At 44.3% G+C, this 72,089-nt stretch overlaps 1 protein-coding gene across 1 annotated transcript; it reads left to right on the forward strand.

Moving 5' to 3' along the window:
* The first annotated feature begins 1,981 nt into the window (after nt 1–1,981).
* OPN5 (opsin 5) lies at nt 1,982–48,940 on the forward strand. Its single transcript, XM_005297358.4, has 7 exons — nt 1,982–2,230; nt 21,018–21,173; nt 33,977–34,096; nt 36,279–36,449; nt 38,323–38,657; nt 44,424–44,653; nt 47,881–48,940. Exons 2-7 carry the CDS (start codon nt 21,044–21,046, stop codon nt 47,942–47,944), a joined length of 1,050 nt encoding a protein of 349 aa, XP_005297415.2. The 5' UTR covers nt 1,982–2,230; nt 21,018–21,043; the 3' UTR covers nt 47,945–48,940.
* The last annotated feature ends 23,149 nt before the right edge of the window (nt 48,941–72,089 follow it).

Below are 72,089 nucleotides of genomic sequence, written 5' to 3' on the forward strand. Positions count from 1 at the left end.
CGTCTATTACATTGTGTCTCTGCTGTGCATAGAGCAGACCTATGCTCTTGTTAGTTTCCACTGTCTCAAACTGCTGCTGTCAATCCTACTGACCCTTTCCACCTCTTCTCCTCCTACCACTGTTCTAGGCCTTACCCCAGTCCTGACTCTTCCCCTCATCGTCCTTTGGAATACTCTTTCCTTAAGGACATCTTGTCTGGCTCTCTTTCGCCAAGTGTATATGTGGGAGAGGTGCTTGCCGTGTGATGTCTGTTTTCAGGGTGAGCCAACTGGAGGGCAGCCAGTTTCTTGAGCGCTTTAACTTCTGACTCCTGGTTGATTTGGGTTCATGAGATGACTAATTATGAAGCGTGAGGAGCTTCAACACCCAGAGCACCTCTGAAACATGGAGTTGTGATGTCAGGCCCTAGGGTGTCTCAAGCTGGCCACCTGACCGCAAACAACACTCCGAATTAACAGCTTCTTTTGAAAAGGTTGGCCTTTCCCCCTCTGTGCCGGGTCAGTAAAAATTAAAAAGGCGCTAAGATGCTCAGTGGGGGAGCGGCCGCTGCCCCGCTTCCCCGCAGCTATGCTACTGCCTCAGTTTCTTTATTTTTTTCTAAAAAAAAAAATAAGGATAATGATTTCCTCTTCTGTAAAACAGTTTGAATTATACAGCTGAAAAGCATTACGTTAGTGGTAAGTCTTTACTGCCCTGTAAGGTATATGACCCCCTCAGGGCATGCTTTCCTAGTTGTCTTGTTTTTCTGATTGTTGTCTTAAACATGCCCCCTTTCTTCTTCTCTGCTTATTTAACCATCGAGAAATAACAGCCAGAGTGGAAATCTACTATCCCTCTCTGCCTCAGGCTAAGAAAGGCAGCTGTCCTAATTTCAGAACATCAGTTGCCAGCTTCTCTCTTCCCTTTACTCTTCCAATTTTTATATGTTTCTACCTATATGATGGAGCCTTTTCCACTTCAGGTCAGAAGAGCAAGGGGCTAATGAAATTCACATTTTATTTTTAAAACAAGGGAAGAAAGGGAAAAAGCCTGTATTAAATAGAAATAGAAAAATTAGTCTGCAGTGTAAAGTCAACACATTGAGTTTGTATTTTATGAAAATCTCTCGGTAACTTCTGAAGTCTCCTCATTTTTAGCGTCTGGCTGAGAGACAGAATTAGTCCAAGGTTAGAGAGCATATAAAAATATTTCTTGTGGTCATTATCCTTCCCATAGGTGGGGTCAGATTCATCTTGCAAGAGCCCTCCCTAACCTGCTGTTAGACGTGAACCTACCCTAGCTAAAGCAAAGTAATTCTGCAGGACAGGCCATGCAGACTCCTGAAAAATCTGTCTCTATTCTGACGAAAGGTTGGGGTTGACTCTGAGATTTCATGACTTTCCATTTCTTTCACAGATACTTAATTTACAAATGTTCTTTAGTGGTTTCTGAGGGCCAGATCCTCGCTGCTGTAAATAGTCATTGCTCCATTAGTTTACACAAGCAGAGGGTCAAACCCTGAATTTTAAAGCTCTATACAGTTTTGTCAACCAGTGGAGGGAGAAAACATCAGTGAAACAGAATAGCAAGAGATGTTTCTATTAATAATAATAACGACAATAAAAAGCCTTTTACTATTTAGGATGTTTTCCTGCCAATAGGGTAAGCATTACTTGCTTCTAATCCTTAAACTTTAAAAGCATTCTTAATTTTTGTGGCACAGACAATGCACAGGATTATTATTATGGTCTCTGATTTACACAGGAGGGACTTTATCATTCCCTGCATGTGATTTTTTGTTGTTGTTCTATCTAGTTCTATCTGCTCCTACAAATCTTTGAGTCACACTCCTCCTCATTCATTCATAAGTACCCTAGCAGGATTATTTTTTTCTCTAAAGATGTCATAGCAAGCTGATTGGGGAAGAACCAAGGGGGTTGGATGCTCTAGAAAATGATAGTTTCATGTGATAAGATCTATTTGCTACAGCAGCACCACATCAGAGAGAGAGAGAGAACAAATACTGCAACATGCAGAGCTATTAGCCTAAGAAGTCAGAAAGGGGAGGAGAGAGTGATCATTTTTATAAACAAACCCCCTCCCCCCGAATTCTAAAACTTGGAACACTTAAGCAACACAGAACATGCTGTGGATTTATGCTTGCTGAAAGATTGCTTTGATCCAGACATTGACATAAAGAGGAATATTGGATCTGTGGAGGGAATGCACTATACAGAGCTCAAGAACGAGGTATTGTCTTCTGTTATAACTCGTATTAAGAAGAAAATTGAATAATAAAAATGTGTGTGTGCATGCAATGTGTGTAATGTGTGCACATACACTGTCAGATATTTACTCTGCGGGTCTACTCTTCATCCACTTTTCATTTATGCATGTATATCCTTCTTTTAGGGCCAGATCTGGATGACCTTTGCTCATGTTGAGTAACTCTTTACTAGACAAGGAGTCCCATCAGTTTCCATGGGACGCCCCACAAAATAAGGTACTACCTAGCATGAGTGAGGGTGCCAGAATCTGGCCCTTAGAAAGGTATCTAATACATTCAAAGCTGTGGTTCTAAATGAAAGTTTTGATATATAGCAATGGTGTTGGTTTCTCTTTCCTCCTTTAGCTGGTATCATGTCTATTATGTCTGTGTGAGATGAGTGAGCAATCCCTTCACTAGGCAACATTAGAAATGTGAAATATTGATTGACGGTTTTCAAAGTAAGAAATAGTGAATGTGTCACAACAACAGCAAAGCTGGAGATCACTGGAGTTCACTTCACGGGCTTGCTGAAGGATTTTGTTCTGAGGATCTAGAAGCTATAAAAATCCCTTCCTCTAGGCTCTCTATTAGGTTTGACATAGGGTGTCTTATATGTAGATTGATACACCTCGGGGCAGATCCTCAGCTGGCGTAAAATGTCATTGCTCCATTGACTTCGGTGGAGTGATAGTTTACACCAGCTGAGAATCTGGTCCTTTGTCTATAGGAATTATAAAAAACGTGACTCTTTAATCTTTATTGTAATTTTTAAAACCCCATTTTTAATCAAGAATTAACACCAAAGTGCTTGTTAGGAGCAGTATATCAGGACAATAATACTAATATTTATGGACAGCTTGAATGTAATGAGCCTGTGTTTTTGTTTTTCTGGAGTACACATTTGCATGTCCACATATTATGCACGTTTGGAGGGTTGAAACGGTTGCTGTTTCAGTGGCCGGCAGGTAGCAGACAGACAATTTTAATGTACACTATATCCTGTGATTGGGGGCGAGAGTTCTCTAGTTGGGAGAGCAGAGGAATGGGCATCAGTATTCTTGGGTTACAGTCCCAGCCATTGACTTGCTGTAGTGCAAGTCACTAAACTGCTCAGTAATTAAATTTACACATCAGAAAATAGTTATGTGAATACTTAACTCCTAGGGCTTTTGAAAGACTTCATTGTTCTATGTGAGAAGTGAATACATGTGACCTTATAGGCTGGTCAACACTTCCCTCACTTTGTCAACTGTAACTCTCTATTGATAATTCTATACAGTACAACTATGTAGATGAAGCACTCTGCATATTGTTCCATTCGCCCATCGAAGGTGGACTACACCCATTAATAGGGTGCATCTGAAGAAGTGAGGTTTTTACCCACGAAAGCTTATGCCCAAATCAGGGCCGGCTCTAACTTTTTTGCCGCCCCAAGCAAAAAAAAAGAGTGCCGCCCGCTATAGCGCCGCCATAACACACACCCTCAGCACCGCCACCCCCCCCATGGAGCGCTGTGCCGCCGAACACCCCCAGCCCCCCGCGGAGCACTGCGCCGCCGAACCCCCCAACCCCCGCGGAGCGCCGAACACCCCCCCCGGAGCGCCCCCGCGCGCCGCCACCCCCCCCCCGCAGAGCGCCGCTGCCGAATTCCCCCCCAGTGCCTCCCGCGCGCCCAGCTCCTGAAACAAAAACAACCCACCCCAGCGCCGCCCGACCGAACCAAAAAACCCTCCAAAAAAACCCTGAGCGCCCCCCCCCCCGCCGCCACCCTAAGATTGGCCACCCCTTACCAGGTGCCGCCCCAAGCACGTGCTTGGTCGGCTGGTGCCTGGAGCCGGCCCTGGTCCAAATAAATCTGTTAGTCTTTAAGGTGCCACCAGACTCCTCGTTGTTTCCATTAATAGGAGACCTCTACCTGAAAGAGTGATAGGCTGTTTGCATAACAATCCTAAATAATAAAAGACCTGTTAAGTTAAATAATTACAGACAATATTTTTTTGTGTTGACTTGAATTTCTTTTCAGTTTTATTGATTTTTGTTTTGGTTTGGTTTTGCGCACAGAGATTTTCGTATTTGTATTTTTCTCCTGCATTCTCCTATAGGAAAGTACAACACAGAATATCATTGCAATAACTCGGTGCTATCCCGTGAAAATTGTGCACATTGTTACTTTGATGTTACTCTGTCTTTGGTCTGATTTCTGGGGTTTCTGAAATCAGAGCTATAATGTTGTGGGCATTTCCGTTCCCAAATACTCGCCTTGCTGTCTGGACAGCCTTCACTGTTTGTTGATTAGTACTACTGCTATTGAGACACCAATCAGCACTTGATTGCTATTGCTTTGACTTTTCCTAATTTTTTGATCACTGTAATTGATTTAAAGCTCGGTTTTGCAAACACTCAGTGTAGGGGTTACTACAATGAATAGCCCTATTGAAGTACTGGGAACTATAGCAAACCAATGGTAAATATTTGCAGATTTTATTACTTTGCAAAGCAGACTCTGTTGTGAAGGGTTAAAATCATATCGCTGTTATTGACGCACTAGTATTTCCAGAACAGAGGCATCCACTGTTGAGATATTATTGCACGTTATTCAGAGTCTGACCTGTGGGGGACAAACATTCTTGCCACATCTTTTATGTTCATTTATATTTTTTATTAATTTTTTTCAAATATAACAAATACACCAAAACACCTGATTCATGCCACATCTCAGTCTGGTGTCACACTACAAAGTATATTTTTTGATGTTCTTTGCTGAGCCATAAGGATGCATCCCAAAGATGTTATAAGTTCAGACGGTTCTGAACATTATCATGCCTCCCTCACTGGGAGATTATGAAGATTAACTAATTAATATATTTTCTGGATTAGCTTCCCAAATGTGGTTATTACTTGGACCATCAGAGAAATGTGTGATTAAGGATGTACATCTCTAGTAGAAACCAGCTTAGAGAAAGTGGTGCTAATTGGAGAAAATGATTGAATGAAGAAAAGCAGACCGTTAAGGGATACGGCACTGATTTTCATGATACGTGTTGGACTCCTTTACAATTCCATTGTGGATTTAACAGTCAGGACAGGGAGGCGTAGAAGGACGCAGACGATGCTGGTGTACCATCACAGGCACATTGTCTTGTGAACTACTAGAGACTTACAGCTCTTGACCAAAGCAAAGGTTGCTTCATCATTATTTTTTGTTCATTTCCAATCGTTATTATCATTATTTCCAAATGAACAGGGAAAGAAATCACAGGAGCGCAGGAATCACAAACCGAAGTCCCATGAGGCTGTAGGGGCTTGAACTTGCAAGGGCTGAACATTCCGTAAAGTGTGGACTGCCCATAACTCCCGTTGAAGCCAGCTGGGAGCCATTTTCACTACGTTAATTCTTCCAAGCCAGATAATGAAGGAGGGAATATAGTACAAAGGGTCAACACAGGGTTATCCACCACTTTATTTTGTGAGCTTATCTGGAATTTATGAGCTGATGTAGTGGGGCCTAAACTTTGTGCTGCCTTTTGTACTGGAGTGAATTTTACCCTAATGGATTGGACCATTTAAAAAATCCTCCATAACTTGCTCCAGTAAGATGTTTGTGGTATATATGTCCTTGACCTCAAGCCTTACACTGGTATCTAGGTACTTAGGGCCTAAACCAAAGTCTGTTGAAGTCAATCGAAAGACTTAAATCAGTGGGCTTCAGATAAGGCCCGTAAAGCCTTTTTTGGGACACTTAGGATGTATCTACACAGCCGCTGGGAAGATGATTCCCAGCTTGGGTAGACATTCACATGGAAGCTCTGCTCAAGCTAGTGCTTAAAAAGAGCAATGTGGCCGCAGCAGCACAGGTGGTGGATGATGGATCAGGTTAGCTGCCCAAATTCAATCCCACCCAACCCCTGCGTATGGACTTGGGCAACTAACCCAGATCGCTGCCCATGCTGCTATTTTTAGGCGTGAGTTCGAGCAGATCTACTGCATTTATTTCTACCCAAGCTGGGACTCTCTCTCCCACCTGCTGTGTAGATGTACCCAAAGGGTAGTGCTTTCTATACCTTTTCTCAGTTCTTACCGAGGATTTGTTTGTCTTTACTTTAAATCCAGAGACGTTTTGCTCCAATTCCTCAGAAAAAAAAATGGAATTAAGCCTGCTTGTTACAGGAGGGCGTAGCATCTCTATGGAGAACAAAAACAAAAAAGGAACTTTGGCAAATTGGTTACCCTTGATGCCTTCATTAAAATCCCAGTTCAGGAAAGTAATTAAGTATGTGCTTAACTTTCAGAATGTGAGCAGTCTTACTGATTTCAACAGGACTATGTATGTGCCTAAGTACCTTCCTGAATCCGGGTCTTAGGCCATGTCTACACTATCACTTATGTCATCAAAATGGATGTCGCTCAGGGTTGTGAAAAAAACACCCTCTGAATGACATGAGCACTTATGCCGGCAAAACTTATGTGCACAGCACTGTCGGTGAGAGAGCTTCTCATGCTGACATAGCTACCTCCTCTCATTGAGGTGGTTTTATTATGTCGATGGGAGAGCTCTCTTCCGTCAGCATAGAGCGTCTACACAAGCCATCCTATGGGGTGCAGCTGCGTTGGTACAGCTGTGTCGCTGTAAGTTCATTAGTGTAGACATGGCCATTGTCTTGGTGTTTGGATCTGGGGTTCAAGGATAGTATATTATAAAATTGGTGAAAGTGGCCCTCCTTGCCTTCATCTCCTTTCCATCTTAAAATGTGCAGATTTATCCCCCATTCACAATTATAACAGCCATAGGACCAGAATATATCCCCTCTATCCAATATCAGAAGTGTGATGGGGGCCCTGTTTGTCAGCAGGGGGAGTCCCTGTTGGCCCAGTGCAGGGTTGGCACACCCCATCACACAATCATCTGTATTCCCTAGTGGATCAAATAATTGGAACGATGTGGTCTCGGGACCCCTGGTGGGGTCGAACAAATATCTAACCGTGGCCCACGGGCGGAGTAGAACGAGCAGTCTGTAGCCTCTGTGCTTCCTGGCCGGGGTTGACAGTAACAGTTAGGGTTCCTGCCCTTCCAGAACAAACCTTCAGTCTATAGCCCCTAGGCAGGGCTGAACAAACAAGGAGTCTAGGGCCCCTAAGCCTCCTGGCTGGAGGAAGCAAACAGCAGCTGGAGTTCTGACCCTTGGGGCAGGGCAGAACAAACAGTCAGTTTGTAGCCCCCAGCTGGGGCAGAGGAACCAGCAGTAGCCACGCCTAGTGGCATTTCGGGTGGGGGGCGGGGGGAGGGTTGAAGAATCTGGTGGAGCTGGGTGGGCCCTATGAAGCCGGACGGTTCCCCGTTAAGCATCAGCTTCTAACAACTCCCTGGTTCACTTCCTACCACAAGGTGCTTCTCATGCATCTCTCCGGCTGGCAGTGACTCAGCGTCCCTATAAATCTGTATGGTCGTCTGGTCACTCGCAGCATAGCCCTGGTCTACGGTTTCCACCCCCTGAGGAGTCTCTGGCATCTCCACAGGAGCTTGCAACACATGTCGTTCCTTCTCCTCAGCCAGACCAGACTGAGCCGGGCTGCCTCCTTTTATCCATCCCTTCCACCTGGAGCATGCACAGCAGGTTTGAGGGGCATGGCCTCCTGGGCCCACAGTGATTGGTCCATCCCTGTTGGCTCAGAGCAGGGTTGGTACACCCCGTCACAAGAAGTTACCCTGAAATCCCATCATCACCACTGATTTGAACAAGTGACTACAGCCACTCTAAAGCTTATATCTGTATCAGCCGAGTCTTTTGATAGATCCCTTCTTCTCCTGTCCTATTTTGTGCCACAGCCTATCCTGCCATGTACTCACATGATGTTATTGTTATTAATATTACACTAGTGCAATACAAGATTGTGACCCCTTTCTGCTAAGCACTGCACAAACATAGAATAAGAGGTACTCTCTGACCTGAAGAGCTTGCAGTCTAAATAGAAAAGGCCCAGATTTGGGAGGAAAGGGTTATAACACACAAGCAGAGGGAGCAATGTGATGGTCAGCACATGGTTTGTTAGTGCAGTTTTTATTGTAGATTTTGCTTCTAGGTCTAGGGGTTCCGGGGAAGGGAGAAGGGGAACATTAGGTGTCTCAGCTCCCCACTCCCCCCTGCTATTCTGTGTTCTTCATAATGAAAGCTGCCTGGGTAGCTTTACTCACATGGGGTGAGAAGGCCTCATGCTGACTTTCTGCCGAGGGATGAATTTAATGCATGACTAGTCCCACTGACATCAATGGGGCAACTCACATGAATAAAGCGGCTCATATGGTTAAGTGATTGCATCACACGGTGGCTGGGACTCAACCATTTTTACAGAGTTTTCAACAACATTGTACAGAACTGGAACGAAGGGTGCATGAAATTCTGTGGGCATTATTTTAATTGTATTAATATCCACTGATAATATTACATTCAAATCTTGGCTTTGCACGTGCGTTATAGTAGTAAATTGTAACATAGTCAAAGTTTTTGGTTTTTTTTCAAGTTCACCATTTGTAGGGATTTGAGAACCGGACAGGGGTTGGCAGATGGAAATACACAATTTTATAATAGGATCATGGTTCTTTGATGAAATGGCAAAGACTCGTTGTACCAGGCTCTTCATGCATTTCCTACGCATTGCAATATTGTCCTTCGTTTCTTTAAAACAAAATTTGGAATATCAAAGTTTGAGGCACAGATATGAATAGAAATTGAAAAATTCTTACCTTGGCCTTGTATTAATACCATAAAACAATCTTCAGTCTTTGTTTTTTCCAGCATTGAATGGGAAATATTTGTTTATCAGGATTGCAACTCCTATTGATTTTGAATGACAAGAGGAACAGTAAGCTCACTAATTTGTTCTGCTTTCGGTTTCTAGTGTTCTTGAATCAATTCGATATTAGGCAGAGGTGAAAGTCCACAGCTGACTGTACCAGCAGGGGCAGCTTCCCCAGGCCCATGATTTAAAGGGCCCGGGCTCCTGGCAGCAGCTGGAGCCCAGGGCCCTTTAAATCGCTGCCAGAGCCCCGCTGCTGGAGCCCTGGGGTAGTGGTGGTGGTCGGGAGCCCTGGGGCTCCCAGCAGTGGGGCTCTGGTGCTGATTTAAAGGGCCCGGGGCTCCGACCGCCACTACCGCAGCAGCTGCTGGGAGCTCCAGGTCCTTTAAATCACTACAAGAGCCCCACTGCCGGAGCCCCGGGGTAGCGGCAGCGGCCAGGAGCCCCGGGGCTCTGGCAGCGATTTAAAGGGCCCGGGGCTCCAGCAGTGATTTAAAGGGCCCAGTGCTCCCAGCCCTGGCCCCTGCTCAGGATTCCAGCGTACCGGTAAGTCCTTCAAGTTACTTTCACCCCTGATATTAGGGTTCCTTTTTGGATGTAAGAAAAGGCACGTTTTCTTATTTTAGGATAATGTAGGCCTTTTGTAATAAGAGGCTGCATTCCCTTCTCCACCAGTCAACAAGATAAACTTTTTAAAAAAATAGCCCATTTTTAAAATGCTAAATTTTTTGTATAATGAGATGAGGTTGGTTTTTCTCTTTCCCGGTTTGTACCAACACCACGGTATTCCTGACATTTTCTTAAATCTCTGAGGGCTGAATTTCCACCTTGCTGTCCCGCCCAAGTAAGGTACAGCATGTAGCTCTGCAGTCCGAAGAGCAGGGCAGGAAGCTGCCAATGACTCCAAAGAGTCACAATCTATTCCATGCTTCCCCCTTGCTCAAGTGGGGAGTAGTAGCCTGGCAGTGACTGCGCCCCCCCAACCCTGGGCCAGTTTGGCTGGTATTGGAAGACGGAGCCACTTGCTCCCCTCCACATGTACATAGCCAGGCTCATGACTGAGTGCAAAGAGCATCCACCTGACTCACACTAATACCAGTGAAAGAATTGTAAGAACTGGTGCAGCCTGGGCCTTCCCCACTGTTCTGGTTTTGGGAAAATTCCATTTAATGAAAAATTTCATAAGAACATAACGACCATACTGGGAGCAATGATTCATCTAGCCCAGTATCCTGTCTTCCCACAGGGGCCGGTGCCAGATCTTCAGAGGGAATGAACAGAACATGGCAAGTATCAAATGTTCCATTCCCTGTTGTCCAGTCCCAGCTTCTAGCAGTCATAGGGTTGCATCCCTGACCATCTTGGCTAATAGCCATTGATTGACCTATCCTCCATGAACTTATCCAATTCCTTTTTGAACCCAGTTAATTTTGAGGTTTCAGCATTTGTTTACAGACTTCTTGAAAATTTTCATGAAAAAACAGAAAGTGAGCAAGGACCAGCCTATAGAGTCAGTCTCTCTCTCTCCCCAGTGAATATTTATTTACATAAGATGGAACAGTTTGAATACAAGTGAGTGAGAGCCCCAGCCCAGAATAGCAGTAGTCTGATGTTTAGGGAACTCACGTGGGATGTGGGAGACCCAGGTTCAAGTTTCTTCACTGAATCAGGCGGAGAAGAAACTTGAGCCTGGGTTTCTCACATCTCAGATGAGTATTGTAGCCATGAGGTGGGTCTTGCCTCTCTCTCTGGTTTTCATCAGAAACTCCATCCTGAATCTGAGAAATCTGCTTAACAAAACTTTTGTCAAAACAGATACATTTCTGTCAAAAGTTTACATTTTGACAATTGGTATCATCTGATGAATAAATATTTTGTAAAAAAAAATAATTATTGACCGGCTCCATCTGTGCAACACCTATATCTCACTGAACTCGGTAAAATCTGGCCTTTCAGTTTTTATAGTAATTTACATAGAATCCTGTTGGTGTAACCTCTTTTAAATGCTACGGGCATGTTCCATAAGGATTAAAAACACATTTTCAGAGTTGTAAAACTTTTATTTTCATAAATCTTACAAAAAAGTCACCCTGAAAAATGTATCATTAGAAAAATGGTGAATCTGCTATACTTATTTTATAAATTATTCACACCAGCATTCTGTATTGCTATTGTTGTTCTGTGTTTTGTGGTAGCACCTCTGAGTTCGAGTCATGGACCAAGATCCCCTTGTGCTATGCAGTGTACAAACACAGAACAAAAAGATGGCCCCTGTCCCAACTGGCTTAACATTCTAAGTATAAGACCAGAGACCAACAGATGTATAGAGCCAGATGGGAGAGCACAGAGAAACAATGAGACAATATTAGCATGACAGACAGTGATCTTGATACACCTGAAACCTAATCCTTGTCAAGTTTTTTGTAGGCATCATGGCAAAGGCGAGTTTTAGGAGGGATTTGAAGGAGGGCAATGATGTGGTTTTGTGGATGTTTATGGAGAGCTCCTCTCAAACGTGAGGGACAACATGGGAGAAAGCACAAAGGTGCTTTTTTGAAAATTTAACAAGGATCATTTATATAATGTGGATTTGCAACATTTACTTCCAATTCAAGGAAAGTAATAATAATGAATGACGAAATGTTGAAAGAATTGGGCATGCTTAGTCTAGAGACAAGAAGGCTCTGTGTGTGTGCGTGTGGGGGTATATAGCAGTCTTCAAAAATGGAAAAGGATGTTATGAAGAGGATGGTGATCCATGGTTCTCCATGTCCACTGAAGGTAGGACAAGAAGTAATTGCCTTAATTTGAAACAAGGAAGATTTAGATTAGATATTAGGAAACACTTTTGAACTATAAGAATGGGGACGTACTGGAATAAGTTACCAAGGGAGGTTGTGGAATTCTAGTCACTGGAGATTTTTATGAACAGGTTAGACGAACACCTGTCAGAGATGGTCTATGTATAGTTAATCCTGCCTCAGCATGGAAGGATGGATTTGTGAAGTCCTTTTGAGCCCTACTCCTCTGTGATTCATCCTGCAATAGCATTTGGGACCTATTGTGTTAAGCCCTGTACAAATTTATAATAAATGACAGTCGGTGCCCCAAAGAGCTTAGAATCTAAAAGGCAAGATGTAAGAGGTGGATGGGACAAACAAATGGGGTTGGAAGGGGTGGAAAGATAAAATAATAAATATAATTAGCTGAGCATAAGTCTTAGCTGGTTGATCACAGTTTTACACCTAGCTAGCCATTATCAGGTCGCATAAATTTAACTCCCCCCAAAATTAGAGCTCTTAATAGAAGTTCACATTTTAAAAACAGGATTCTACATGGAATGGTTAAGAAATAAAAATTAATAACTGTTTTAAAACCTGTTTTTCCAACAGCTGCAGAAATTGTTTATCAGTAGCAGCAATCCAAAATATACATGAAAACAATAGAAATTTTTTTCCTTCGTCCTGGCCAAAGAGTTCAAGCTGTTTAACAGGAGGACAGTTGTTAGTTTTCTGAAGATGATTTTGCCTTTTTCCAGAAGCTATCGACAGCTCAAAACCCTTCTCTCTTTGCGAAAGGGGACACAAAAAATGTTAATTAGTGATAGGTGCTAACTTGACAAGGCTCAGTTTTAACTGCATTAAGTTGCTGCAAGTTACATTTAATAGATATATATCTTTGCTCTCATCTGCTATTGCAGGAGTCTAAAAATTAATCCAGGTCTCACACACACAATAAAGTACAGGAAACCTGCACCTTTCCTACGGTGACGATTTAAGAACCAGATTTACTGACGGGGGCCTCTTGGTGGAGTGGAATGTGGGCTGCAGATTTGAAATATAGTCTCTAATTTTTATAGTACATTTTATCTGGAAAGAATAACAGTGTGCTTTACAAATCTAGACCATATTCTCCTGTGTGCCATACAGAGAACTGCTGTTGATGCCGATGGAGTTTTGCAAGCAGAACAAGAGGAGAATATGCCCCTATGTATGCTGATATTATGTATTTAGGTTGCAAGCAAAATGCGCTGGAAGATTCCAAACTCAGAGGAAATTATTTCCCCACTCACGTAAATGCAGCTACCTTCAAGGTTAAAATATGGCAGATGTTTAAAAGTGTAAGCAACAGTGCACAGCAGAGATAGGAGAGAAAGTAAAGAAGGGTTCAGTGACCTGTCGTCTTCATTATTTACCACTCCCTGAATTTTTGTGTTATCCCCTTCATTATGTTTTTGTTTTTAAAGAAAATAAATCAAATTATTTTTTAAGTGGCCTGTATATCTGCAACATATTTTCCTAAAATTAATCAACTCTGGCGTAGATATAGGGTGTAATGCTACCTGTTTGGGATCTCTGGCACACCATTCGACTTCTTGCCACGTGTTAGTCACTCCAAGGTTTCCTCTGTCGGCTTGTGTTGGGACTCTAAACTTTTCATTTCCGCATCATGGGGCAGGAGAGAAATAAACATCTACAGTCAGGATAACAATCTTACTGCCAGATGACTAATTCATAATGCAATGTTGCACTTCTTTCACTTTGGAAAATGCACAACACCACATCTCCCGTGGATAACTTATATGTAATTACTGTATTAATAGGGGGTTATCGGTATATAATGGAGCAGTGTGTGCTCCTGGTGTCTGATTTTCTTTGAATGGATCTGTCTTGTGTGTGTGTGGAGCAGCTAGAGAATGGGACACCAGTTGTCCAGACGTTAGAGAACTTCCACCGTTGTTTTATTTGTCTGGTACATTTTTCCCATCACATGTGGCTGTTGTAGAAGAGGCCGTAGAGAGAGTGACTAGGTGAGATAACAAAACATATTTCTGTGTGGGGGTTATGGATAGCGGAAAGCTGTTCATTCTCGCTGAACTGCAGGATCCTTAGCAGCACATTACTGAGCTGGTGGTTGTGCAGGGAGAGACTATAAATATAGAGCGATGTTGAAAGCCAGACAGGGAGAGTTATTTTTCCAGACAAATACCCTTATTTGTCTTCCCTGGAGAAAAACAAAATGTTAGCTGTTAAAGATCTGTAGAGAAAAGTTTATTTCTCGATCATCTTCTGAGCACATTGAGTAAAGTAAAAGAAGGTATTTCCCCCGCTCTTGATTTGATTAAGTGCACACACAGTAAGTACTTCCCAAGGAATTGACTGTGAATTTAAAAAAAAAGTTTAGGTCCCGTCTACATTAGGGAAACGTGCTACTCTGTAATGAACACCTAACCTGCTTCACTGGTATAAAACATGGACTGATTAGAGACGCTGATTGTAGGGGTTATTACAACAATCTATAACCCACTTAAACCACCACCCCCCAGCTTTTTTTTCCTTTCCCCCTATGACTGGAGAGATAATGGGCCACTTTACTTTGAATGGTCCATTGAACTATGTATTAACTGCTTATGTTAAAAATCTGTTCGATCTTGTATTTAGCTGTGACTGTCTATTTCCCAGAGCTGAAGACAAGCTCTGTGTAAGCTTGAAAACTTGTCTACCTCACCAACAAAAGGTCCAATAAAATATATTATCTCACCCATCTTGTCTCTCTAATATCCGGTAACTAACATGGCTACAACAGCACTGCATGGTACAATGAAAGATATCGAATTTTGCCTTCTGAAGGAGAAATTCCACAATATCAAGAAAAAGGAAGCAAAACTTAACAGCGACATCTATTTACTAAGCAAATGTAGGACCCCAAACATCATCCGCAGGGGTTTCACCATCTATAACCCTCCAATCACTACATACAACTCCAAATATGCTGAACAGCTCTGCAAAAGGACTTCCAAAAAACTGAGGAACTACTTACTGCATCTCAGATACTCCAGAAGGGACCACCTCAGACAAGAAATCATTACATGCTCCTACACACTGTAAGAAACCCAAAACAGCTATCAAAAAACCTGAGGAAAGCCAACTAATACAAAAACAAAAAGTGGAACCAATTACAACAACTTCACAGCCCACAGAACATCACCTCTGGGAGAAACCATGGCACCAGGACCCACCACATGGACACTACATGACACCCCAACATTATCAATTTATCAAGACTACCTGTAATGGGGTTGGCACCAACCTCACGAGAGTGCCCTCTCTAGTTGGGTGTGTCTGCATTCTTTCAGTTCTGGTGACCTCTTTAGGTGGTTCTCAGATGGTTTTTTCAGCGACTCAGCCCGCCGGCCAAATCACACATACTGTCTGTCTGAAATGGGCCACTCTCATTACCACTTCAAAAGTTATTTTTCCTCCCTTGGTATCCTGTTGTCAGCTGAATTGTCTCGTTAGACTGACCTCACACTTGGTAAGGCAACTCACATCTTTTCATGTATTTATACCTGCTCCTGTATTTTCCACTCCATGCATCTGAGGAAGTGGGTTCTAGCCCACGAAAGCTTATGCCCAAATACATTTGTTAGTCTCTAAGGTGCCACAAGGACTCCTCATTGTTTTTACTGTCTGTATGTGAACCAGAACAGACCCCTTCTGAGGTATACAGTCCACCCCTCTGGTGGTGTCTCTTTAACCCTCCCCGGGCTCAGTCTTTAAGTAGTCCCAGTCCTAGTATGGTGCCATATCCCCAGGGCTTCCTCCCTGGAGACACTATCTTCCTGTGGCCCTCCCCAGGCTCAGTCCTTACTCAGTCCCAGCAGCCAGCTCTCTAGCTTCCCTGGCCCCTGCCAGCAGACTGGTTTTGGTCCTGCTGCTCTTCCAGCCTGCCAAGCATGCAGTCCTTTCTTCTCAAGCTCCAAGCAGCAATTAACTGGTGCTGTGTTCTGCAGCTCCTTTTATAGGGCCCTCCTGGCTCCTGATTGGGAGTTCCAGCAGCCCCTCTGATTGGTTGCATCCTCACAACCACTCTAGGCTGCTTGGAGGACCTCTCCACTACTTCTTTGCTGGGATGGGTGTGGCAGAACCCTGAGACCTCTACACTACCCCAACCAGTGTTGTTATCTGTATCTCCAGGCACAGACACCAACTTTTCCTGGCACCAGTGGGTGCTCGAGCCTCCCTCCCCCGGCCCTGCCCCAACTCACTCCTGCCCTGCCCCCATTCCACCCCCTTCCCCCAAATCCCTGCCCAAACTCCGCCACCTCCCTGCCCCTATTGGACTCCTTCCCCAAATCCCGGCCCTGGCCCGGCCTCTTCCCTGCCTCCTCCCGTGAGTGTGCCGCATTCCCGCTTCTCCCCCTCCCTCCTAGCACTTGCCAGGCAAAACATGTGTTTCGCTGCGGCAAGCACTGGGAGGGAGAGGGAGAAATGGGATGCGGCACACTCAGGGGAAGAGGCGGAGTGGAGGTGAGCTGCGGTGGGGTAGGGAACTGCAGGTGGGTGCAGAGCACCCACCAATTTTTCCCCCTGGGTGCTCCAGCCCTGACGCACCCACGAAGTCGGTGCCTATCTCTCTAGGGGACAGATCTTCTGCCCCTTCACAGAACCTGATACCGTACTAACATGTGGAGAACTAGAAGAATTCTTTCACCAACTCTGCCTCAAACAATTCTTACACAACAATGACGACACCACCCACAACTATCACATCCTCACCAACAATCAGAAGAAAACAGAATCATCTGACTGGATGATGGAACCACAGTCTGGATCATTACATCGATCGCTTCAGGAAAAAAATTGACTGTGAAATCCTTAACAAACATCACATCCACCACAGTCGCTCCACTGCTGAGACGACAGCTAGACAGCCTCTGAAATCCAACTACCAAATAGCAATCAAACCAACAGACAAAGGGGGCTCCATCATAGTCCTCGACCGTGATGACTATGTCAAGGAGGCCAACCGACAACTCTCCAACACCAGTTACTATAAACTCAATGAACACCCCACACCACAATTTACCAAGGAATTTAAGGATCTCATCAAATTCTTCCCCAAACAACAAGAGAAATTTTATATTCTCATTCCCCATGAGCCCATCCCAGGGACTTTTCACATGCTTTCCAAGATACACAGACAAGGAACCCAGGCAAACCTATTATATCTGGCCTCATCACTCTTACTGAAGGAATACTGGGACTCATAAAAGCCATACTTAAGCAACTCATCACACAAAGGGCCAACTTTCTCCAGGACACAACCAACTTCCTCCAGAAACTCTACAATATGAACGGCCTCCCTCAGAACATCATCCTTGCAACCGTGGATGTAACCTCCCTAGATACCAACATTTCATTTCAATGATAGCATTGTTTCTGGCCTTATATATTTATAAGATAATGGACAAGCATCCAATAGCCACCCCAAACACATTACCAAACTCATCCATTTAATCCTCACACATAATTTTACGTTAAACTATAAATACTTTGTCCAAAACACTGGAACAGCTATGGGCACTAGGATGGCTCCCCAGTATGTCATTCTCTTCATGGGCCACCTTGGAGAAGAATTTCTGGACAAATGCATCATGAAACCAATGGCATATCTGAGATACATAAATGATATTTTCATCCTCTAGACAGGAAACTTAAACTCCCCCAGAGATTTCTACCAAAACTCCAACAACTGCCATTCATCCACTAAACCATCTCTGGAACACACCCACACCAGCATCAACATCCTGGACACCACGATCAGCTTCAACAATGGAATCCTACAGTCAAAATATTGAAAAGGTTTGTGAACAGGACATTCAGAAAAAAAATGTAGGTTTAGGTCAATGAAAATGTTTCATTTTGATCATTTTAAAAATGTTTCATTCAGATTTCAATCTTTTATTTATTTTGTATTTGTTTTTACTATAATTATATTAAATTTCAAAACAAAAAGTAATTTTGAACTGAAAAATGATATTTTTTGTTTTAAAAAGCCAAAATAATAGTTTTGATTATTTCAACACTTTTTTCAAAAAGTTTTTCAAGACAAGAAATTAATTGAAACCATCCCTTTCTCACAAAAAGTTTTGGTTTTGAATCAGGGTTTCTTGCAAAAAAGTTTTTGCAGAAAAATTCCCAATCAGCTCTACTTATTAGGTAGATTTACCATGTGCCTCTGGAACTATTGAATGATCCCAGTTTCCTGACTTTCTGTCCAGTTTTGCATAAGATGCTGTCCTGGCCTGTTTTTTTTTTTTTTAACTCACTGCAGACTCTGGCCACTGGTCAGCTGAGACAGTGAAAATAAAAATACGCTGACTGAGCCCATGATCAGCCAATCAGCCTCTGTCAGGCTTGTCACATGTTACCATCCTGCCATTCCCCCTGGTAAGACTTCCTAGTCAGCCCCGTTTCCTATGGGACCCTCAGCCAGTTTTCCTCCAGAAATGGTCTGATACACATAGTTTATAGAGCATGACATGAAGCAACCCCATGGATCCTCAGAACAAAAATGGCTTTTCCCTTGATTTCCTGGAATTTTCCATTTGCAGTTGATTTTTTTTCTTCCTTAGCTTGACCTTCTTTCTTCTCCTTCATTTCTGTTATTGAGTATTGGCTTCTGCGATAAGATAGGTTTGGATGGCACACTAAAGGTGGCCAGGCTCTCAAGCATATTTCTGATTTTCTCAGGTAGGGTGGGTGTTCCTAGCTCAAGACCTGTCACTAAAAAGGTGATGCTAACAGCTCGAACAGGCCCTGAAAATTACTGTGGCACTGAGAGTGCAGTGGTTTTGGAGGGTTGCAGTGCAGAGGCCAACTCTGAGGCTTGATCCCAGATTATTAAGGGCTCTAATATCTAGAACCAGGAACTTGAATTGGACTCAGTAGCCCTTTGAGATGTCAGGGGTAGGGAATGTATAGTCTCAGTGGGGCTATTAGGTCCAAATTTTTCTGTAGAAGCTTTATAAGCAGGAATACCCCTGCTTTCCCTTTTATCATAGAATCATAGAATATCAGGGTTGGAAGGGACCTCAGGAGGTCATCTAGTCCACCCCCCTGCTCAAAGCAGGACCAATCCCCAACTAAATCATCCCATCCAGGGCTTTGTCAATCCTGACCTTAAAAACCTCTAAGGAAGGAGATTCCACCACCTCCCTAGGTAACCCATTTCAGTGTTTCACCACCCTCCTAGTGAAATTTTTTTTCCTAATATGCAACCTAAACCTCCCCCACTGCAACCTGAGACCATTACTCCTCATTCTGTCATCTGGTATCACTGAGAACAGTCTAGATCCATCCTCTTTGGAACCCCCTTTCAGGTAGTTGAAAGCAGCTATCAAATCCCCCCTCATTCTTCTCTTCTGCAGACTAAATAATCCCAGTTCCCTCAGCATCTCCTCATAAATCATGTGCTCCAGCCCCCTAATCATTTTTGTTGCCCTTCACCAGGGCCGGCTCTAGGCACCAGCAAAACAAGCTGGTGCTTGGGGCGGCACATTTTTAGGGGCAGCATTCTGGCGCGGGCCATGCCGCCCCTAAAAATGTGCCCTGGCCGCCCTAACTCACCTCCGCTGCTGCCGCTCACGTGCCACTGCTCGCCCTCCCTCCCAGGCTCTCAAACCTGGGGAGATCCTGAGCGGCCGCGGCCTGCGAAACAGCTGATTCGCACACCGCAGCCACTCAGGATCTCCCCCTCCCTCCCGGGTTTGAGAGCCTGGGAGGGAGGAGGAGCAGCTGCACGCGAATCAGCTGTTCGTGCACCGCGGCTGCTCGGGATCTCCCCCTCCCTCCCAGGTTTGAGAGCCTGGGAGGGAGGGGGAGACCCCGAGTGGCTGTGGTGCACGCGCTGCTTCTCCCTCTCCCTCCCTCCCTCCTAGGCTTGAGAGCCTGGGGGGAGGAAGCAGGGCTGGGGATTTGGGGAAGGGGCGGAGTTGAGGCGGGGCCAGGGGTGGGGTAAGAAAAAAAAAAGGGGGGGGCGGCCAAAATTGTTTTTGCTTGAGACGGCAAAAATCCTAGAGCTGACCCTGCCCTTCACTGGTCTCTTTCCAATTTTTCCACATCCTTCTTGTAGTGTGGGACTCAAAACTGGACACAGTACTCCAGATGAGGCCTCACCAATGTCGAATAGAGGGGAATGATCATGTCCCTCGATCTGCCAGCAATGCTCCTACTTATACAGACCAAAATGCTGTTAGCCTTCTTGGCAACAAGGGCACACTGTTGACTCATATTCAGCTTCTCGTCCACTATAACCCGTAGGTCCTCTTCTGCAGAACGTCTGCCTAGCCGCTCGGTCCCTAGTCTGTAGCAGTGCATGGGATTCTTCTGTCCTAAGTGCAGGACTCTGCACTTGTCCTTGTTGAACCTCATCATATTTCTTTTGGCCCAATCCTCTAATTTGTCTAGGTCCCTCTTTTAGCCTGAAATGGTTTTGACGGACATCAAGTGTGAGGGACCTGTCTTGGACCGTCACAACATAATGGATACGGAAGTGAAATCTGACTTTCAGAATAAAGCTGATACAACTTCATTTTGCATTGCACCTTTCTTCAAATCTGTATTCTGAATCTGCATCACTCACTCATTGTGACAGCCTCTCTGTGCCTTGGTTTCCCTATCTGTAAAATGGGGATGATAATGCAAACCCATCTTAGCATGCAGCTCGGAGATGTATGGATGAAAAGCACTATACAAATGTGAAGTATTATTTACTAAATATGTCGTGTAAGTAGGATCAATACTACTGTTTTTGCATATAAAAGGAGCTGCTTGTGCGAAAGTGCTTGGATCGAGAGTTGTAAGGGTGGTTGAAGGGGCAGATGAGAGTCTATTGCCACATGAACAGAAGGGTGGGAGTGTAAAGACATTGCTGAGGTATATTAAGTAAGTACTGTACCTACATAGAGAAAGTCAAGTAGTAACTTGCAGGAAGACTCTGGCGGGGGCTGCGGGGAGGGTTGAAAGCAAGTAGTGCAATTTTGAACCGGATTCTGAAATGAAAGGAGAGCTGGTAGACCATAGATGGGGATAGGGTTATGTGGTTGCGCTCTTCTGTATGTAAACAAAAATTCCATTGTGATTCCTGGTGGCAATTGTAATCTACTATTGACTCCATTATTTCACTTTTCAGACACTGCTAATCTGTACGTGAGTGGCATGGCATCAAATCACAGCACTTCTCCCCAAGATGACCATCTTCCTCATTACCTCCAGGATGAAGACCCCTTTGCATCAAAACTCTCTAGGGAAGCTGACATAGTAGCTGGATTTTATTTAACAGTAATTGGTAAGGCTATTTTAATTATTTGTTCATGGTGTTGTAAGTCACTACATGGTCTATCAGGCACCTGCAAAGAAGGCTACAGCCAGTCATATTTGTGGTGCAGCAGATAGTAAAAAGAAAGATGTGGTGGGATGGTGGGTGGGGAACTTAAGTAATAGGAACATGGGTATTGCCAGACGGGATCAAAACCATGATCCATCTGGTCCAGTATCCTATCTGTGACAGTAACCAGTACTAGATGTGTCAGAGGAAAATGCAAGAAATCCTTAAAGGACAATTATTTGGTAAGCTGCTCATAGAAGTTGTTTCCTAGCCTGGGACAATTAGTGGCTGGCTTCTGCCCTTATAGCATAGGGGTTTATACCCCTTTCATTTTTAAAAAAGATCTATCTAATATAACTATACGGATAATGAGAATATCCACAGTCATATTTGAGTCTTGCTAAGCTCTTGGTCTCAATGATACTGCATGTGTTGAAGAAATACATTTCTACATGTATAGGTTTTATATTTATTGTCTTTCATTGCATTTCCCCTGGTTCCATAATACCAGGGGCTTCCAATTTACCTTCTTTATAATCATTCATTATATCATATACCTCTATCAGACCCTCTCTTATTTGTCGCCTCCCAAAACAAACTTCAGGGGGGATAGCTCAGTGGTGTGAGCATTGGCCTGCTAAACCCAGGGTTGTGAGTTCAATCCTTGAGGGGGCCACTTAGGGATCTGGGGCAAAATCAGTCCTTGGTCCTGCTAGTGAAGGTAGGGGGCTGGACTCACTGACCTTTCAAGGTCCCTTCCAGTTCTAGGAGATAGCATATCTCCATTTATTTATTTATTTAAGCTTAATATTTCAATCTCTTCTGCTACAAAAGTCTCTTCAAGATCTGAGTAATTGTTGTTGCCTTTCTTGGCATCTCTTCTATATGTTGTTATTCAGTAGTATAATGTCACTCTATAAATCAGGGGAGTATGCTCAGAATGTGTGTTTAGAATGGGTCTCCTGGTTTCAGTAACTGAACCCAGTATTCCATGTAAGGTACACCATTGATTTACACAGTGCCGTTACACTATTCTCAGTATTCTTTCCCTGCTCTCTATGCATCCTAGCATTTTGTTTGCTATCCCCCACTTTTTTCTTTCCTGCTGCTGTGTAAACAGATGTCTTCAGTGAGTTGTCCAAAACAAACAAACCCTCGGGTCTTTTTCCTGAGTAAGTTACGTTTATTGAGATCCCAGGAACTATGTAGGCCTCGGAGTGGTTGAAAGTATTCCTTCCAAAATACATTGTCTTACCTTTTAAAAATTATTGCATTTAATGTAGATTTCAATATATAAACTTTAAAAGAAACATCTCTCGCAGGCTCTAAGCAGCTTTGAGAAATAATAAAAAATACTATCAGAGGAAGACAAAGAAAAGTAGCAGCAAACTTTGCATAAAAGAAACCAGGCCACACAACCAGAATTTCCCCATCTTAGGTCCCACAAACCCTAATCCTCTACAAATAAAACTTCAGTGGAACCTCTGAAAGTGTGTGCCCACAAAGATGGCCTGTGAGTGTCCTATATGAATGGACACACTCTTGCCAATGTGTAGAGGCCCAGAGAAGTGTGGGGGCCCTTAAAAGTGGCCTCTATGAAGAAGCAAAGCATTGTGTCTTTAGCATCAGTAGAGAATTACTGATACTAAAGTAGAGTGATCATCTAGTCATTAGGATATTAAGCAAGAAACACTTCAAAAAATTACTGTTAATGCCCACGCTAACTCTGAACCAATGTTGTTGCCTTTCTTGGCATCCGGCTCATCCCCCAGGGCTCTTGGAGGTGCTGCCTGGCCCTTGTACCCTGTCAGCCCCGCCTCAGACATGGTAATCTTGAGTTAGTGAAAATGCTGCCAACACACTGTCTATTAGGCCTCTGAGTTTCTGATTGTTTCATGGCAACAAGCAGAGAAGTTAGATTAGAAGCATAAAATACTCTTGCTGGACGGTTGCAATGTAACACTTCTTTATTTCTAAGAATTCAGAATAACACAGAAGAACCCCAAACAGAGAAAGACAAAGCAGACTCCCTAAAATAGAGAGGCACCCGCCCCTTACTCTAGGCTCTGTCTTCTGACTGACTTCGATCCCAGCCAGCTTCCCTGCAGACCTCCCTGGCTGCAAGAAGGACCAGGAAAACCACTGAGAATGTAAAGTGATAGATCAGTTTTAATAGTTTTCAATACACCACACTTCTGAATTCAGATTCCTTCTGCTCTGATGCTATAGACCCCAGTGTTCATTAACTTGATTCCAAGCATGTGAGCTTTCAATTATGTGGCTGGGGGGGATTAAAAAATGTTGGGCTCTACAAATGTGTCCAAAAAAGGTAGAATGTCTATGCGGGGTATTACAGAGAGATTGCGGGGCTCACAAAGATCATGAAAGGAGCCATGCCAGGTTATCCTTATCTCCTTTTGTCTGGAGACCACGGGAAGGGTTCCTCAACAAAATTTTTGTACAGTATAAAAATGGTTTTGATTTAATTCAAGGTTTGAGTGAACCTGGTTTTGTTGTAGCTGATCTGGTTAGCTCGTCGTCATAGGAGACTGCAGTAGACTTTTGCTTGTATTAAAATACACAGCTTCTCATGTGTCCATGTTTATGTGGAAGATAATCATTTAAGGATGTTCCACCAAATTCACTCTAATAAATCATTCTGAGCAAGTCTGTGTTTCTCATGCCAGCCATTTCCCTGTGCACCGCTTTGTGGTGTCTTTTCCCATGGTATATTAGTACTTTCAAAACAAAAATAAGGACTATAAAGACATAAGCCTCCCTCCTCCCATAATTTGCCCCCAAACTTAAATAGAAAGTACATATCCCCAGCACATTGCAGAGTACAGCTTTGCAGACGTGGAAGAGGGGAAGCTATCGTTGGTTCAGTTAAGAGGGATCTGTGAGTAAGTAAATCTTCTGGCTGAAATCTCAGTCCCTCAGAAGGGTTGCTGGTGCTGTCTTTGGCAGTGCCAGAGGAGGGTTGCTTGGATTATGATAGTGCCTGAAGGCCCTGATCTTGTTCTAAAAACCTACAAAGGGGATTTCTTTAAATTTGCCCATCGAACCTACAGCTGGCCAGAACATTTCTGACATAAGTCTTCCCTTGAAAAATGCTGTTTTGTTGTAATTGAAACATTTCATGGGAACGTGTGGATTTCTACAAAACTGGGCTTAGAAAAAAATTGAAATGAAGCACTTTGGTGATGTTGAAACATTCCATTTCAACATTACCAGAGTGGAACGTTGTGATTTTTCATCTAAAAAAATCTCCCTTCATTTCAGAATTTATTTTCTTTCTTTTCTTTTTTTTTCTTTTTTTTTAATAAAAAGTCAAAATCAAAACAAAGCATTTTGACTTTTTGGGGGAAAAAATTTCAACTGAAACTATTTACCAAATTTGACCTGAATTTGTGAATAGTTTTCATCAGCCCAAGATTGCATTTTCTGGCGAATATACTATTTGTTCGAAAAATTTTGCCCAGGTGTAGAAAGAATATCTCTGAGATTTAAACTATAGTATCTTAACGGCAGTGTGTACTAACTCAGATTAGAGTAATGATTATTTAAATGTCAACAATTGGGTAAAGCATATTGAATAGTGATTGGTAAACAGCAAGGCAACCTATTATCTTGTCCATTGGTTTACAGTACAAACGGCTTCTGAAGCATTAAAGTAAATCCTCTGAAACATCTGTTACTGGCCATTATCAGAGACAGTATACTGCACTAGATGGATCAATGTTCTGATCTAGTATGGCAATCCCTGTGTTTCTCTTAATAGCAATGTTGGTATATGGGGTCACGTGTACACATAAATAAAAACCATATTGCCCGCCTCACTATATTTGACATACAATTTGTCAAATTATAATGATTTTGCTTGTAGATGAGTGTGTTTTCTGATTAGATGATCTTTGCCCAATTATGAAAGTGTTAAATCAGGAGTTTCACTTGTTCATAGTGTAGACACATCTTGACAGGGGGGAGGGATAGCTCAGTGGTTTGAGCATTGGCCTGCTAAACCCAGGGTTGTGAGTTCAATCCTTGAGGGGGCCACTTAGGGATCTGGGGCAAAAATCAGTAGTTGGTCCTGCTAGTGAAGGCAGGGGGCTGGACTCAATGACCTTTCAGGGTCCCTTCCAGTTCTAGGAGATCGGATATCTCCATATATTATATTATTATAGGCATATTCTAGAGACCGACCTCCCTTCTCATTCACCATTAGACTGCCGCTTTTCTCCTTCACTTTCACACAATGTCCTCACAGCAATTGCAACAGTTGCTTACATATAAAAGAAATATTAAGACAGCTAAAAATTGTTTAAAACAATGTAGTGCTTTTAATACAATTTACCAGTTGTGAAGAAAGAGAATCCATACCATGCAACCAACTAGCTCTCTCAGAGGTAGAGAGCCATTGCCTTATATAATTGCATTATAACTTATACAATACTTCATAGTGGTTTTTAAGATTTTATCTTTCTTGAAAAGTGTTTAGTAAACACATACAAATTGTTCATTGTGAAAAAATGCATCTGCTGAGTTTAGCCCTTTCCCTGTTTGAGAATTGTCATAGTTTGAAGTAAATAAAACTATTTGACATACAAACACATTTTGGCCTCTGGGTTGTTTGTGTACTGCTAATAATGAGAAGCCACCTGAGTTTTGTTGTTTGGAATCCTCTATTCGAGACCTGTGATTGGTCACCCAAGTCCCATAATATTTTGAACAATTTTGAAATGTAAGTACCTAAATGTAGGCACCTAAATCCATAGCTAGGCATCTAGTAAGTCGCCTGGCTTTCAGAGGTGCTGAGCACCCACAATCGTCATTGACTTCAACTAGAATTGCAGGTGTTCAGCACCTCTGAATACTAGTTCACATAGTCGGGTACCTAAATAGCCCAAAGCAGAAGCCAGGAAAGTTCCCCACCATTCCCCCGCTTACATATATAATTATAACATAATTATTGTTACAGAACTACAGGGCAATGACGACAGCTGGATGTCATGACTGGGAAAAAGGAAATGAAAGAAATTAGATTTGCCTTCAATTCTGAAAGTGATTAGTTTCATGATCATTCAGATCTATTATGATCTTGAGTTCCATAGTCTAGGGTCCAACTCCTGTCAGAGTTCTGTCTCATTCATTTAGGAGCCTTCCCAGCATAGGTGCTGGAACTAGATGCTGGGTGTTCCCACCTCCCTGGCTTGCAGGGGTTTCCATCATATGCAGGGGTTACAGTTTGGTCCAATATCAGGGGGTAGCCGTGTTAGTCTATATCTACAAAAACAACAAGGAGTCTGGTGGCACCTTAAAGACTAACAGATTTATTTGGGCATAAGCTTTCGTGAGTTAAAACCTCACTTCTATGCATCCGAAGAAGTGAGGTTTTAACTCACGAAAGCTTATGCCCAAATAAATCTGTTAGTCTTTAAGGTGCCACCAGACTCCTTGTTGTTTTTGTAGTTTGGTCCAATGGGTCTCAGCACCCCCACTATAAAAATTGTTCCAGCACCCCTGTTCCCTGGTTGGATGATGGTTTCTTTGTTCTTGTTGAACATAGCTATCATGGGAGGTCATGGGTTCTCTGAGAGGAAATGGGTAGTTCACAGGTGGCATTGGAGACTACTTGCATTTTGCTAGTTTTTCAATCAGATTACTTAGAAAATGGGGGCTAGATAAAGAATAATATTTTGCAAGGTCTCTAGCATCAGTCAATGGTCTCTTTAGTTTCGGTGGGACTATTGTATGTTTAGGGAGTGCGTCAAATTCCGCTCCATAAAGGAGATGTTGATAGTCTCTATTACTAGGATCTCTGTTATTTTCTACTCTTCTACCATGCAGGAGAGGCAGGAATCAGAATCAGGATGGTGATCCTGATTCCTGTTGGTGTCTCCATGGCTTCTGTTTGTTTGAATGGGCTAAAATCTTGGCAGAAGGGCAATGTGATTCTGGTTCTGTGACTGGCTTGTTATCTGCAGCGGCCCATGAAGCCATTCCAAATGTGAGTGATCCTGTTGGTGAAACAGGATTATAATTCTTTGCAGCAGGAGGTGCTGTATTCTGGGATTGAATGGAGGCACTTTGGGTACGCAAAACTATTTATGGTCTGGTAGACTTTGCTACTTCTATGGTGGAGGACTGCTAAACTCTTTGTGCCTCTTTCATGAAAATGGCACAAGTTTGTAGAATTTGTTTGTGGTTTTCTGACACCGATACGCTAGGTTTCTTCTTTCATGATCTTCTTTCACAGGATGCCCAGTTAGGGCAATCTAGATGGATAGACCAGCTCTCTGAAAGGCCAGATAGTGAGGAGAGGCTTCCCCTTTAAGAAGAACAGGAGTACTTAAGGAATCACTTACCCCACAGTGTCAATATCAGTGGAGTTAGGGTGACGGTAGAGTGGCAGCTCCAAGCCAAGGCTCTGTGAGTCCCCAGCTGGTGAGCAGAGAGAGACAATAATAGCCATTATGAATAGTACACGTTCTCCCTCACTGAGCAAATCCCAGATACTATCTTATGCCAGTTGTACACAACAAAGTAGATGTGAAGTTCACAACAAAATGCTGAGTGAAATGCCATTGAAAGTGGAACCACCCTCTAGGAACTTCACAGCGTGAAGGACTTCCTCTCATCTGATATTAAGTACCTGATGTTATTTCAGAGATATAGGTCTTTGTGACTGAGCCAGAACAATGAATTTCATCATTATAGTTGCATACACATCCACATGAGAAATGAGGCTAGCAAGGATTAAAGGATAAAGAGAATGGGAAGATTTATTGTCTGCATTAGATTAACAATTTAACTATTTACAGTAAGGCTCAAATGGTGTAGATAGTGGGCATCTGCACAAGGATGTTTAATGAACTGTGAGGAAGGGGATGCCTTCTGTCTCACAAAGACTTATATATCACTGAAATAGCATCAGGTACTTAACTGGGGGATTATATGGAACAGAGCTGTGCAAATAACTGCTTTTTCAGTTCACTGGCAGTTCTGAAGAATTAAAAAAAATATTTTGGTTTGGATCAAACCAAATCCAAAAAACTATGAAAAATTTCAGTGAATCAAAAAAACCATCCTATTTTGTGTCTAATGAAACATATTTCATTTAACCCAAAATGGATTTTTTTAAGGCACTGATGGAGAAGGAAGCTGAGGTGCCCTTCTTTATAACCCTTAGCCTAGTGGTTATGATACTCACCTGGGATGTTTGGACACCACAGTTCAATTCTCACCTCTGTGAGATGAGAGATGAAGTTGGGTCTCCCATATTGCAGGACAGTGCCCTAGTCGTTAGATAATGTGATACTCTTGGGTAGAGTCCTTGCAATTTTTTTCCTATTTGAAGCTGTTCCGCTTTATATAAATAATTAAATAGCCAATGGAGCAAGGACTTGAGCTTGCATCTCTCACTCAGTAATTGCCCTGTTCTGTCCATTCCCTCTGAAACATCTGGCAGCAGCCACTGTCAGAAGACAGGATACTAGGTTAGTTGGGCCATTGGTCTGACCCAGTATGGCCATTCTTATGTTCTTAGACTAGGAGAGTGCTGTAGCCATCAGGCTATAGTCTCACTCACTCACTCTTCATTGTTATTATGAGGGATTAAATTACATGCCTGGGACTTCGCTAACCTGAAAACTTCATTTTAGTCTAAATTATTCCATGAATTTGTGTCCATTCCATGAACAGTTTCGGGTCGACTGAAAGTGCATTTTTTTTTGGTGACTAAACCATTTGTCTGAAAAATGTTGCCAAGCTCTAATCTGGAAGGTATGTTTACTAATAAAATGTAAAACACACAGTGAAGGTAAGAACTGATGTGTTTTAAGTTCTGTTTGTTGGTGTTTTAACCCTAGAGTTAACCACAATGAGCTAAAACAGATTTCAATGCTTCAATCGTTGTATACACTAAGTGTTCTAATCCTGTGTCATTTCCCATTGTGAATAACTCCTCTGAGAGCAGTGCTGGAATCAATGAGAAATGAGTATTTTTTGTACTGTCTGACATTTCTGTTAAGGTTACAGTTGGGTGAAAATGTTCAGCTGAAACTTTTTTCAGTGAAAAATCCAAATTCAGGACATCTGAAACATTTGCAAATCCATGTCTGTCGCAGGGCAGGGCTTCTGCTGGGCTTCCAAACACTAGCTACTTTGCCCAGTCTCCTTTAAGAAGGTTTATTCTCTTAAAAAGGCAAGTAAACCAATAGAAAACAGTCTTCGAACTCACCTCTTTTCTTTCAGGCTTCAGATAGGGTTGCCAACTTTCTAATCACGGAAATCTGAACACCCTTGCCCCACCCCTTCACCAAGGCCATGCTCCGCCCTGCCTTTTCTCTAAGGCCCCACCCACTCCATCCCTCCGTCCGTCGCTTGCTCTCCCACACCCTCACTCATTTGCTCATTTTCACCGGGCAGGAGCAGGGGGTTGGGGTGTGGGAGGGGATGAGGGCTGCATCTGGGGTTGTGGGCTCTGGGATGGGGCTGGGGATGAGAGATTTGGAGTGCAGGAGGGTGCTCTGGACTGGGGCTGAGGGGTTTGGAGTGCATGGGGGGGTGGGCTCTGGGGTGGGGCTGGGGATGAGCAATTTGAGTTGCAGGAGGGGGCTCAGGGCTGGGGCAGTGGGTTGGGGTGCGGGGGGGGGGGTGAGGAGTGAAGGCTCTTGGCAGCACTTACCTCAGGTGGCTCCCAGAAAGCATGTCCCTCCGGCTCCTAGGTGGAGAGGTGGCCAGGGCGCACTGCCCCTGCCTGCAGGCAACGCCCCCACAGCTCCCATTGGCCAATGGGAGCTGCGGAACCAGTGCTCAGGGTGGAGGCAGTGCGCAGAACCCCGAGGTCACCCCTCTGCCTAGGAGCCAGAGGGAAGTGCCAGCCACTTCCTGGGAGATGCATAGAGCCGGGTAGGGAGCCTGCCAGTCCCACAACTGAACTTTTAATGGCCCGGTCAGCCGTTCTGATCAGAGCTGACAGGATCCTTTTTCAACTGGGTGTTCCAGTTAAAAAACGGATGCCTGGCAACCCTAGCTTCAGTGCCACCCCTCCCAGGATTCTCTGGGGCTTCTGCTCATGACAGCTTCCCAGGTCTAGTCAGCTATGCTCCCTTCCTGGAGCAGTCGACCCAGAGCGGCTTCCCTGAGCATCTGTCCCCTTGCTCCAGGGAACCACCACAGGTGTTAGCTCCACTCTGGTGTGGCATCCTTTCCTGTCCCCATCACTCCCTTCCACCTCTCACTTCCTGTCCTCTGATGGCCTTTTATAGTCCCAGATGTATCCCAGACCCATTGTCTGAATTGGGCTCACCGGTTACCCTGTGACAGTGTCAAACTGAGTGAATTTTGTGTGAAAAACCAACCAACCAAGTGTTCCAAAAAAAGCTGAAATATTTAATTGAAGATTTTGAAACTGAAACATTTTGACTTTTCATTTTGAAATTTATTTCAATTTTATTTTGAACAAAAGGGTTTGTGTGTGTGTGTGTGTGTGTGTGTGAGAGAGAGAGAGAGAGAGAGAGAGAGAGAGAGAGAATTTTGGGGGTTCACCAGAAATTTTGTTTAGGGTCAACCCAAAATTATTATTTTTTCTGTATGGCCAGAAGAACCCCTCCCAAAATCAGTTATTCACACAGCTCTAGCTAGGGTCTTTTCTATTCCTCTCTTTCTTTCTTAGGTGATTGTGATGGATTTGGAGCTGCCCTGTGATAATTTATGAGTAATGTATGTTGACCTGTATAAGGGACCAGGGCATAGGCAGTCTGGCTTAGAGATTGCAGCTGGACTGGGGTCCACACATTGGGGCAGTAGTTGGTGAGCAGGGTTTGGAGGAATCACTAGAAAAGTCAGGGTCATAGTCAGGCTGGGGTCAGAGACAGTACCAGGCTGGAATCAGATTCAGGCCAGAACTGGAGACCGGAGATCAGAGGTAGATCTGGGGTCCCAGCAAGCCTGAAAACCATATCGTTGCCCAGGCAACTTCCTGGGCCACCCTCCAGGGTGAAATAGGGCACTTGGCCAATCAGCACGCTGCAGGGTACCATTACTCTGGGTCCTTTGGGCGGTACTTCCTGTGGCGCTTACTCTCCACAGTGCTCCCCGGCTACAGCACTTCATTACTTCCTGGTGGCATTGTGGGACCATCAGCTAACCCATGCTCTGCACACCTAGGGTGTAGTCCACAGATCCTTACAGCCTGGTTATTGGGATGTTATTTAGTGTATGACTATATTGGTTAAAGTTAATAAGGTTTTTTCTGGATGCAGGCAGGAAGGAGAAGAACGGCTCAAGATAGCCTCCTATCAGCAAACACTTACGAGTTGTTAAGGGATGATGGCAGAACTATTAGCTTTGATGAGACTCTCTGTCTCTGACCAGCCTTCAACTGGTTTAATGAGGAATGACCAAGGCCTGCCAAACGTAGGGGAGCAAAGGACTTGGGCAGAGGGGGGTTAAAGAAGGGCAGTCGATCAGGGACAAAGGGGGTGGGAGGGTGTGGAGGTGGGACCAGACTCAGACACAGGGTACAGGAGCCTGCTGGTGTTGTATGGAGAAGTTAGGCTAGGGGTTTGTCTACATGGCAGGATAATGAGCTGTATGGGGGTTCTGGTTTCTAAAGTGTACTAATATGTTGTGCATTAATTGGTCCATGCAGACTCTGCTGTGGTACACTAAAATTTCCCTAGTGTGCTTTAACATAGAAAAACAGCATGATGTTAAAGTATACCTACAGGGTCTACTTGGACCAGTTAGGGCACTTTACAAATCACTCCCCCACCTCCCCGTAGTGCGCATTACCTCACTGTATAGACAAGCTCTAGGTCTTCATTATGGGATGGGATGGCTTTAGGTAAGAGAGACACACATGTAGACTGTTGTTTTAAAATCCTTTTTCTCTTATGCTTTGATCCTACTGCTAAATAAACAATACTTTTGTTTAAAAAGGCTGATTGGTCACCATATACCACTGGTCACTGGCTCCTGAAGGGAAGAATCGTAGGTGCCAGAATTCAGTTGGATCTGCAGGGTAAGAACAGTTAATACACATCGTACTGTAGCCCAGGTCATAGTCTGAGAGTGGAGGAATCGTGTGATTCTACCCTGAGGCAGGTAAGAGCACAAGACCCAACCACGTGGACATGTACCTCGAGAAACCAGAAAGGGAACAGAGCTGCAGCTAGCCCTATAACTAGAACAACTGTATTCTAAATTGCTACATTTATTTATGCTTTAATGTTCACTACATTTTTTCAATAATTTTAAGCATTTGATTGTGGTCACTTTAATTTTGACCACAATCTTTACCTTTTACCTCCCTTCAGCTGCTCAACTCAATATAAAAATGAATTAACATGGTTTTTAATGCTCCTGGACTTACTAGTATTGGCTTCATATACTCTAGTTGAGTTCACAGCCCAGATCTTATTGATTTAAATAGGATAATGATCAAGCTCCTTGTTATGTATTTTTTATGAATGTCAGAAATGAATCTTTATGTTCAAATAAAAATGGAAACAGGAAACCCAAAGCTGAAGCAGTGCGCACATGTTTTGGAACTAAATCCTCTGTGGAAATAGAAAATGAGGTCTAAAAGTGGAGCAGGAAGGTCTACTGCTGTGGATGATTGTGTACGGGGGGAAAATGTGTTTAAACTGCCTGTTAAATCAATGTGGATTTATCCCTGGGGCGGTGGGGTTGGGATTAAACTGTGTATAGTTTTACACCACTGAAGTTGTTTCAAATTGCTTACTAAGATGCCTTGTTACATCCTCTTATTAGTTGCTACCATGGTCTATGACATTGCTTTTCTCCTTTGGTGGGAGGTACACTGGTTTTTCTCTGGTGGGAACTGTAGAGGGTCCAGGTAACCAGGAAAGGGAAATTGAGTCAGTAGGGGAATGGGAGGAGGACAGATGCTATGATTCAGAAGAGGGGTGGGGTGTGGTGAGTTGCAGAGGGACAAGATTAAAAATAAATAAAGCCAGTTACACCATTTTTGTACTCACATTAATTTCTAACAAGTTTATATGGGACATCTACTGTACACCAATGTTTGGCACATTTCATGCTGAATTTGTCCTCGTTGGGAATTTAAAACAAGACAAGAGCGGCATCCACTTATATCTAGCCTATGTTTGGCTGGCTGAATGGGATTGGTGGCAGTGACGTAGCAGTCAGCAGCCTCTGGTTTGATCACTTTTTGTCTTTTATAACTTTCTTACAGTGCCTTGGCTCTAAATCAAAGCTGCTTTTTTCCTTAGATCACCCGCAGTGGAGACAAGCAATTCAAATATCGCCTGCACTCCCCCAGAGGATGACTTTTCCTTCCACCACAGCAGTTCCCAGAATGGGATTGGATTGAGTGCACTACAATCTCCAGGACTTTGTTCTGTCAAGATTTAAATGATGTGACGCCTCACTATTCCATAGCTTATTATCTCACAGTTAGAACACTTTTTGTGGATGTTGCATCTAAATTCTCCCTTACCTAATTCCAACCTGTCACTCTTAATGCACTATCACACATAGTTCTTCAGTTTCTTTGATTTACAGCCTTCCATGTGATTGTTCCCTAATCCCACCCACCTGGACAGTACGCATTTTTGTTACTCTTCTCTGAATTCCTTCTAGTTTGTTGACCTCTCTCTCTCTGGAACTGTGAAGCTCAGAATGAAAATAACGACACTGTTGTGCCAAAGAATTGTGGGGAAGCGTTTCTCAGCAATTTTGTTTAAGTGCAGTTTGTTTTGATATTTTTATTACAGGGGTTCTTTCAACTTTTGGGAATGGCTATGTTCTTTATATGTCCTTGAAACGGAAGAAGAAGCTCAGACCTGCTGAGATAATGACTGTCAATTTAGCCGTGTGTGACTTGGGGATTTCAGGTAATTCAGTGTTTTATTTCTTCTTTTAGTTTTCCTGCCTTTTTATTTTTATTTCTTTTTGGCCATGATACGTGAGGCCAAATTCTACTCTGCGTTGTGCAGATGGGACCCCCCCATATGACAGTAGGAGCCTAGGGTGTGCTTGTGATAACAGAACTCAGCCCATACTGTTTCTATTCCATTGTTTCCACATTTAAAAAAAAAAGATCAGAAAGAGTATAACAGAGCAATTTTAGGGAGGTACAAATCCTTTGGAAAGAGAATGAAAATGAAGAGAAATATGAGCTATTCCAGCGATCTTGAATCAGGCAAAGGGCCCATGCAGGTTCAAATCTCAGAAGCTCACATTGTACAATTTGGCATGATCAATACAAAACAGCCCTCATAACAGCTGAAGAACACTATATTTCAGTTCTATCAAATGTTATATATATCAGGGATATAAACACATACTGAACAAACCCCATAGAATGAGGAGTGAGGAATGTCGAGGGCTTTGAGATGTTCAAATCTAATAATTTTTTACCTAGTTACCCTTTTAAGACTGGGACACTGTCTCTTTTCCTTCCTATAAAAAGCCATGCTCTACTGTCCATGTCAATTTGTAAAGAAGCAGCAACCCAGGGAAAGACCCATATGCCCAACTCTTAATCTGAATATGTTTAGGGGTGAGAATAGACACCCTTTAGAAGACTGTGCAGCACTGTGGAGGTACCTAGCTCTTGGTGATACTTTATTTTTTAATCTGATGCTTGTGCAATTCTCATTACACTCACGAGAGGTATACACAACCGGGGAAGAAGAACTGTACACCCCTTTTGAAAAAAATGGCTTGGACTGCAGGAGCCTGAGGAAATCCACCTGAAATCCATACCTGATATTCACCCAACTGACTACAGGGTGTCATCAGTGTGGTACAAATGATAGCTTAAAGGAACAGGCGGCTCCAAACTTTGTTAGATCCCAGTACTGTTATATCTCATTTGTTAATACACCTTAGGTCTGGTCTACAGTAGGGGGGGTGTCAATGTAAGATACGCAACTTCAGCTACGGGAATACCGTAGCTGAACTCGACATATCTTATTCAGACTTACCTCCCATCCTCACGGCGCGGGATCAATGGCCGCAGCTCCCCTGTCGACTCTGCTATCGCTGCTCACTCCGGTGGAGTTCCGGAGTCGACGGGAAGCGCGTTCGGGGATCGATATATCGCGTCTTAACGAGACGCGATATATCGATCCCCGATAAATCAATCATTACCCGCCGATACGGCGGGTAGTCTGGACATACCCTTAGAGAAAAGTCATTGTCATTCCAGGAAATGGCATGATTGGGTCTGAGGATCTGTGAAAGCTCATGTTTTCTGTCTGAGTGATCAGCCTGTGGATATACAAATAAGTCTCCGCTGTGGGATTTGCTTGTTTCTAAGAGTGTTAGCATAAAAATGTCTGCTCTAGTGTCAAGATAAACCCCTTAGAATGATTCATTAGCTGTTTTCCATCTGTAGCACTTAGAAATGCAACAAACGAATTCCAGATAGGGAAGAAACAACTCCAGTCTCATACATCAATTATACCCTGTGAATCCAACTCATTTAATAGTGAAATATCAGCTTGCTGGTGACATTTGCAAACATGCATTCATTTCTGATGCCATCTACTGGATAATGCATGCCTGTAGTGTGCAACTCACAGTATGTTTAGAATTGTGATTAGAGCAAGCATTTTACGATCAGGACTTCTGGGTTCTATTCCCAATTCTAGTCCCTGTTCCCAGACATAGAGTATGATCCTTGACCAAATCAATCTCCCTATACCTTTGTGTAAAAGGCCTATAATTACCATGGATTGAATACTTTGCAACAAATAATTAATTTGATTAGTTCAGCCTTTTTCTGCTTATGTAATGCTGTGACTAGCACAGGGCAAAATTGTTCGGATGAATAGTTTATTTACTGAAAAATACAATTTTAATCAACCAGAAAATATTTGCAAATTTGACAAGTTTGATCTTACTCCTGGGCAAAAGGCAATTTACCTCACTCTACCCTATGTTTGAAGATGCCAACATTATCACTGATCTCCCCTCAGTGTTCTGTATTTTGAGTAAAGATTTTTTTTTTAAAAGATTATTTTGACAGCATCAACTTTTCCAATGACTCATTGTTTCCCCTCTTTGTAGTTGTAGGAAAACCATTTAGTATAATTTCCTTCTTCTCTCACCGATGGGTGTTTGGCTGGCTGGGCTGCCGTTGGTATGGATGGGCTGGCTTCTTCTTTGGCTGTGGGAGCCTTATCACCATGACAGCTGTCAGCCTGGATAGATACCTGAAAATTTGTCATTTAACTTACGGTAAGAAGGAAATTTGCATTGAGTGACACTATATAGCGATTTTCTTTCCCCATCCTCACTGGAGACTTGTATAGAAGCATTAAGCTGAAATGTATAAGAATCATGTTCCCTATTCCTAGGGTGACCATATTTCCCAAAAGGAAAGCGGGACATTGTGCAGGGCTGGCCCAAGCCGTCCCCGCCCTTCCCGTGGGGCTGGCCTGAGCCCTGCCTGCCTGCCCCCTGCCCAAGCCCTGCCCCCCACTGCATGACTGGCATCACTGCTCCCCCTGCACATTCCTCTGCATCACACCCCACTTTTTTGAAAAAGTGGGCATTTGTCCTGTTTACTGTTGCCAACTGATCAAGTCAGTAAGAGCAAATGGGACAAATGCCCACTTTTGCCAACAAAGTCGGGATGGCCAGGACAGGGCTTAAAAAAGGGACAGTCCTCACTGAAAAAGGATGTATGGTCACCCTACCTATCCCTCAGAGCAGTGGGAAAGTCCCTAGAGGTCAGGTTAGGCCCAAACAGTAATTTAGTTTACAAAATCTAGTTTCAGTGGAAATGCTTTCATGCGCTTTTAAAAATTTCAGTTATGAAACAATTTTTTGCAGTGTTTGCAACCCAAACACTGCATCACTGAAGGTGTTCACCAAGAAGGTGAACAGGATTAGGAACAAAACTGACTACTTTGATTAATCTATTTTCATAGTCCAAGTAAATATTATAATAAGAGAAATAAAGAAATAATATGAACAGTAATGAGTAAATTAGTAAATTTAGATTTTTATAATTATTTCAGTTGTAATAATCCACGGTACTGAGAGTAGTAACTGAGGCCAGGTCTACACTAACCCCCTAATTCGAACTAAGGTACGGAACTTCAGCTACGTGAATAACGTAGCTGAAGTTCGAAGTACCTTAGTTCGAACTTACCTTGGTCCACACTCGGCAGGCAGGCTCCCCCGTCGACTCCGCAGTACTCCTCTCGCCGAGCTGGAGTACCGCAGTCGACGGCGAGCACTTCCGGGTTCGACTTATCGCGTCCAGACTAGACGCGATAAGTCGAACCCAGAAGTTCGATTGCTCGCCGCCGAACTACCGGGTAAGTGTAGCCAAGGCCTAAGAAACATAGATTTTAAGGTAAAAAAGGACCATTATAATCATCTGCTTTGACGCCTGTATAACCATAGGCCATAGAATTTCACCAAGTAGTTTCTCCATCAAGCCTATAACTTCTGGTTGAGCTAGAACATATCTTTTAGGAATACAACCAGTCTTGATTTAAAGACTTCAGGGGTATGTCTTCACTGCATCTGGCCGTGTGCCCTCTCAGCCCGGGCAGACAGATTTGCACTAGCTCTGCATGAGCTAACATGTTAAAAATAGCAACATGGATGTTGCTACACGTGGTGGCTTGGTCTAGCTGCCTATATCCAATCCTGCCCAACCCCCTGGGTCCGAGCCCAGGTGGCTAGCCCAAGCCACTGTTGTCATGCTGCAACATCCACGCTCTGCATAGGCTAGCATGAGTCTGTCTACTGGGGAGGCATGCTCCCAGATGGAGTGTAGACATATCCCAAGTGTTGTAGAATCCATTACATCCCTAAGTACATTATTCCAACGGTTAGCTAAACTCTCTGGAAAAAAACCGCACATCTTATTTCCAGTCTGAATTTGTCTAGTTTCAACTTCCAGCCTTTGCATCTTTCTATACCTTTCTCAGTTAAACCAAGAGAGGTTCACAACAATAATACAATGACAAATGCAGCAAAGGAATGGTTTGCAGTAAATGGTCTGACTAGCTCCTAATTGCAGGTGTAGAATTTTCAAGTTGTCTTTAGCCAAATATATATAATCTGCCACTATAATTGTTGAATTATCTTCCAGGTACCTGGCTTAAGAGACATCATGCCTTTATCTGCCTGGCAATAATCTGGGCCTACGCTACGTTTTGGGCTACGGTGCCATTTGCTGGTTTGGGGAACTATGCTCCCGAGCCATTTGGAACCTCGTGCACTCTGGATTGGTGGCTGGCTCAGGCTTCAGTGGCCGGACAGGCATTTATTCTGAATATTCTCTTCTTTTGCCTCTTGCTCCCAACTGCAGTGATTGTGTTTTCCTATGTTAAAATCATTGCAAAAGTCAAGTCGTCCGCCAAAGAAGTTGCTCATTATGACACCAGGATTCAAAACAATCATGTCCTGGAAATTAAATTGACCAAGGTAGGTAGGAGAAAACGGTCAGACCATAAAACCAGGCGGGAAGAACCATAGATCCTATAATTGGTACTGAATATTTGTGAAGCTCTAATGTGTCACAAGCACAAGATTGTGGTGGCCTGCGATGTTAGTTGCAGCCCTTACTCTCCCTGTATCTGCAAGGCACAGTTGAAGGAAGGGGAGGATGGAGTTGTGATTAAGGCACTTAAAATGAGACCCCGGAGAGGGGTCCAGTCTGAAGCTGTGTAACCTTGGACCAATCATTTGATTGTTCTGTGCCTCGGTTTCCCCATCCGTAAAATGGGGATAATAATACTTCCATACCTCACAGGTGTGGTCATGAAGATAAATTTAAAAATGTTTGTGAGGCACTCAGGTATCACTGTGAAGGGGGCCATAAAATAAATAGATGAAAAGCGGGTTTTTATTACTGGTGAAATAAAACTATGGAAAATTTGTATTCTTCTATCAAAGAAGATACACGTACAAGAAAATGTGGTGATCATGTGAATTTCTTTAAGATTCACAATGAATTTTTTTATAAAAATTAAGGTCCGGACAAAATGCCAAGATGGCCTCTGTTGTCACAATTTTTGGTTACCCCGGCCTTATTTTTGCAGTTCTTTTTTTAAGAAACCCTCCCAGAACCTTGGGAATATAGTAGTGTGTTCCCCATCTGACTGTACCCTTTTTCTGTTTGGCAAACATGTCAGCCACGAGCTTGGCTGACACTGGAGGATTTAACTGGGAACCTCCAGTGCTAAAACCATCAGTCTCTAGAGTCTGAGACAAAGAGACAAAGTTTCCAGAAATAGAATCACATCTTCAGTGGCTCGGATATGGGGGGAGGGACGGGACTTGTAACACACTGACCAGTAGTTACATATTTATTTTCTTTCCAGGTTTGGAAATGAACTGAAATTAACAAGTGGTTGCAACGCATATAATAGATTTATAGATTCACAGAGTCTAAGGCAAGAAGGGGCCATTATAAATCACCTAGTCTGACCTTCTGGCCAAAGAACTTCCCCAAAATAATTCCTAGAGCAGCTCTTTTAGAACAACATCCTGTCTGATTTAAAAATGGTCAGCGATGGAGAATCCACCGCGATCCCTGGCAAATTGTTCCAGGGATTAATTACCTTCACCGTTAAAAACGCATGTCTTATTGCCAGCTGAATGTATCTAGCTTCAACTTTCAGACGTTGGATTGGGTTACATCTTTCTCTGCTAGGCTGAAGAGTTCATTATTAAATATTTGTTCCCCATGTAGATACTTATAGATTGTAATCAAGTCACCCCTTAACCTTTTTGTTAAGCTAAATAGTTTGAGCTCCTTGAATCTATCACTATAAGGCTTGTTTTCCAATCCCTTAATCATTCATGCAGCTCTTCTCTGAATCCTCTCCAGTTTATTAACATCCTTCTTGAATTGTAGACACCAGAACTGGACACAGTATTCCACTCACAGTTGCACCAGTGCCAAATATAGAGGTAAAATAACATATCTACTCATACTTAAGATTCCCCTGTTTATGCATTACAGACTTGCACTAGCTCTTTTGACCATGATGACACACAGGAAGCTCATGTTTAGAGCCCAGCAAATCCGCTGATATTCACTTTATATCCACAGAGATCCGCATCCCTGGATGCAGATGTGGATATCCGCGGACCATTTTTGTGGATCGTGGATGGATGCGGATCCAAATTTTATATCGAAAGCCCTGCAAATCTGCGGATATCCGCTTTATATCTGCCAATACCCGTGGATCATTTTTCGGATCGTGGATTCGATGTGGATACAAATTTTGTATCTGCGCAGGACTCTATTCATGTTCAGCTGATTATCCACCACGATCCTCACATCTTTTTCAGAGTCACTGCTTCCCAGGATAGAGTCCCATATCCTGTATGTATGGCCTACGTTCTTTGTTCCTACATGTATACATTTACATTTATCTGTATTAAAATACATATTGTTTGCTTGTGTCCAGTTTACCAAGAGATCCAGATTGCTCTCAATCAGTGAACTCTCCTCTTTATTATTTACAACTCCACCAATTTTTGTTTCAGCTGAAACTTTATCAATGATGATTTTATGTTTTCTTCTAAGTCGTTGATTAAAATGTTAAATAGCGTAGGTCCCTGCGGACCCCACTAGAAACACATTCACTTGATGATCATTCCCCATTTACACAATTACATTTTCAGATCTATCAGTTAGCCAGTTTTAAATTCATTTAATGTGTTCCATGTTAATTTTATAACTTTCTAGTTTTCCAATTAAAATGTTGTGTGTACCAAGTCAAATGCCATACAGAAGTCTAAGTATGTTATGTCAACATTACCTTTATCAACCAAACTTTTAATCTCATAAAAAAAAAGATATAAAGTTAGTTTGACAGGATCTGTTTCCCACAAACCCATGCTGATTTACATTAATTACATTACCCTCCTTTAATTCTTTATTAATTGAGTCCCATACCAGTCACTCCATTATTTTGCCCTGGACTGATGTCAGACTGACAGGCCTATAATTTCCTGAGTCATCCCATTTACGTTCGCTTTCTTCCAGTCTTCTGGAACTTCCCTAATGCTCCAAGACTTACTGTAAATCAACATTAACAGTACAGCGAACTCCTCAGGCAGCTATTTTAAAACTATTGGATGCGGTTATCTGGACCTGCTGATTTAAAAATGTCTAACTTTCATAGCTCTTGTTTAACATCCTCCAGAGATACTAGTGTAATGGAAAGAGTGTTATCATCACCATATGATGAGACTATATAATCTCTTTCCCCTCAAATACAAAATAGAAATACTTATTGAACACTTCTGCCTTTTTTGCATTACTATTGATAATTCTATCACTTCCATCTAGTCACAGGCCAATACTATTGTCAAGATTTTGTTTGTTCCTAATATATTTTTAAAATTCTTTCTGATAAACATGTATCTACGTAGTATACAAAGCCAAAACATCGTTGGGAATTCAGACCACCTGCAGCATAAACAGTCAAGCTAACACGCCATGGGAATAGTTTTGGTTAGTTAGCTGCTGCTGCTGCCTTGATAGTAGAAAGAACCCCAAATTCTGATGGCCTTATTTACAGAGATACAGTGTACCTGCAGTGCTGCTTTTACAATCATAATTTGCACTTCTATAGAACCTTCTGTGCAAAGATCTTGATTCTAAATCTGGAAGATTTAGATCCAGTATTACAGAAATATGAAATCAGCTGTTGTTATGAGATCTCTGTCATCTGGAAGAGCAGATATTCATGTGGATCTGTACACTGGAAACTATGTCCCATCCAGTTCCAGATCCTATCTGGAACCCAAAATGTTGGGGCAGGTTTGGGTCTGGGAAGTGGAATCCCATCATCCATCTTCAAAATTTCAAAAGGAGGTTGAATTTGAGTTTCCCTTTTTGGCTTGTGAATGTTAGATGGCAAAAAAAAAAAAAAAAAAAAGGAGGGGGGGAAGGTTTAAAATCTTTATGTAATTTACTTCTTCAAGAATATTGAAACCACATCCACTAAGAATATCAACACATGGAACAGAGGTTGAGAATAACACAATATCTGAAAGGCTTTAGCTGGCTCGAGAACAGAGCATTCACTGAAGATTTGTATTGTAATCCTTCTAATAACTTCTCCCAAATGACTATTCATGTACTATTATCTATTAGGATGCTGTGCAATACCGTATGAATTATGGTAGTGCTGTCAAACATGAACTTCAGAATACAATATCATGTGATGCAATATGGAACCTGTATCATATTACATATAGGTATGGGCACGCTTGTTCAGGTAAAATAAATGACTCAAAACTTTAGCTCAGTTAGAGTATTTTTTGACTTTTGAACAAACTGTATGTAGATCTTCTTTTCCTGACCTCCTATGAAAAACTTTTATGATTTAATAGGAATGTAACCAATAAGGTTCTGCAGAAATTAAATAGGATTCTATAGAAATTATTCACAAAACGTCAGAATTTAACAGAGAATGAGATCCCTGCTATGAGCTGGTTTAAAAAAATCTATAGAAGTGTTAAATTCTCAGCAGTGTCATTTTGGAATGGACCAGTGAAATACAACAGTTATGGCTATCCCTATAGGTCTGTCAATGCATGTGTTTTGCAAGTGACCAATGCACATTCAGTTTCTCACCTGTTCACTCTCCAAAGTAATCATATTGTCTGCATTTTCTCAGTGGAAGATAGGAAGGGTTCTTATTATCTGCCTTAGAAGCCTCTTGTTCTCTGGATGCCATCCGGGGCACAGGGGTGCCGACTTAGGACTCTAACCCTCCTAGTACAACCAACCCTCCACCATGACCTATTGCCAGCTGCTCCCAGGGTGCTGGTCATGCCGTCACACAACATCAGCACTGCCTGCAAGGGAGGTAGAATCCTTGTTAACTCCAGCTGCTGCAGTCTGTTTTCCTCTCCCTAGTCCTTTGTCCTCTCTGCACTGACTGGCAATGGGGGACAGAGAGAGGAGAGAGCTATAGCTCCTCCCATACACACAACACTTGGATAGCAACCTAGTTTTCTTTCTGAAACATTAACAGGAAATACTTCAGCCCAGTCCTGGAAATCTCTCTGGAGACCTTGGTCTTGCAAGGTTTGTAGTGTGATTGCAAAGGGGTTCAAATGAGTGCCTTGAGCTTTCACCGTAAGGCTGGGCTCTAGGAGACCAGAATTCTGTTCATGTCTTCGCCACTGGTTTGCTCATTTGGCTCCTTTGCTGATTTGGCAAATCACTTAGGCCAAAATTTTCAGACGTGGGCGTACAGAGTTGGGCACCTAAATCCCTCTTTAGGATTTTCAATAAGTAGCTTGATAGTGACAGGTGCTGAGCACTAGCCAGCTCCCACTGACTTCAAGCCTTAGACACCCCACTTTGAAATTTTGGGGCTCAGTCTCACTGGACCTCGATTTCCCATTTATGAAAGAGACAAAACAATACTTCCAGCTTCTCCGAGGTGTTGTGAGGCTCAGTGAATGTGTATCTGGAAAGCAATTGGGGGAAGAGGCTGTAGAAGTAAAAAGTATTTCAGATAAGCGCCAAACCTGTGGCTTAAGCAGCACAAATTTTTAAATGAGCCCAGATCACTTGAATGTTATCCAGGACTTTGGCATTTCAAATCATTTCTCTTGGTGTTAAATTCCCAAGAACAAGGTGACTTTTGTTTTATAAAGGATATATATAAATATCCTTTTCTACATATCACCCCCTCTTTGTTCTCTCTCTATTTATATATATGTAGTAAATACTCATTTAATTTAACTTCAAAGAATCATAATTCACTGACTTTTTGTTCAGTTTCTTCACTTTTAGTCTAATGAGCTCAAGGAAAGATTTGGGCCAACAGAATCCCTATTTGTTCTATATCAGAGGGGTAGCCGTGTTAGTCTGAATCTGTAAAAAGCAACAGAGGGTCCTGTGGCACCTTTGAGACTAACAGAAGTACTGGGAGCATAAGCTTTCGTGGGTAAGAACCTCACTTCTTCAGATGCAAGTTCTATAGATGTCAAGCAAAAGTACAGCTGGAGATAGATAAGGAAAAGTGAAATAAATTACAGCATTGGTTCATACTGCAGACCTTATCTGATGCGGGGGTCATTTTTCCATTCTGTTGCATGCACCCTCCCATTGTCTGCAACGCTGGGAAATACTAGTACTGTGCAGTGCGGTGCATCAATAAAGACCATTCGCTTAAGTAACTGTTTTCTCTCCTTTCTTTTTCTTCTCACAAGGTGGCAATGTTGATCTGTGCAGGATTTCTAATCGCCTGGATCCCATATGCGGTGGTATCAGTGTGGTCAGCTTTTGGACAGCCAGACTCAGTGCCCATTCAAGTTTCAGTCATCCCAACCTTGCTTGCAAAATCGGCAGCTATGTACAACCCAATTATTTACCAGGTCGTTGATTGTAAATTTTCCTGTTGCCGCTCCTTGCAGAAGAAGAGCTCTTTGAAGAAATCCAGGTAAATTTTGGAAAAAAGTGGCCAGTCTGAAAATAGTTTGATTTCTGGATACTCATTTCCTTACTCCAGAATCTTTACAGAGTATAAGCACTGCAATCCTGGAATACAGGAATGGTCCACCTGGCCTAGTTTCTTATTTTTTTACCTAGTGGCCAGTGCTGGATACTGTATAGGAAGGTTTCACTCCTCCCCTACTAATACACTTAGCTGTACCACATCTGTAGTATAAAATGAGGGACAATTTCTTCTTGGCTGTAACTGGTGATCAGCTTGTCATCTGAAGCACAGAAGTAGTTTGTGTAGGTCCTGATTCAAAAAACAGAAATGAATGGAAAGATTCCCTTTCACTTCAGTGGGCTTTGAATCAGTCACATACTCTTACCATCCTACCTAATAGATTTCAGAGTAGCAGCCGTGTTAGTCTGTATCCGTAAAAAGAACAGGAGTACTTGTGGCACCTTAGAGACTAATAAATTTGTTAGTCTCTAAGGTGCCACAAGTACTCCTGTTCTTTCTACCTAATAGAAGCACTCAACCCTGAAAGGTACTGAATGCCCTCAATTCACAGTGAAGTCAGTGGAGCTGTGTGTCCTCAGCACCTTCCAGGATCTATCCCTAAATGCAGGTGTTTTTCTTATTCACAGAAGTGCCTAATTAAAGAAATAATCTTTCGAAGCTATTTGCTTTAATGATATAATTGAGGCAAAACCAGCCCTTACAAGCCTGCAGTGTCCATGGGGATGCATTGGGTGTATCCTAGGCAGAATTTGGCCTCTTAGCTGTATGGGATGCTAAAGTGTTGGCACCAGCTATGCATTTTATTTTCCTTATTGACAAAAAATGTCAGTTTGTTGTTCACCACCAAGCCTGTGGAGAATGGTGTTGAGGGCCCAGCAATGCTGGGAGATTTAAGCATCAGCATTTCAGATTCCAACAGCATCCTCTGGTGCGGAAGTACAAAATGGAATTTTTCACAGAATGATAGAAATTACAGATCAGATCCTTTTCATCATCCATTCCCTTACCAATTAGGGAACTGCACCCTATAGTGCATTTTCCTGCGTGTTGTCCAGCCCAGGTTTAAATATCCCAAGCTGCAGGCCGGCCCCCATTAGCACTAGCCTGGAGCAAGGGCACCGGAGCCCTGCCAAAAATGGGAGGTGGGGTGGGGCCCCTGCCTGAGGTGGCGGCAAAGGCAGCCCCCTGCCCGTGTCCCAGGCCCCCTCCCAGGGTAGGTGGAGGGACCCAGGCTTAGGTGGAGGGGCCTTGGAGCCGCAGTCCGGCCATGATTAGAGCTGGGCGGGCAGCTGTGGGGAGCCGTGGTGGCGGACCCTCTACTTGCCCATGGTGCGGGGGGCCTGAGCAGTCCCCGGTCCGCATCCCCACTCCCTGCCCGCCCGGGGCAGACGGAGAGTCCACTAGGGTTACCATATTTTGTGCCTCCAAAAGGAGGACACTCCACGGGGCCCTGGCCCTGGCCCCGCCCCCAGCCCCGCCCCCTCCCCCTCCCCAACTCCGCCCCCTCCCCAAAGTCTCCGCCCCCTCCCCTGCTTCCTGCGAACATTTAATTCGCGGGAAGCCTGGGCAGGTAAGGGGGGGTGTGGGGGGAGGAGGTGCGGCCCAGGCTGGCCCCCCCGGCGGCGCCAGCCTGGGTCGGCTCGGGCCCTGGGGTGCCGGCCCTGGCCCCCGGCCGACCACCCCCGGCCCGCCCAGCACTGCCGGCCCCCGGCGGCCCAGCGCACCCCCCCGGCTCCCGGCCCCGGCGGCCCAGCGCACCCCCCCGGCTCCCGGCCCCGGCGGCCCAGCGCACCCCCCCGGCTCCCGGCCCCGGCGGCCCAGCGCACCCCTCCGGCGGCCCGGCTCCCGGCCCGACCCCCCGGCTCCCGGCCCCGCGGCCCAGCGCACCCCCCCGGCGGCCCGGCTCCCGGCCCGACCCCCCGGCTCCCGGCCCCGCGGCCCAGCGCACCCCCCCGGCGGCCCGGCTCCCGGCCCGACCTCCCGGCCCCGCGGCCCAGCGCACCCCTCCGGCGGCCCGGCTCCCGGCCCCGCGGCCCAGCGCACCCCCTCGGCGGCCCGACCCCGCGGCCCCGGCCCGGCACTGCGCCCCTGGACCCCGGCCCGGCACCGCGCGCCCGGCCCCGCAACCCCGGCCCAGCCCTCCCTCCCGATTTTCCCGGACATGCCCGGCTTTTGGGGATTTCCCCCCGGACGGGGATTTGAGCCCCCAAAAGCCGGACATGTCCGGGAAAATCCGGACGTATGGTAACCCTAGAGTCCACGACTCCTTACAGCTGCCTGCGTGGCTCTTACCGTGGCCGGGCTGCAGCTCTGAGGCCCCCGTGTCCAGCCAGAGCTGGGCCGTGGGGAGCCAGCTTGGAGCTGCGGACCCTCCTCTTGCCCCAGGTGGCCGGGGAGCCCAGGGGGTGGGGACATGGGTCGGGGGCTGCTCTCAGCCCCCACTCCCTGCACTCCAGGCAGGTGGAGGGTCTGCCGCGGTTCCCCACAGCTGCCCGGGCTCCATGCTGTCATGGCTGGGGGTGGGGCCTCGGAGAGGACAGAAAGAGGGTGGGGTCTGCTCTGGCAAAAAGTGGACGGGCCAGGTCCATCCACTTTCAAAAAGTGGGAGGGCTATAGCCCCCTGGCCCTGCCCAGTTCTGGTGGTGGGAAGCAGGAGGGAGTCTGGGGGTGGAGTGTGGGTGGGGCCACGCAGACAGTTTGGGTAGGCTGAACCTTCCCCTGCCTTTGATACCCACGACCCATGAGTCAGGGGTATGGCTTTTTACACCCCTCACCTACATAGCTATCCCGATATAACTTTGCCATGTAGGCCAGGCTTTAGAATGCATCCCTAGTCTACAACTCTCTTTTACATGGAAACAAGAACCACCTTATCAACTGGATTTAATGGAGGTTGTCTCCCTCTGCCACAATACCACTCGGCTAGTCTATATATTGGTTTTGGCCCTTATATTTCATGTGGAAGGGCTTGGGGAGTGTAAGGACTGAGTGTGTGTCCAGCCTTTGTGCTGGGGTTCCACATGGGAGGCAGGTTTTTTACAGTCTCTCCCAGCTTTTATACCTGCAGAAGGGCTGCTCTAGCCTTAGGTGAGGACTTGAGGATTTCCGTATGTCTGGTGATGAATAAAATGATCTGAAGGAATGGAACCTTAACCATTTATAAAGCCAGGTTATTTCAGGCAATATGACCACATATTTCCTTCCTGTAGGCTGTATACGATATCTGGAAATAGAGAGCCAACAGCAATGAACGAAACCCACCTGGAGGTGTGACGGCATATGGACAGGCGTATGGAAACATGCTGACAATCCTTTTCTTCTCAGTTTCTTCCTTTGCAAATTAGGTAAAATACATTGGCAGATTTATTTTAGTATTTCTTTTCCCCTCTAACCTACTACCATGTAATTTTTCACCCTAACTGGAGTATCAACATTAGAGCTGGGCAAATAGAAGAAGAAAATACAGAGAATATTCATTTGAATTAAAACTGTGAATTCACTTTGGCTGGATTCAAAACCCTTTTTATTTATTTTTCTGTGCACGTACTATGAGTGACTCTTTTCTACATGGAAAGTGAAAGTCTCATGAGTACTCATGCTATGCATTTGTAAGGCTATCTTGAAATCGCTTGATTTCCCTCTTCCTCTTTATCAGCGTTATCCAATCCAAGGAGCAGAAATTAATCATGCACCACAAAGAGCCAAAATTGAAGTGCGGTGTTTGCCAATAGCTCCTCTGGTTGAAATGCATTTGCAAATGAAATCTTGAATCATGAACAAATTTGTAAAGAGAAGCAAAGTCTATTCCTGGAAAATCCACAAATAAGAAAAGGGGTTAAATTGGTCCAGTAATTTATTGGTACAATAGTTTGCCCATCTCTAAGCACTAGAAATGCTGGGCGAAAATGCTGGGCGATGTGATAGAAATGCTGATAACCAGCAGAAGGTCAAATGTATAAAACAGATATTCCATGCCCACTGCGCACACAAACACACATACACACTCTCTCTCTCACCGCTCTTATACCCATCCCTTATGATGTTGGTTTTATATATACAATGGCAAAGCTCTCTCCTGACCTTAACTATAAACCCACACACACAGCTTCCATAATAATTATTTACAGTTTGGTTCAGACAGCACCTTCCGCTTCTTTTCTGGATTGACCATTGAAATGTAGGCACCATTACACAGACAGACACTAAAGGTAAATATTTGACATTTGTATATTATTTCATCAAGAAAACCTTATTAAAATGCAAAATAAATTAATTTCAAATGAAAGCAGCTTTCATATTTAATATAAAATCTCAAGAGTGTGGTTATTCCTAAAATAATTCTACGAGTCAAAAATTTCCCCTAAACCAATCCTTGAAGGAAAGGCAACATTTAAGAGAGAAGTTCAGCTAATAGCCTGTTTGAGACGAGTTGTTACACCCAGAAGACATGTGGTGCTTTTATCATATTGTCATTCCACAGCTGCACTATAAACAGTTCTCACTGAATCGATTGATTTTCAGACAAGGGACTGAAAAGTGTATGTTGTAGATCCCGGGCTGGGAATGAGGGAGAATATAGTTTCCCCCTTTCAACATAGTTAAGTAAGGAAATGAGTTGAGTAAGTCCTGGAAGGGAAGCTGGGATTTTTCCTCCCCAATAATTTCAGTGTTACCAACACTGCAATTTGCACAGTGCAACCTACTGAGGGCCAAATCCGGCTTCCATTGCAAGGTGCAGGTATTTGGCGATGAAACAATTCTGCAGCTCTTAATCAGTCCTTAGTCAGGCTAAATTTCCACTCATGTCCATGGATGTTTAGCCTAACTAAGGACTGAGAGCTGCAGATTGTGGTCCTACAAATGGAGATTTGTTATATCAGAGTTCATGATAGTAGTAAGAGTTACCAGGATTCTGGCCAAATTCCAGCGAGGATGGGTTCATGGTTCCTGCCTACATTTCTCCTTCAATTTCAAACTTTTCTTCTTCATCTCTTGCCCTGAACAATTAGCTGTGTTACTATATATTGTTAAACAGTTGTTGTGTCATCCCAGAAGTGGCTGCATTTCAGGTGGTAAGTGAAGCATGTTCTAGATAGGGATATTTTCCTGACTTAAGCATTACATCTAATTTAAATACAGGTAACTTATGTAAACCCCAATAAGGCCTTGTAGATCTCATCCAATTAATAGATTTTAAGGCACGATGGAACTATTAGATCATCTAGTCTATTACAGGCCATGGTATTTCATGAGCACAACAATTTGTGTTGGGCTAAAGCACATCTTCCAGAAAGGCATCCGGTCTTGATCTGAAGATGACAAGAGATGGGGACTCCACCACTTCACTTGCTTGCTTGTTCCAATGGTTGATCATGCTCACCGTTAAAAATAAAATTCATATTTCACAAGGACAGTGTATGAAAATCTTATAAAACTTCCTCATAAGATCCACACTTGTGATTGTTGTAAACCTGGCTGAGGCCCAAATATTTGAGTCAAATTACTGAAAAAAATAAAAGTAAGTCAGCATGAATGAGTGTGAAATATGATTCTGAAAGATCTTTTTATGGTATTTTCAGTAATTCAGTGTCTTAGCTATGTTAAGGAACTTCTTGGTTTTATGCATAAACATTAACACAAATGCTGAATAAATATTATAAATGATATTATATATTCACATATCTCATTATATGCCTTATATGCACACTCAGATTAAACTGTCCTGATTCAAAGTGATGTCAGGTAAAGTCATGAAAACTTAAACTTATTTCCAATGCCTCCTGGATAAAGAAAATTATTGAATTCCAGTCCTAAACAGGATAGCATTATCCTTTAATATTTACCTATCTTGGCCACCACAGTTGGCTCAGTGAGATCTAGCCCTGCTATCTATTTCAAGGTTACAGTTCAGCTTGCAGATGGCAAAGTCACACAGGCCATATGGATGTGAAGACTTTTTGATTAGCTTGTCATGTAGACATAGACAATGGAGAAAATGGAACCCAAACATAAAGCTGTAAGCAGGGCCGGCTCCAGGCACCAGCCTACCAAGCATGTGCTTGGGGCGGCACCTGGAGGGGGGGCGGAGCTCAGGGTTGTGTTTTTTTTGTTTTTTGTTTTAAACATACTGGGGCTGTTGGGGCGCCCGGCGGCGCTCTGGCCGGCCAGGGAGAGCGGGGCCGTGGCCAGGCTCGCCGCCCCCCCTGCCGCGCTCCCCGCCTGGGGGCGGGGGGCAGCGGGAGGCTTTTTTGCCTGGGGCGGCAAAAAAGCCAGAGCCAGCCCTGGCTGTAAGTGCCTCCTGTACGGATTTCAAAGGCTACTGAAAGGTTAGAAGAGGGGACAAGCTCATTCTGATGGATAGGCTTGGAAGGATTAGCTTTTAATCCATAAACGTTGATTTCATCGTACCCACATAAACTGACGAAAAAAATGTTTCCATAGGTAACATTTACAGATAGGCAAAGTAAGAAAAATGCTGCTTGAGAATTTATTAGTGTTTGATTTAAGGATATTGACTTTGTACATTTTGACATGTGATGCTGACAATTTGTGTTTTAACAGTTATAACTCTTTAACTTTTTGAATCTCAATATATATTGTCATTAAACAATTCCTGTCTGAACCCTGTACTTCCTGGTCCTGTCCCTAATTTCCCACAACTGTGCACATTTAAATTGATAAAAATAGAAAAAAATGCTTAAAACCCATCATTTTGTACATCAGTGAAAATGTAAAATGATAAAAAGGCTTAACAATAAACACCAATATTATCTGTCAAAATAATAAAAAAATAAAAATTGAATTCTGCCAAGGTTTCTGATATAGCAAGAGATACCAGGGCTGGCAGAAGATTAAACAGAAACTTTTATGGTATCCAAAAAATTGAAGAAAGACATGCACTGAAATGTAAAAAGTTAACAGTATCCCCAGCCTTTGAAGAGTTCGAAAAGTGTCTGCTCATGCAATGTAAGCAGAATTGAAGCAAAGGTTCCCGTCCTGGGTGGAAGGAGCATGAGGGCCCTTTTTGCTTTGTCGGTTTAGATAGTACAGGTCCTTGATGCCTTTGATTCTGTTTCTGACTTCTGACACTCTCCCTCCCCTCTACCTTCGAACTTGCAAGTGTAGTCAGAATTGACCCAACCATTTTGATCTGGTTTGGTTTTACACTCAAGAGGCAAATTCGTACCAGCTGAGAATCTTCTCCAACACAGTGGAAAACCAGGCTTCCTGAATTCAGTGGAATTACTTTTGATTTACAATGGTGTGATTAGAGACTTCCCCATTGCATGTAGTTCTGGTCCCCATGGTTTAGCAAAGATATTGGGAGGGAAAGATGCTACAGTAGAAGCAATGGAGGCTCTGAGGAGAAGCTGATACGGTTAAGTTGAAGTAGTCTAGCATAGAGATGGCTAGGAGTGAATTTTTCAGTCTATAAGTAGTTTCAAGGTGATAATGTCAATGAAGGCAGGGAATTATTCACAGTTTCAGAAGATGGTAGAATGAAAAACAAACAAACAAATCCTGAAGCTAAAGAAGGAAAAGTTGAGGGTAAACAGTCTCAGCTCAAGAGCACTTGAGCAATGGAACAGGCTCCCAAGTGAAGCCGTTGGGGCACAGATATTGTGTGGATATTCCAGAACAGATTAGATAAGCCTAGGGTGACCAGACGTCCCGATTTTATCGGGACCGTCCCGATATTTCCTTGTTTGTCCCGCGTCCCGACCGACATGCGGTCGGGACAACCGGACAAACAAGGAAATGCCCCGAGCCTCGAGCCCGGAAGTGCTCGCGCCCCCCCCCTGCCCCGACTCCGCCCCCTCCTCCCCCGATTGGCTCCCTCCCCGAATCCCCGCCTCTTCCCCGGGCTCACCATTCCCCCTCCCTCCACAAGCGCTGGAGGGAGGCCCGGGAGACGCAGGGGAAGCGCAGGGCCGGGGTGAGTAACAGTCCGGCCTGGCGCAGTGCAGGCAGGACTCAGTTGGGTGGTTGGGAGAGGAGGGGGGCGACCCGCGGGGCCAGGCGACGGGGGAGGAAGCGGCCATGGCGCTCGGCGGCTCTGGCGCCCCCGAACCCCCCGAGCCGGGGCCTGCAGCAGCGCGTACGCTGGGCCCAGCCCCTGGCTAGGCACGTCTGGGCTGCCCAGCTGGTGCTATCCCGCGGCGGCCCCGGGGTGGAGGCATCGGCCGCCCAGCCCCGTTCGTTCCCCTGCGGGACGGGGGGGCTGGGGCCTGCTGCCCCCACTCCGGGGCCGCCGCGGGATAGCACCAGCTGGGCAGCAGCCCAGACGCTGGCCAGGGGCTGGGCGCAGCGTGCACGCTGCTGGGTCCCCACAGCAGGCCCCGGCTCGGGGGGTTCGGGGGCGCCAGAGCCGCAGCCGCGGAGCGCCATGGCCGCTTCCTCCCCCGCGGCAGTGGGAGCTGCAGCAGCGGCTGCTCCCGAGTCCCGCTGCCCGGGGGGGAGAACAACCGCCGCCTGGCCCCGCGGGCCGCCCCCCTCCTCTCCTTACCACCCGACTGAGTCCTGCCTGCTCGGGACCAGGCCGGACTCTTACTCACCCCGGCCCCGCGCTTCCCCTGAGTCTCCCGGGCCTCCCTCCAGCACTTGCGGAGGAAGTTTTTTTTTTTTTTTTTTTTTGGCCCCGCCCCCTGCCACGCCCCCCCACGTCACCCCCCCCGCGACGCCCCCCCCCCCCCCCCGCGTCCCGATATTTTTCTTTGGTGATCTGGTCACCCTAGATAAGCCACCAGTGGTGTCTTTATTATAAGGAGAGTCAGTAGTGACCCCTGTGTATAGGTGGCTATATTGCATGCAGTGAAGTCGTCTTCTTGTGAACTTGCGTGCAGTGAAACTCCATTTATAGTGAAGTGGAGTGAAGGTTAGAGGTTGCTGCAATGTACTGAGGTGTGCCTGTTCAGTTAGGGTTCACTCTGCTTAGAGTTACTTTTCTGTGAAAGAAATGGTTTCTCTAAATAAAGTTCCACAGATTGCATACAGGATATTTATTGGCAGTGCCAAATATGCAACAGGTGTAGTTCAGCCTGAGATGAAATATTGCAATTTATGATATAACCCTTACTTTGAAATGTGACAAAAATATGTTCTCTGCCTGATACTTATCTTTACTTCTTGTGAAGTTATTATTAATATTACTTATTATTTGTGTTGCCACCTAAGAACCCTAGTCATGGACCAGGATCCCACTGTGATAGGCACTGTACAAACAGAACAAAAAGACAGTCCCAAATAAAGAGATATCCTAGCTCCTAGAAGTGGAAAGGACCTTGAAAGGTCATCAAGTCCAGCCCCCTGCCTTCACTAGCAGGACCAAGTACTGATTTTGCCCCAGATCCCTAAGTGGCCTCCTCAAGGATTGAACTCCCAACCTTGGGTTTAGCAGGCCAATGCTCAAACCACTGAACTATCCCTTCTGGTCCCAAAGAGTTTACAATCCAAGTATAAGACTAGAGACAACAAATGGCTACAGACAGACGGGGGAGTACAGCCAAATAATGAGACAATACTTTTGTTATTTCACAGCTCTGGATACACTTAAATATTTTGGGGGAGGTGGTGACAAAATAGGTAGACAAAGGGTTTTTGATGACAGCCCTATTTTCCCCCCACCTTCCCCCCCAATATGTGCCTGAGTGAGATAGGACAAAGCTCCCCAACATCAGTGAAAAATAGCCCCATCTGACATTGATCCCTAAACTCAACATGTTTAAACCAGAGCATTTTCAACAATGCCAGTGACCTGTTGAGAGTACAATTGTATATGTACAGCATATTATGTTTAGAAACCACTAGACTCATGTATATTATAATTGAAGGGGAAAATAAATGGTAGAAAATGACATGCATATATATAAAACAACTACTAGGAGCTTGTGGTTATACATTTTGATATTTTAGCTATATAAAATATATTTTAGATATATATTTCTAAGAAAGCAGAATTTAGTAATATAGGAAATGTACCATGACTTTAGGTGAATAATAAGTGAAATCCAAATCTCATTACAAAACTTAACTATATATGCTGTATATAGAATCACTCCTAGTGCTAGAGGCTCCACTGTAAGCTATTCAGAAAGTAATTTAAATATAGTTTTACATTGATAATGTTTCCATATTTATTTATTAATTGATTTAGTTTGGCAGACGGGTTTGTAGTTACAGAATGAAGTAGGTAGTGGCACACTTGTCAGTGTGGAGTTCAATGTCATGCCATTATCCTACCTTGAGTGCATCAGAGCCCAAACTCACAGAGATGAGAGTTAACTTCCCTCTTTGCTCCATTTAGTGGAACAAGTTCTTTGCTGGTGTATATGGATACAGCTCCATTGAAGTCTGTGGTGCTTCACCCATTTATGCCAGCAGAGAATTCAGCTGGCCCTGCATTCGCACATTAAGGGTGAAATCCTGATCTCATTGAAATCAATGGGAGTTTTGTCATTGATATCAGGATTTCACCCTGAAAAACCTGAAACAAAGGAGCATGGTTTTTGTGATGGTTCCTTGCCATTGTGTGGTTTGTGTTCCTCTTGTTTTGCTTTAACAGTGAAATCCACCCAAATCCACAGAGTCAGTGCGAGGCCCTTTTTGCCACTTACATCCCACACTAGTCTTTACTGCAAGGCTGAAGATGGGCTTAAGCACTGTGACTTGATGCTACAAATGTATTCACATCTCAGAACTTGGTTACACCACAATCTTCGCCTAACCTAGCTCTAAACATGGGGCTGGGCCTGCCAACATTAAGTGCGGGCTCATGAAGTGGTTCCTACTGTGAGGGGGTTCCATTGACATTGTGGGAAATGCTAAACCTAGCCATAAGGGCAGTCTGCAGGCAGGAGTGGGTCCTAAATTCAATTTTTTTAATATTCCTTGGACCTTGGCCAGATGAAAGACATGATTTGGATCTCACTTACGGGGGTTTACCCTGGTGTAACTCTGTAACTTCAACGATTTGCAAAAAATAAGTGGGAATAGAATCACAGTCTGACCAACATCCAGTCTTTATACAAGTTGAAACAATTAGCCCAATTTTTATTAATTTATTCTGCTTTGATTAAGTTGACCAGTTCAAAACCACCTTAAACCCATTGGAACTAGCCTGCTGGATTCCTACCCAGCATGAGGGAATTCTTCAATAACACAAGGCTTCCAAAGCAACTCCTATGCTACTTCCTCCCAGCCCCCTTGGCCTAAGGGCATGGCCAGGGAAAAGGTGACAAGCTATACAAGTATCGGAGAAGCATAAACTAGTTTGAAGCTGCCTGTGTCCACCACCCACGTCTGGTGCCAAGTGCAGCTTGGCCACACCTGAGAATCTGAACCAGCTATAAACTGAGTTATAACCAGGTTCCCACACATGGCTTTATTAATGTAACAAGGGTCGTCCATGTTTGCTTCTTGTCACAAGGAGACCCCATCGACTGGAAGGCATGGGATGCATTGCCCTAGGGATGGGGGTTCCACGACCACCACTCCCAAGAGGAGAGATGGGTGGTGGTGGTCAGGGACTCCCTCCTAAGGGGGGCAGAGTCATCCATCTGTCGTCCAGACTGGGAAACTCAAGAAGTGTGCTGCTTGCCTGGAGCTAGAATTCAGGATATGATGGAGTGTCTGTCGAGACAGATCAAGCTCTCAGACCACTACCCCTTCCTACTTCTCCACGTGGGCACCAATGATACTGCCAAGAATGACCTGGAGCGGGTCACCACAGACTACATGGCTCTGGGAAGAAGGATAAAGGAGTTTGAGGCGCAAGTTGTGTTCTCGTCCATCCTCCCTGTGCAAGGAAAAGGCCCAGGTAGGGACCATCAAATTGTGGAGGTAAATGTGTGGTTGCTCAGGTGGTGTCAGAGAGAGGGCTTTGGATTCTTCAACCATGGGATGTTGTTCCAGGAAGAAGGATTGCTAGGAAGAGATAGGATCCACCTAATGAAGAGAGGGAAGAACATCTTCGCAGTCAGGCTTGCTAACCTAGTGAGGAGGGCTTTAAACTAGGTTCGCCAGAGGATGGAGACCTAAGACCTGAGGTAAGTGGGGAAGTGAGATACCAGGAGGAAACACAAGGAGAGTGCAACAAAGCTGGGAAACAAGCAGGAAGAATTGGAAGTCATGGCACAGTCAAGGAACTATGATGTGATTGGAATAACAAAGACTTGGTGGGGTAACTCACATGACTGGAACACTGTCATAGATGGGTATGCTCAGGAAGGACAGGTGGAGGAGTTGCACTGTATGCAAGAGAGCAGTATGATTGCTCAGAGCTTCAGTATGAAACTGGAGAAAAGCCTGTTGAGAGTCTTTGGGTTAAGTTTAGAGGCAAGAGCAACAAGGCTGATGTCATGGTGGGCATCTGCTATAGACCACCGGACCAGGAGTATGAGGTAAACGAGGCTTTCTTCAGACAAGTAACAGAAGTTTCCAGATCACAGGCCCTGGTTCTCATGGGGGACTTCAAACTCCCTGGCATCTGCTGGGAGAGCAATACAGCAGTGCACAGACAATCCAGGAAGTTTTTGGAGAGTGTTGGGGACAACGTCCTGGTGCAAGTGCTGGAGGAACCAACTAGGGGCCGTGCTCCTTTTGACCTGCTGCTCACAAACAGGGAAGAATTGGTAGGGGAAGTAGAAGGGGTTGGCAACCTGGGCAGCAGTGACCATGAGGTGGTCGAATTCAGGATCCTGACAAAAGGAAGAAAGGAGAACAGCAGTAAACGGACCCTGGAGTTCAGAAAAGCAGACTTTGACTCCCTCAGGGAACTTATGGGCAGGATCCCCTGGGAGGCTAATATGAGGGGGAAAGGAGTCCAGGAGAGCTGCCTGTATTTGAAAGAAGCCTTATTGAGAGAGCAGGAAGAAACCTGGAGTTGCAGCTAGCAAGGGATGTGAAGGGTAACAAGAAGGGTTTCTACAGGTATGTTAGCAACAAGAAGAAGGTCAGGGAAAGTGTGGGACCCTTACTGAATGGGGGGGCAACCTAGTGACAGATGATGTGGAAAAAGCTGAAGTACTCAATGTTTTTTTTTTTGCCTCGGTCTTCACAGACAAGGTCAGCTCCCAGACTGCTGTACTGGGCAGCACAGCATGGGGATGAGGTGAGCAACACTCAGCAGTGAAAGAACAGGAAAGAAAGGTTTCTATATTTAGAAAAGCTGGACATGCAAAAGCACATGGGGTCGGATGCAATGCATCCAAGGATGCTGAGGGAGTTGGCAGATGTGATTGCAGAGCCATTGGCCATTCTTTTTGAAAACTCATGGCGACTGGGGGAGGTCCCAGACTACTGGAAAAAGGCTAATGTAGTGCCCATCTTTAAAAAAGGGAAGAAGGAGAATCTGGGGAACTACAGACCGGTCAGCCTCAGCTCGGTCCTGGGAAAAATCATGGAGCAGATCCTCAAGGAATCTATTTTGAAGCATTTGGAGGACAGGAAGGTGATCAGGAACAGTCAGCATTGATTCACCAAGGGCAAGTCATGCCTGACCAACCTGATTGCCTTCTATGATGAGCTAACTGGATCTGTGGATATGAGGAAAGCGGTGGATGTGATAAACCTTGACTTTAGCAAAGCTTTTGATACGGTCTCCCACAGTATTTTTGCCAGCAAGTTAAAAAAGCATGGATTGGATGAATGGACTATAAGGTGGATAGAAAGCTGGCTAGATCATCAGGCTCAACGAGTAGTGATCAATGGCTCCATGTCTAGTTGGCAGCTAGTATCAAGCCGAGTGCCCCAGTGGTCGGTCCTGGGGCCAGTTTTGTTCAATATCTTCATTAATGATCTAGATGATGGGATGGATTGCACCCTCAGCAAGTTCACGGATGACACTAAGCTGTGGGGAGAGGTAGATACGCTGGAGGGTAGGGATAGGGTCCAGAGTGACCTAGACAAATTGGAGGATTGAGCCAAAAGAAATCTGATGATGTTCAACAAGGACAAGTGCAGAGTACTGTACTAAGGACGGAAGAATCCCACGCACCGCGACAGGCTGGGAACAGACTGGCTAAGCAGCAGTTCTGCAGAAAAAGACCTGGGGGTTACAGTGGACGAGAATCTGGATATGAGTCAGCAGTGTGCCCTTGTTGCCAAAAGGCTAATGGCATATTGGGCTGCATTAGTAGAAGCGTTGCCAGCTGATTGAGGGAAGTGATCATTCCCCTCTATTAGGCACTGGTGAGGCCACATCTGGAGTATTGCATCCAATTTTGGGTCCCCCTCTTCAGAAAGGATGTGGACAAATTGAGAGAGTTCAGCAGAGGGCAATGAAAATGATTAGGGGGCTGGAGCCACATGATTTATGAGGAGAGGCTGAGGGAACTGGGCTTATTTAATCTGCAGAAGAGTGAGGGGGGATTTGATAGCTGCTTTCAACTACCTGAAGGGGGTGGGGGTTCCAAAGAGGACGGGGCTAGGCTGTTCTCAGTGGTGGCAGATGACAGATCAGGAAGCAATGGTCTTAAATTGCAATGTGGGAGGTCTAGGTTGGATATTAGGAAAGACTATTTCACTAGGCTGGTGGTGAAGTACTGGAATGGGTTACCTAGGGAGGTGGTGAAATCTCCATCCTTAGAGGTTTTTAAGGCTCGTCTTGACAAAGCCCTGGCTGGGATGATTTAGTTGGTGTTGGTGCTGCTTTGAGTAGGGGGTTGGACTAGATGACCTCCTGAGGTCTCTTCCAACCCTAATATTCTATGATTCTATGGTTCTAAATAAGTTTTCCACCACAGCAGCTCCATCAGCTTATGTGGAGTTGCATCTAACTTATACCAATACAACTTGGAATAGAATCAGACTCTGCTTTCATTATGCCAACCTAATGGTATAATGAAAGAAGACTGGTCCTGGTTCTTTACTCGCCTACATGTCATAAATCAGGAGTAACTTCGCCAATGTCAATGGAACGACCTTGTAAAAATGTGATGGAAGTAAGAAGAAGCTTCCATAAATGTTTGCCATCAGTGTACATAATACAAGAGATGGCTGATGTATTGTCACATTTTGAAGGGCTAGTTTTCATGGGCTTACTGTTTTAGGTAACAATTAAATGACACACAAACATTTAGAAGTGAGAAGTGGTCACATCATATCCAGCTGAGAGCTGACGTTGAGTGGAATGCATTCAACATTCTACCCAGCCATTGGCAGACAGCTGACGAATGATGAAGGGCTTGTTACTATTGTTATGCAGTAATTTATACTTTTCTTCATGTTTTGCTTCATTATAATTTTTTTAGGCATTTAACCTTTTCAAGTTGGCCACTCTTTGCTGAAACGTCAGTGTTAAAGTGCCGGTGTAAGCAAGTAACATTTAATGCTGCCTACAGCTGTAAGGCATTAAATCATATAAAATATTTACCAAATATTTATTACTACACTTTATAATATAATATAAGATCAAAATAATGGGGGAAATATGAACAAGACTATCAATGCTCCTGAGGTTTCATAAACTGCTACAACTATATAATTAATAGTAACCCATCAATTATTATCTACTGTATATATTTAAAATGCTATATATGCCAGTGAAACTTCTTGGAATTATAATCAACAGAGTAAAATAGAATTTATGGGATGCACTTGTAAATACCATCCACATTATTTCTCAAGTGATGTTGCAGATTGACTCTGTTAGCAATATATAGAAATACGTTGTGTAGCAATATAAAACCCTGTGCATTGCCTGCCATTATAACTGTGGTTTTTGTCATTGCATTGGAACAACAGGTCATTTATTTTCACCTGCTTTCTCTCTAAACACATACAATCTAGACCAACAGACTCACTGGTAGACTTTGTTTTTCATTCCACAGTTATGTTATTGGAGTGTGGTTTTAAATAAAAAAAAATGGCACCACATTGTTGCAAGTTGTTTCATTTCTGCGTTACGCTTGCATGCTTCAGACTAAAAGAAGCAGCAATATGAGGTTTTATCTCAGGCATAGATAGGAATATAGAGCCTGATCTATATCCCAGTGACATCAATCGGAGTTTTGCCATTGATCTCAGTGGGAGCAGGAATAGAGTCAGGCCTACTATGGCATAATGGAAAGAACATAGGACCTGTATGGTGAAAAATAATTTTTGTACAAGATGAAAAGGAATCTCCCAATGAAGAGTTAAAAACACCATCGCAAAATCCCCCAGAAAGGTAAAATGGCTCAGTTAGAGTCTCAAATTAAAGAGAGACCATTCAATGTAAAATCAGACTTCTGTCTGAAACTATTTTTACCTTCTATTGTTCTGAGTGTGAGGAGTGGTACAGACCTTTTGAGATCTGAAGGGTTCCCTGGTGGACATGGTACCTCCACCTCCCAGCTTACAAAACATAAGGGGAAAGGAGGGGGAGTTTTTATTATTTCTATCCTGGTAGCACCTAGAAGCCACAAGTGATGGGCTCAGATCCCAGTGTGCTAGGTGCTGTACAAACATAGAACAAAAAGACTGCCCCTATCTTGAAAGAGCTTATGGTCCAAGTAAGTAAAAAGAGTGTGGTTGTTTCCTTGCTCAGGGTGATGAGGAGGCAGGAGGGTGTCTGATTGAATTGGATGGATGAGTAGGGTGGATTGCTTGCCTTAAAGAAGGTGTCCATCCACTGTGACCTGTGTTTGTAATATAGCATCCTGGCCTGTGGTACAACCCCTCTGTCCCTTCCTTACAGGTCAGGGGAGAGGTAGAGAGACTCTCAAACTGATATTGCAAGGTCAGCATTTTGCAGCATGCTGGGCCAATGCAATGCTGTGATGTTGAGCTGCCATTTGTTGTGTTGCACAAACTCGAAGTGGCAGCTCTTCCTCTGACTAATGACCAGAAGAGGACATCCCCAGCACACACATTCTCCTAAAGAAAGCTCTGGCCCTTCAAGGACTCATGCATATAGTTCACTGTAGGCACATGGGTAGGGCCATTCAAGTCAACGGGACTCCTTGAGTGTAAAGAGTTAAGCATGTGGGTAAGTCTTCATAGGACTTAGTGATCTCATGAGCACCTACAGCTCCCATGAATATCTACCGGAAGTGCAATGATGTAAGAGTGCTGGTGGTACAAGCTTGATGCCAATGACAGCTGTGGGCTGACAACACCTCTAACAATCAAGCTACTCATTTGGGTGCCTAAATTTATAAATTTTGTCCCAACTGCCTTCTTCTCCCTCCCTTTTCCCTCACAGGGGGTGTGTGACCCAGGAATCTCTCGGAGCCAACTGGCAGAAGGCATAGGGGGTGCATAGAGTTATATGTACCTACACACACACACACATATACAGTAATAATTCACTAAAGGCTGGTATGTGAGGTCTCTACCAAAAGCCAGTAGCCCAGTGGTCATCATAATCATTGTGAAATGTATGTGCAGATAATATTTAAGAAGTTATCTATCTATATAAAATTATGTTATTAGTGACTTGGGATTAGTGTAGGTCACCAGGAGGTGACTTACCTCAGGAGTGTTCCTTTCAAGCAGGGGGTAACAGATCCTTACCGCTCCGCCTCATCGGGTATATTGGGCATTGTATGTCTCTCAGAGGATGTCTGTGTGCATGCTGAGCCAAATGCTAATCAAGAGACTGCAAAATCTTCAAGAGGAAATTTACAAGAAGAAATAAGCAGCAGGACAAGAGCCTGTTTACGAATACAGACAATGCTTTGTTGGGATATATCTGGGGGTGAATCCGACAACTTGAATCTTTCATCTAGGAGCTAAGCTGAGCACGTGAATTGTCTCATGCATGGAAGATCAGAGCCTACCCTGGCTGTACAATGCTAGAAGGACTTTGGGTCACCATTGCTCTGTAAGACATAAAAGTGTCCAGTTAAATAAGTGTAGTTTCTAGAATGTGTTATGATTTGTATTTGATATGTAACCACCTGCTTCCAGTACTTCTCCCTGCTATCACTTGCATCTTGGTGCTTTGTTAAGTAAACATATAGTAGTTTGCACTGTAAAACATAGCTATGTGCTGTGAGTTAAGTGGAGCAGTGATCTGAAGTGTAACTGGTAAACTAGGATTTACTGCTGCTTTGGGAGCTGCAAATCAACGAATACCGAGAGCGTTCAGCGGGCCAGGAGCTGGACACTTCAGGGAGACGCTCAGAGGGCTCGGGGTTGCTGTGTGTCTATCGCTAAACTGCAGAGAGAGAGAGAGAGTGGGGCCTGTGTAGGCCCAGAGGGGAATGTTTGTGTTGCCTGTGGCCAGTGGAGTTGGGAAGTTGACCCCTGGCAGGCACAAACAAGGCTTCCTCATGCTAAGGACCGGCAGTGGCGAGGTGCCTCACAACCTTGGGAACCCCCAAGAAGTGTCACAAAGGGGCGTGGCATATGCCAGCAATATTCTGTCAGTATACCAATAAAGGACGCTGACAAAAATCTCCCCCTGAGTATGTGCCCAAATCCATGTAGTATGGAGGTGTGCACCTGAAGAGAGCCAGAACAAAGGACTGTGGAATCCATGCATTGTTTTTTCCCCCTGAGCACAATGACCAAAATCAGGGATGGGATAATACCGTCTTTCAAACCACTCGTGTTCACTTGCACTTGGCTGAGAATATTTGGCCCTGGGCTTCTCCTGGCTTTCAATGGTGGAAACACCCCATGGGTCCTCAGTGAGGAAAGTCTCCCATGAACATGGTTGCAGTTGTCCAAGCTGCCCTTTCCAACTTTTCCACTCAAGGATGGGAGCTGGCCAAGAGACCCCACAGAGTGTGTATAGCTGGCTTAAGCAGAGATGGTACAAAAGACCCAGTGGATGTAATAATTTGGGCAGCCTCAGTTGGTGAGGTTTGGCCTGGCTGGATTTTTAAGTTGGCCAGCCCTGACTGGACATCTCCCCCACCCCCAAGAGAGGAGACATGGTAGCTCCCTCTGCTCCAGAGTGAATTTCCCCCTTTTTTCTGTATGAGACCCAGGTGGATTCAGTGTCGGGGGGTGGAATGGCTTCATGTGCCATTAGCTGCAGCTCCAGTATTAGTGCATAATAGTCAGAGGCAGCAGTGTTATTTACCAGCTTTATGCCGAAGAGATAATCATTGCCACTGTCTAGTTTGGGTTCATTATATGACTTGGGAGCAGCACAGGAAAAAGCGCCATTTGTTATTTAGATACAAGGAGAACCAGGTGTTCGAGTCAGACAGCAGGGGAAGAGCAATGTCTCTAGCCCAAGAGTAATGAGCAGCCGCTCACAGGCAACTCCACTCGCCACTAAGCTGACTGCAGAGCAGCACAGGTTTAGACACAACCAATGCTGTTGCTGCTGCTGCCACCCACCTGGACTTGCAGCCAAAGGGAGGAAGGCTGGGAAATGGCAACGCTTTACCGCAAACAAAGCAGCTGCAAATGGGAGGGGCAGGGAAGACTGAGTGGAAAAGCTCAAAGCATCACTGGGTTAAATTCCTCCCTACCTCTGTGTCCTCTGCACTTGTGGTTGGGCTAGCATGGTTCTTGTGCAGAGGTTCAGCACCCTAGTGCACTATGGGGACCACTGTAGCCCAATGCCCAGGGAGGTTGGCAGAGCTCATGTCAAATGATCCAGGCCCGAGCGGGCAGAGGCCCAGTTGCTGCTACACGCACTACCCCAGCCCTGAGTCTGCAATGGGAGCCATGGCACTACTTTGTTGGCTGGTGGAGGATATTTCTTACCCCCACCAGACCTACCTTGCCTGAGCCTGGCTATTCGGGCTTGGTAGGGGAATAGGCACTGCCCTGCTGTACATGCAGGCCGCCCAACCGTATGAGAGCAAAGGGCAGGCTGCAAGAGCCTGTTCTAGGAAGGATTCACCCTGGCATTGCCACCGCCGCCATTCTCGCAGTAGGACTCTGTGAATAGGGCAAAAGATTCTAAGACGAGAAGAGCTGGAACTGCAGTAGGTGCAGCTCCACAGACAGCCAGTGGCTGCCCTACACCCTCACCAGGTTTTCCTCTCAGGTTTTCTCTCTGTCTCACCTAAATCCTGCCCTTATCCTTTCCCCTCATTGTCCTGCACCTTGTGTAGAGGTTTACATGGGTGTCAAATGGGTGAGGGTGGGGGAGGGTAATGTTTTAACACCCACAGTGTGTAGGGCAATGGAGACATGGGCCCACAGACTCTTAGTTGAAACCATGGCAGCATCTGGGAGCAAATCTAGGACCACCCCTAGTCTCCACAGTTGTCATTAGTCAGGACTGCTTGACAGCAGAAAGGACTGAACATGCTTCAAAAACCACAGCCCCGGGTGCTGTTACAAGACTTCAGCCTGAAATGGCAGAACTTGCTTATGTTCGATAAATGCTATGACGATTGTTCTCAGGAGATTTCAGCCACAGTGGGAAGACATGTGGGATCTGACCCAGGACCTTGAGGGATGGGTTCGTATCCAGGTCTATTAATCCACTTCCATGCCCAGATTTGAAAGAGTTAAGATTTAAGGGCCAGGGCTGGCTCATCTCTGACCATGTCATCATGACACACACATCACCAGTTGTGTTGGAGCACTATGGGCACTCATTCCAGGACTGAATTGGCCCACTGTGATAACTACCTGAGAGCTCATACAAAGAGTAAAGGATACAAGTGATATGAGTGCACCATTAAGTCATAGCTTAAAGGTTGCCTGGTAGATTTTCATGCACTGATCTGAATTTAAAGCTTTTGCAGGAAAGCTAGTCGAAAAAGAATTCAAGCCTTCTTGGATCTGAGAGTTGCAAATGGACTGGTTAGAGCTGCTCCTTACTTGGTCTGGACCAAAGGAAATATTTACATTTTGACTTCTTTGATGCTAGACTTCTTTGATGGGATCCAATGACAATAATTTTAAAGCAATAAAGAACTATGCAAGTTTATTTTTTCTTTAAAGGTCACCCTTGTAAATAGCATAAAAGGAATTTTCTGGAGATAATGTTTCTGTTAGATGTTTCAAAAGCTTGTAATAAAGCTCTTTATAAAAGGAGGGAAACTTATTCTTTAATCCAAATCTGTTACTCTGATATGCTGAAATAGAAACAAAGATGTTAGCAATAGAAGTTAAATTAGATTATGAAAAAAAAAATCAAAATAAATTAAGATCAGTAGGAAACCTCTGAGTTCAAAACAGAACACCAGAGCAGAGTTATACCCCATGGAGATTTGGAGATTAGTATTTTCCTCCCTTTGTTAAGATTTTTCTTTAGCAGAAGCTAAAAATGTGAAAAGAATTGATGTAGGATTTAAAAGAAATAAGGCTCTGACTAACGTAAAATGGACAAGTGAAGATGGTAAAATAACCAGTGTTTGCAACTAAGCAAATTATGTGTTTTGGCCAGCCTTACTAAGGTCTTAGAATCATAGAAGATTAGGATTGGAAGAGACCTCAGGAGGTCATTTAGTTCAACCCCCTGCTCAAAGCAGGACCAACACCAACTAAATCATCCCAGCCAGGGCTTTGTCAAGCCGGGCCTTAAAAACCTCTAAGGATGGAGATTCCACTCCCTCTCTAGGTAACCCATTCCAGTGTTTCACCACCCTCCTAGTGAAATAGTCTTTCCTAATATCCAACATAGACCTCCCCGACTGCAATTTAAGACCATTGCTCCTTGTTCTGTCATCTGCCACCACTGACAACAGCGTAGCTCCATCCTCTTTGGAACCCCCCTTCAGGTAGTTGAAGGCCAGAGTTCAAAAACTTTATCCAGATGAACGGGCCTCTTAATCCAGACAATTGGGACAAAAATCTCCATGGAAACAATTTTTTTGAGAGATTGATGCAGATTTTTTTAGGCTATAATCCCCCTCAAAACACGCTTTCTTATGATATTTTGGCATATGTGATTCTAGCGAGAAAAAGATACTGCAGTGACTATAAATACTGTTACATGACTTGTTGTCATTGCTGGGTTAGCACTGCCATGCAGTGTCTTTGGAATAACAACAATGGCAGAAGGTCAGTTTCATAACAGAACATATGTTTATTATTGTAATAGGGTACAGAGGCATCTCCTATCCTCCTGCTGGTACAATCAGCTTCCTTCTATCCTAGAGGCAGAAAATATACACTCTTCAACTTCCTCTCAGGTGCTTCCTGAAACATGGAACCTTCCCATCTAAAAGGAGCCACACATGTGTGACACACACAGATCCAGACAGTACTGTAGCTCTCTTACAATGCCATAGGGAGATAGGGAAATCAGACCCCAATTCACTTAAGCACAAGAGTATCCCACTGACATTTGGCCAAGATTTCAGAAATTGGCTAGTGATTTTGGGTGCTCAATTTGAGACATTTTCAAGGGATTTGATGTCAGAAAGTGTTGAGCTCTCACTCTCTGGAAATCAGGCTTCTTAAGGTGTCTCAAGTTGTACTGAAAATTGCTGCTTATTTTTGAAAATAGTGGCCTTTTTCTTTTTGTTTTTCTTTTTTTGTTTTGTTTCTGCAGTTTAAGTGGAACAGTTTGGGGATAGTCAAAGGAAAAATCTGGAAGAGAGAGGATTCAATGGAGCAAAGAGTGAAATTAACTGCATTCTAATCCACCTGCTCTGGATTATTTTGGGACTTTGGCACTTGCTAACGCTGAGTCTCGGTAGAAGGATTCCAGAGACATTTAACCCATTAAAATGATTTTAATGATTTTCAGAGGAAGGAGTTCGTGATTTCTCAGAGGAAAGATGCTCCAGTGGCTTTGGTGTCAGGTTTGGCTATAGGGCACCTGGGTTCAAGTCCCTGCTCTGACACAAACTCCCTGTGTGATTCTCGCCTAATCACTTAGGGTTCAGAACCTTAAAGGTATTTAGGCACCTAACTCCCATTGATGTCCCTTAGCATGCTTGAGCCTCTCATAGCTCCCAATGCTGACCAGACTGCACAGGAGCCATCCACACAGAGTGACTGAGCATGCTTCAGCCCAGTGTTAAAGCTGGACTTTCTGTGTAATGGCTGCTCTGAGATGGTGGGGCCAGAGACTAGGACTAAGCAGGTAGCCAGAGCCGTCCCTGGGGCAGGGTGAATCGGGGCGACCATCCCGGGCCCTGCACTTTGGGGGGCCCCACACATCGATAAAATCGTGACTGTCCCGATATTTAGCCCTTTGTCCTGTGTCCCGACCGATGTACGATCGGGACATCATTTGTCCCTATATTCAGGTGAGGAGGCTGGCGGGGAGGTGAGGTGGGTGGGTGAGCGGGATGAGGAGGCAAACAGGGAGGCGAGCGGCAGGCGGGAGAGGGGTGAGGAGGCAGGCGGGCGGGCGGACACGCAGGAGGAGAGCGGCGGGCGGGGTGTGTGTGTGAGGAGGTGAGCGGCACCCGGGCAGGCGGGTGCACTGGGCGGACAGCGAGAAGACTAGTGGGGAGGTTGATTTGTCCCGGGCCCCGCACCGCCCCCTAGGGATGGCCCAGGCAGCCTATATCTCCTGCGCACTCAGTGTCCTGCCGCTGGCATCCAAGACAAGGACACTATCTAATTCAAATGCAGAGGGGACAAAAGCCATCCCGAGAAGTGTGAGGAGGAAGGAAAGAAGTAGATTGGGACAAGGAGTCTGATGAGAAAACTGGAGTTGGAACTGTCTGGGCAAGGAGACAGCACATTCCCTCCAGAGCCTGGAATGGAACCCAAGATTAAAGAGTCTCACCATTCCTCCGCTGTCAGCAAGTATTTGTGAAACCCTCTGGCAAAGTGTGTATCCAGTGCTGGTCCACTCATAGCTCAAGTGGCAGAGATCTATGTGTAATGCCGACAGACCCTGCTTGTCGGCGGGCAGGATAGAATCTGGAACCGCTGGAGCTTAGTGCATGAGCCTCTACCCCAGGAGCTAAAAGCCAACAGGCTGTTAGCTAAGGCTGTAGAGCAGACACATTTTCTTTCTCTGTCTAAGTGGTCTTGGTGCCATTAGATGGGACAGAACACCACACCCAGGAGGTGTGTGGGTTACATATGTATTGGATCTAAGGGTTCTAAGCCTGCTGATTGCTCAAGTGGGTATCATTATGATGCCCGATGGTGAAATTTCAGTTTTTTCTGTTTGCTTTATTAAAAACCTAGAACAGCGCACACACAAACACTAAGCAGAAAGAACATTATTCAGGTTGCAAAATCAAGCACTCAGAAGTTAAGAAAAGCCAGAATTAAGGTTGCCTGTACGTGCTTAATCCATCACCCCCCCCCCTTTGTGTGCTTGCATTATGATACAGTCTTTAATTCCGTGATCCCATACTATTATTTCCATAGAACCTCTGCCTCGTTCAGTGCATAGGACAGACGTGCCTTAAGGATGATCAGTGTTGTGCAGGAAATGAGGCTGTTGTCTGTAATGATAATACCCGCTTCTTATATAGCACATTTCATCAGGATCCTGGCTTAATTTATTGCAGAAGTTGGCAGGTGCATGGTGAATGAGGCAGGGCACTGCAGGAAGAGAAAGGATGGACTCATTGTTAAGCAGTTGAATGCTGCCCTGGAGAATTGAGTCTATCTATACCTCTGCCACCGAGTTCCTGTGTGATGCTGGGCAAGTCACTTAAACCAAATTTTTCAGAGGTGGTCACTAATTGTGCATTCCTCATTGTCTGGGTGCCCCTACTTGGTACCTACTTGTAGAAGTGCTGAGCAACGTATGTCAGTGGGAGCTGTGCTCTGAACATATAAAGTGATAAGTTAGTTTAAATTCTCTGAGAAATCAGAGGTGTCTCAAATTTGGCACCCAAAATTGGTGGAAACTTTTGACCTTAATCTTTCTGTGTCTCAATTACCTAGCTGTAAAATGGGGATAAAGCCGCCCCCTCATCTCACAGTGGTTTTCTGAAAATATATTTTTTAATGTTTTTGAAGCACTCAGACACAATAGCATATAGCAATGAGTGGTATAGGCAAGCCCAAGAGGAAATTAATAATTCTGTCTGCAGAGCTGGGGTTGAATGATGTGCAGTAAGTAAGGAAGACATGATGCCACACAGTGATAAATGGGGAGTAAACAATATATTGAATAGCTGCGCACTAATCTTCTACACTGAATGGGATAGGGGGCCTTATGTGATCATGCAGTCAGACTGTTGTGTCATGAATACACACAAGGGGCGACGAGTCAAGATTGCACAGGCAACCCGAACTCTGGCATTTCCCAACTTTTGAATGTTTACTTTGCAACCTTACTAATGTTCTTTTAACATTCGCCTGTCAGATAACACCACTTCTATGTGACAGGATTAGTGACAGGCAGAGAGGCGGGGGTCTAGACGCCTGAGCGTGGAACTGGATTTTCTATTCTGGCTGAGCTGTGCTTGGCATCAGAATAGCGGTGGGGAAGACAGTGTGCAAAGATGGCTTCAAGCTACCTATGTGCTTCCCTTAATCTTGGTTCCGCTGAAGGCCTGCCCACCTTCAGGGCTTCCCTAATTTATTCTTGGCAACAATGGCCCCCAAGGACCATTCTTGCAATCAAAGGTGGAGCACAGTAGTGTTCTGGTCCCACCTTTAACATATCACTTTTGGGCTGCAAGTGGGGCCATTTCACCATCTCATAGCACTGGGGGAACCCCCTTACTCCTGGTGTATTTCCCAGTTACACCTTCATTTTGATCCCCTTACTCCACTGGAATGGAATAAAGGGATTGCAACAAAAGAGAGACTCGGGCCCAGAAACTCCTGAGTTCAAATACCACCCACATAATTGACATGCATTGCAGCCCTGGGCAATTCAGGTAGCTTCTTGTGTCTTAGTTTCTTCATCTGTTGAATGGGACTGGATTATTCAAAAATTGCTTTGCAGGGGTGTCGTGAGGAACAGTATGGTAAATGACTGTAAAGCTCTTTGGAGATGCACAGCACTATATTGGTGCAGAGTGGTGTTGGGCCAATAAAACCTCGCAAGCTGAAATGTTTGATGTCAAACCTGGAGCCTGTGCTAGTCATAGACGACACTTCAGGAACTGAAGTAACAGAGCCAGTAAATCAGTTTTCCCAGCACTACAGTGTTGTTCACAAAAAAATTGTACCCCATCCATTTCCAACACCAAGAAAAGCAGTGTTGTCTGTGCAGATGAATAGAGAGGCATGGCCAAGTGCCAGATCTGCTCCCAAGCAGTTGCGTGGAGTAACCCATGTTCAGTAATGCCTGAAACCTTGCAGGGAGGGTATGTTCTCAATATGCCATACGTATCACTGACAATTTCAGTAGAGTCACATCAGGGATGTATTAGGCCCAGTAGCTGTATTACTTTAGCCAGAGATATTTGTGTTCTTTGCAGGGCTGCACAGCTTAAAAGATATATCACATGAAGCAAAACAAAGAAATTGGGCCATCATCTTCGTAAAAGGGAAAATTGTGCATTGACTTAATGGAGCGGTAATAAATGGTTAGAATGTGGAGCAGTGAGTGCTCCTACATAAGCCACACAAATGTATCAATGAAAGCCCCTGAGCTTACACTCTTCACAGTTAAACCGTTCTTTTCATGTGGGAGCGTTGGCTGCCTCTTCCTTGAGCTACATCTGAGAACTCCACTGTGGAGTTTTCCTGTGTGGCAGAATTCTCCCGTTCCTATTTTATAGGGATGCTTCATTAGCTGGCTTAGTCCGTAAGCCCACCTCGCACTAAGATTTGTGTTGTACTCTATTTTTATTTTTAAAGTGCTGCTGTCACTCTGGGTTTTGCAGGATGGATTGAGTGTTTTGCTTAAATATGCAAGCCTGTTCACACCAGCAGCAGTCCCTCCTTTTCCTTGGCAACCCTCCAGAAAGATTCAGTAATGGAAAAATCATTTCACAGAACTACAAAAGGGGACACTGGCTATCTTATGAAGGGCTGTTTATTAGGATTTCACTCTTCCAGGCTTTAAAAAAAAAGAATGTTGGTGTAATTTATCTTCAATAGATCAGTTCATTATATCTGTTTTTCTTGGTGTAAAATTCCTCTGCTTGATTCAAGCTGACAATTGGCTGAGAATGATGCAGGGGATTCTTTTATTCCCCCTTCCCAAATGAGTTTAATGTTCTTCCAAGGTCAGGTTCAATTGAAAATACGACAGTGCGACATCTCCAATAGATTTGGCTAATAAAGGGATGTACTTGTTGGCTGAATGTTGCCAGAAAAGAGAAATATAGACTTTTAAACCTATGAAAATGCTTTAGAAAGCAGAATTAGAGTCCAGGAAAGGACTCCAAGAATCTTGGTGCTTATCATGGATAGATTTTCCCCCTCTGCTGTTAATAGGGACAAGCCTTTTGCCAGAATCTAAGAAGAGCATCAATAAATTTAAACACAAATCATATGGAGAGAGTAGTTTTTATTCAAGCAGACTGATGTTGGAGATGTTGCTGCCTATATAGCATCAAAAGCTGGCTTGCAACTCATCCCACTTTGATGAGGAGGACGTTTGCATTTATCCTACAGAAAGGATGTGGACAAATTGGAGAGAGTCCAGCAGAGGCAACGAAAATGATCAGGGGACTGGGGCACATGACTTACG

This window comes from Chrysemys picta, chromosome 3 (genome assembly GCF_011386835.1).
Source record: "Chrysemys picta bellii isolate R12L10 chromosome 3, ASM1138683v2, whole genome shotgun sequence".
NCBI classification, from domain to species: Eukaryota; Metazoa; Chordata; order Testudines; family Emydidae; genus Chrysemys; species Chrysemys picta.

What these genes read in the sequence shown, in the direction of transcription:
- OPN5 (XM_005297358.4), top strand. Translation starts at nt 21,044, where the DNA reads ATGGCATCAAATCACAGCACTTCTCCCCAAGATGACCATCTTCCTCAT. An exon ending in AATTTGTCATTTAACTTACG is followed by an intron (nt 36,450 to 38,322) that starts GTAAGAAGGAAA and finishes ATTATCTTCCAG; the next exon opens with GTACCTGGCTTAAGAGACAT. An exon ending in TGGAAATTAAATTGACCAAG is followed by an intron (nt 38,658 to 44,423) that starts GTAGGTAGGAGA and finishes TCTTCTCACAAG; the next exon opens with GTGGCAATGTTGATCTGTGC.